The 60,948-nt window shown below is 38.7% G+C and overlaps 1 protein-coding gene across 1 annotated transcript; it reads right to left on the bottom strand.

Moving 5' to 3' along the window:
• Positions 1-6,111: 6,111 nt before the first annotated feature.
• On the bottom strand, positions 6,112-43,325 carry LOC129406595 (complement factor H-like). Its single transcript, XM_055144855.1, has 7 exons — positions 43,191-43,325; positions 27,133-27,309; positions 26,198-26,380; positions 25,915-26,094; positions 15,660-15,842; positions 13,158-13,331; positions 6,112-6,593 (listed from the first exon to the last, which is right to left on the bottom strand). Exons 1-7 carry the CDS (start codon positions 43,246-43,248, stop codon positions 6,397-6,399), a joined length of 1,152 nt encoding a protein of 383 aa, XP_055000830.1. The 5' UTR covers positions 43,249-43,325; the 3' UTR covers positions 6,112-6,396.
• Between the last annotated feature and the right edge of the window lie 17,623 nt (positions 43,326-60,948).

Raw genomic sequence — 60,948 nt, 5'->3', positions numbered from 1 at the left:
CATCCAACCAGATCTTACTTTATGTTCCCTTCTCTATCTGATCTGCCTTTTCCCCCAGCATATGAGGCCAGATTACAAGCCATGGAGCCAACCTCCTGGTACTTATTTCTACTATTCTTGGGTATTAGTCTCCTACTCTGTTATATTATATTTCACAGATGAGGACAATATTTCTATGTCTGTCTCTCTCTTTCTGACTCATTCTGCTTAGTATGATACTTTCCATGTTGATCCAAAATATGCAAAATTCATTACTTCATCTTTTCTAACAGCTGCATAGTTTTCCATTGTGTAGATGTACCAAAGTTTCTTTAACCAGTCACCTGTTCTCGGTCACTCGGGTTTTTTCCAGGTTCTGGCTATTGTAAACAGTGCTGCAATGAACATATAAGTGCAGATGTCATCTGGAAAACAATGTGGACGCTGCTCAAAATATTACAAATTGAGCTCCCATTCTACCCAGCAATACCACTTCTGGGAATATATCCCGGAGAAGAAAAAAAGTATTGTCATGTTTGCATTATACTTACATCCCTCCAACAGTGCCCTTCTCCTCCACCAATGTTCCAGTTTCCCTCCCACCACCCCCACTCCACCCCCAACATGTATAATTTTAATGTAAAATTTTGCATTTTAAATTATAGAATCTATCTGTCATATTAAAAAGTTCTACAAAATTTAAACTGCATAGAAACAGAAAATTATGTTTGTTAAAAATAATTGTAAAACTTGAAGGCAAAAGACTTTTCAATGTACTCTAGTTGCGAAATAGAATCATTATTTAAAGAAATTAAATTTTAATCATATATTAAAATGCAAAATGACATAAGCATTGTGTTCAGGGCTAATGTCAGGGTGTAGATAGGGTTTCCTAGAAATATACATAATATACCATTGTGTTCTTCTTCTCTTGTTTAGTTTTTTGTTCATATTTCCGGGGGGCGGAGGAGGGAAGTGTTCTCCCAATTGGCCTTCAGAATAAATAGACGTATCTGCTATTTTCTGTCCACCAGAGGTTGACTGAGCAGTAGGGCTCAAAGACCTGATGCTGCTCTGGCTCTCCTTTCCAACATCTCCAGGTCATTGTCGGGAAAACACGGCCTCAGTAACAAAGAGCTTTAACAGAGGGTTCAGAGAAGTAGTACAGAAGGTAAGGTTCTTGCTTTAATGTTTCTGACTCAGGTTCAGTTCTAAGGGCATCTGGTTCCCTGAGTTCTCCAGGAGTGATCCCTGAATGCTTCATAGCTAGGAGTAAGCCATGAGCACAGCCAGCCAGCTGTGGCCCACACAACAAAATCCATGAGCCAATGGGAGAAGGGGGGGTGTGGAAGAGACAAAGAGACAGATAAAGAAAAACTGAGAAAGCCTCATTGTGGCTATTCATAAAATATGAATTTACCTCTAATGTTCCCTGTTATTATTGTTTAAAAAACCCTCAGCACTTATTCAGACTATAATTTAGCTGTTTCTGATACAATTCTTACCATAATATGTCTAGCTTCATTCTAAATTCAGAGTCTGGCTTTACGATGCTTAATTTTTTGTCTTGTTTTATTTTGCTTTGGAAGAAGGAAGGAAGGAAGGAAGGAAGGAAGGAAGGAAGGAAGGAAGGAAGGAAGGAAGGAAGGAAGGAAGGAAGGAAGGAAGGAAGGAAGGAAGGAAAGAAGGAAGGAAGGAAGGAAAGATGAAGAAATAAGTGTAGAAAAGAAACAAATAGAGAGAAGGAAGAAAGAATGGAAGAATAGAAGGATGAAGTGATGGAAAAAACAGAGAGAAGGTTGAAAAAAGAAAAAAAAGGAAGTGAAAGAAGAAAAAAGAGATAAAATGGAAATAAGAATAGAAGGAAAGAAGAAGAAAGAACTTAAAGGACTGTGTTTGACATTTTTATGACTGAAACCTAATTAATCACAACTTTTTGAAATTGTATATTTCATGATAATTAAGGAAAAATAAATTTTTTTCAAAAAAGAAAGAAGTCAAAGGAAGAAACAAAGAGAGAAAGAAGGAATGAAGGAAGAAAGGAAGGAACCAAGGAAAGAAGGGTGGAAAGATAGAAAGAAAGAAGTTAGTAATCAAAGAAAGTAAAGGACAGAAGAAAGTTTTGTAAGAAATAAACAAAAGAAGAGAATGAAGGTGGGAAAGAAGGAAGGAAGGAAAGAAGGAAGGAAGGAAGGAAGGAAGGAAGGAAGGAAGGAAGGAAGGAAGGAAGGAAGGAAGGAAGGAAGAAGGAAGGAAGGAAGAACATAATGTGTGACTCGAGCTTTGCTTCTGTTATCATAGTGTTTGTGTTGCTTTATTGTTTTATTATTGTTATGGCTGAAGTACTATGCAACAGGACAGTGATGTTGAACTTTGCACTCTTTGGGACCAGGAGTCACAACCCAGGCAGTGCTTACAAGCAAGACTCCCTGCCACCACCGAATTCCATCCCAAGTCTCTCAGGTTTTGGAGATCTACACTGTTTATGTAATCAATACTTCATTTATTTTCATGTACAAATAATTTAAAAGTCAATGAATTTTCTTGCTCACCCATATACTTATTGCTAATCCACTCCTATGTTAGAAAATGAAGGTTTTTGCAATTCTTGATCATCATCAACAACAGTGTAATGAGTATTTGTGTTCAAATTTTTCAGGACATCACTTTAAATTAAGTTTTTGTTGACCACTTTCTAATGTTTTTCTTTTGAGAAGTGTCCATTGAAACAGATTGTTAACATTCTCAATCCACTTGTCTCTAGTTTACAGAGTTGTGAGATATATTTGCATATATTCTGAATCCTGGTTATTTTGATGTATGAGTAGAAAATATTTTCTTCCATTCTGTAGATTGCCTATCATCATATTCATATATTTTACTAATTTAATTATTTCTTTGGCTTGGGGGTCACATCCTTTAGTGTTCCAGGATTACTCTTGCCTTGTGCTCAGTGATCATACCTGTTGTGATCTCGGGGGACCATATGTGGTGCTGGGATCAAAGTCCAGTTGTCCACATGCAAGGCAATTACTCTACCAGCTGTGCTATCGCTCTGGCACCTATAATGTCTTTTCTTGTACAAAGTTGTTGCTTTTTGACTCACATATTCTATGTTTTCCTTTTTTGCTGCAACTATATTGTAATACCTAGAAGGCTATGGCAGAATCTAAGGTCATTAGGACTCATTCCTTTGTCTTTTTGATGTAAGTAGTGTGTATTTTCACATCTCACATCTAGAACCATGATGCATTCTGAAATAATTTTTATTATGTGAGAAATGGGTCAGATTCATTTCCTAGCAGGTAAAATTCAGTTGGCCCAGAATCCTTTCATAATGAAACTGTCTACTCAGTGAAAGATTTTGAGTTATATCAATGACTCTTCATTTCAGAGACATGAACTCATTTTTATTTTGTATTGTTGATACTCCTAGTTTATTTGTCTTTTCCTATGCTATGTTTCAAAATGCTGGGCAGGAGAGAATACAACAGGTAGAGTGCTTGACTTACATGCAAGCGATCTAAATCCAATCCCTGAATTGCCATATGATCTGGCACCAACAGGAATAATACCTGAGTGCAGAGCTAAGAAGAAGAAGTCCTGATCACTGTTGGTAGGGCAAAAAAATCTAAAGAAATAATGAATTAATAATTTCAAATAAAATAAATACAATAAAAACAATTCTTAAAAACCCTTAAAACTGATGAATGCACAAAATGGATGTTTTCAGAAAATTCTTTAAATTTATATTTTAACTGTGGCTGGAGAGAGAGTACAAACCACATGGTGTTTGCCTTGTATGGCTCTGAGCTGGATTCGATCCCAACCACCCCAAGTGGTCCTCCAAGCCTGGTTCATAATGACCAATGATCATATAGCCAAAAATAAGCCCACAACACCACCAGGTGTGACCCCAAATCTCCCCCAAAGTTTGCTGACAGCTAGAGAGATACTTCAGAGGCTCCTGTGCTTGCCTTTCATGCAGCTGACTCAGGTTCAGTTCCCAACAGAGCATATGCTCCCTGGGTGCCACCACGATGATCTCTGAGTATGGAGCCTGGAGTAAGCTCCTGTAAGTAAGAACAGTACATGGACATACCATGCTTAAAAGCAAGCTCCCAGAAGAGAGCAATGCAAAGGGTCTCATACCTGCACACTTGGCTGTCTTAACCGGCCCCCTCAGAGAGAATGGGCTCCATGTGCCCTCCCCGCCCCTACCAGAGCTTCCGGAGGCCGAAGACCACCAGAACCTAGCCACCAGCCATGCTCGAGGCACCAATCCACACGTTTAGATGAGCCACATGCATGAAGATACCAGCAAAGGAACCCAGGTGTGTGTAATTCCATCAACGGCCAACATCCAGAGACTTAAAAGCAAGCTCCCAGAAGAGCATGGCCACAAAGTGGCCCTGTGATATCTTAAAACCTACTTCTCCCTTTGGGAGAAACTAGCAAGCTACTGAGAGTTTCCTGCCCACATGGGACAACCTCACAAGCTTCTCATGGTGTATTCCTATGCTAAAGCCAGTAACAAGCAGGATCTCTTTCCTCTGACCCTGAAAGAGCCTCCAGTGTGGCATCCTTGGGAGGACCCAGTGGAGAGAGACTTCTAAAATCTCAGGGATAGGACAAATGGAGAGGTTTCTGAGCCCACTCGAGAAATCAACAATCAACAGGATTCCTTGATTCATTGATTCGTGAAGTAAGAACAGTCACATGGACATAACATGCACCCCTCCCCAAACACACACCCTGGGTTCCCAATTCTTCACAAATGGAAGTAGCACTGCATAAACTTTGTGTAAGTTTCAGGTGTGTCATTATAACTCAATACAGAAGTTCACCATGGAGTGCATTTCTAGCCTTTTAGAAATAACTAACAGATTTTGCACAGTGTAACCTCCTCCTTTGCCTTCCACTTTCCTTGGGGGCAGACATAGTGGTGCTACCAAATATTGCTCAGAGTCTCCAAAGCCACTTCTGTACTTACTCTGCCAACCTTGCTAACAGTTCACTTGAGGCCATGCATTGCTGGAAATCACCTGAGCTACCCTGCCAGTGCTCCTTGGCTCAGAGTCACATTCTGCTAAGTAATCCAGTTCTCTGGGCCCACATCTAACAGTGCTCAGGAGTCACAAGCTGATGAAGATTCGACCAGATCAGGCAATGTCTTGAAACTCCTGAAATATCCCAACTGTTCCTTTCCCATTCTTCCAAACATAAATGCTAGAAGATTTTATAGTTTCTAAGTTGTTTTTGTTAATAGTTTGCAAATAGTCTACAAGCTTATAGTTTATAAATCCTTTTGTACATAATTTAATCCATTTCATTTATGAACCACATATGAATGAAATCATGAATTACTTATCTTTCTCCATTGGATTAGTTTTAATAAATCACAGTCATTCATGTGCTCAAAAGTGGCAATATCTCATTATGTTGAAATAACTGTCAGTATTTCATTGAGAATAGAAGCAGTATGTTCCCTATCCAATCGCACGTCAATGGGAACTTCTGTTTTCCCCAGTCCACTCTTGTACATAATAATGCTTTGAACATGGCTATGTTTATTTTCTTCGAATTAGTGTTTAGTCCCCTTTTAGTAAGTACCCAAGTGAGAATACTAGATGAGACTTTTCATTTTCATGAATTATGACTTTTCATAATGACTGCACCAATCCGCTTCTATAAAAGTTCAAGTATTATATATGATACCTAACTCTTGTATCACAGGCTCTTTCCCACTCTTCTAATCATCAGCATTATTTTAAAATTTCAAATTAGTCATGTATCAACAAAAGTGTGAAGATTATTGCATGATTTTGGAATTGGAATCTAGTCACAAACGAATAAAAGTGAGCTAGTTCTATTTTGTTCTTCTCATAGACATTTAATTTAGCCTGAGTTTTAAGTGTTTGTAATTGGCATTATTTTGAAAGCATGATTATTTCTACAGTTTCTTTGAAATAGAGTCTCAGAAATCCCTGGGAGTTCTAGAAAGAGGTAGAACAATATTAGCAGAATGACAGGAAGAAGTAGGCAGAAAAGCTTCTACGTCAAATTTCAAAATAGAGACATTTTACAAATAGGATGCACACATTATTTTTTACAAACTTTTAATGTGTTACCTTTAAAATGTAATTCACGGATCTCTCAGATTAAAACTGCATCATACACATAATGTGTACCTAGCTTGCTAATGCCAAAAACAGTAACAATAAGTCTCTCAATGAGAGATGTAACTGGTGCCCGCTTGAACCAAACGATGATCAACGGGATGACAGTGACACTGACAGCTTGCTAACTATGAACAAAGTTTAAACATTAAGAATGAATTGAGAAGAATGGATTATAAATGAATATTCAAAACAAATGTATATATTTTAAGTTTCCGATTGCACTAGAAATATTAATTTACCCACAAGTGGGATATGCTATTTTTCCATCTCGACAGGTTGTTCGAAATGATTCAGGTGGTGACAATCTACGATATCCCCATTTACAATAAAATTCAACCTTGTCCCCTGACTCAAGATAAAGTTTCTTTTTATCCACCCATCGGAACGCTATATTATGTTTATTCAAGATGTCTTCTGATATTACACAGGGATCTGAAAAGGAAAAATTATAAACTTTAAATGTATACAAATACTACTCACAAATGTCAGACTTTCAAGCAGAGTTTCCTACACTCATCCAAGAATTTGATACCAATTTTTTGACAAATCAAAATATTGAAAACTCATCATGTGAATTTAAAATGTTTAAAGTGTGAAAATTAAGAGTTATAGTGAAAGCTTTCTAATGTCATTTATCATATTAAGAGCCTATGTTAAAGGAAGTTTCATTGTTGTGCTTCAAACAAGGAGTATTCAAATTTTATTTCCTATTATATTTATGTTTTGTAGTCATTTAGTAAGTAAGATTTGTGAATCCGTGAACTTTTTTTAAAATAAATAAAATAAATTTATTTGTATATTTTAATGAGTTAAGAGGTCTGAGCTTGGAATTAAAAATGCAAAATGATTAGATACTACTAAGAATTAATTCAGGAGTTTAGAAATATCATTTCACCAGATACCAAATCACCTAATACTTAAAACATGATGTGTTTTTATTTTATTTTTTTTTATCTGGACTTTTTTGATCTAATAAAATTACATAAAGAATTGAAATGAATTATACATTATTGTGCTCATGTTTCCCCCATACAAAGTTCGAGAACCCATCCCTTCACCAGTGCCCATTCTCTACCACCAGTAGACCCAGCATCTCTCCCACCCTCCCCAGTCCCGTCTCCCCCCACACCCCACACTGCCACTATGGCAGGGAATTCCCTTTTGTTCTCTCTCTCTGATTAGGTGTTGTGGTTTGCAATAAAGGTGTGAGTGGCCATTGTGTTCAGTCTCTAGTCTACATTCCGCACACATCACCCTTCCCCCGCATGAACTCCGACCACATTTTACTTGGTGTTCCCTTCTCTGAGTTGCCCAGAGTGAGAGACCAGCCTCCAAGCAATGGAGTCAACCTCCTGGTACTTATTTCTACTATTCTTGGGTATTAGTCTCCTAGTCTATTATTCTATATTCCACAGATGAGTGCAATCTTTCTATGTCTGACTCTCTCTTTCTGACTCATTTCACTTAGCATGATACTTTCCATGCTGATCCACTTATATGCAAACTTCATGACCTCATTTTTTCTAACAGCTGCATAGTATTCCATTGTATAGATGTACCAAAGTTTCTTCAACCAGTCATCTGTTCTAGGGCACTCAGGTTTTTTCCAGATTCTGGCTATTGTAAACAGTGCTGCGATGAACATATAAGTGCAGACGTCATTTCGACTATACTTTTTTGCTCCTCTGGGATATATTCCCAGCAGTGGTATTGCTGGGTCAAATGGGAGCTTAACCTCTAGTTTTTTGAGAATCGTCCATATTGTTTTCCAAAAGGGCTGAACTAGCCGGCATTCCCACCAGCAGTGTAGAAGGGTCCCTTTCTCCCCACATCCTCTCCAACAGCGGTTGCTTTTGTTCTTTTGGATGTGTGCTAGCCTCTGTGGTGTGAGGTGGTATCTCATGTTTTTTTTGATCTGCAACTCTCTGATGATTAGTGATGTAGAGCACTTTTTCATGTGCTTTTGGCCATTCGTATCTCTTCCTTGGGGAAGTTTCTGTTCATTTCTTCGCCCCATTTTTTGATGGGGTTGGATGATTTCTTCTTGTAGAGTTCAACCAGTGCTTTATATACCATTGATATCAACCCCTTATCTGGTGGGTATTGTGTAAATATTCTTTCCCATTCTGTGGATAGTCTTTGGATTCTGGTCACTGTATCTTTTGCGGTGCAGAAGCTTTTAGCTTAATATAGTCCCATTTGTTGATCTCTGTTTTTGCTAGATTGCTTAGTTCCGTGTCATCTTTGAAGATAACTTTATCTTCAATATCGTGGAGGGTTTTGCCGACCTTGTCTTCAATGTAACTTATGGTTTGTGGTCTAATGTTGAGGTCTTTAATCCATTTTGATCTGACTTTTTTGCATGGTGTCAAGTCGAGGTCTAAGCCCATTCTTTTGCATGTGGTTGTCCAGTTGTGCCAGCACCATTTGTTAAAGAGGCTTTCTTTCCTCCACTTCACATCTCTCGCTCCCTTATCAAATATTAGATGATCATACACTTGAGGTTGTGTGTAGGGATATTCCACCCTGTTCCATTGGTCTTCGACTCTGCCTTTGTTCCAATACCATGCTGTTTAAATTGTTACCGCTTTGTAGTAGAGTTTAAGGTTGGGGAGGGTGATGCCTCCCATCATTTTTTTACCAAGAATTGTTTTAACTATCCGTGGGCATTTATTGCTCCATATAAATTTCCGGATTGCTTGATACGTTTCTTTGAAGAATGACATGGGTATCCTTATAGGGATCGCGTTAAATCTGTATAATGCTTTGGGGAGTATTTGACAATGTTTATTCTCCCTATCCATGAGCAGGGGATATGATTCCATTTCCTCATGTCCTCTTTTATTTCATGGAGTAGAGTTTTATAGTTTTCTTTGTAGAGGTCCTTTACTTCTTTAGCTTAGCTGATTCCAAGGTATTTGATTTTCTGGGGCACGATTGTGAATGGGATTGCTTTTTTCATGTCTCTTTCTTCTGTCTCATTGTTTGCATATAGGAAGGCCATGGATTTTTGGGTATTGATTTTATAGCCTGCGACTTTACTGTACAGGCCAATTATTTCTAAGAGTTTCTTACTAGAGCTTTTAGGCTTCTCTAGGTATAGTATCATATCCTGTGCGAATAGCGAGAACTTGATTTCTTCCTTTCCGATCTGAATCCCCTTAATATCTTTTTATTGCCTGATGGCTATTGCTAATACTTCCAGAACTATATTAAAGAGAAGTGGTGAGAGTGGACATCCTTGTCTTGTCCCGTATCTTAGAGGAAAAGCCCTTAGTTTTTCTCCATTGATGATAATGCTTGCCATAGGTTCGTGGTAGATGGCTTTGACTATCTTGAGGAAAGTTCCTCCAAAATCGATTTTGGTGAGAGTTTTTATCATGAATGGGTGTTGGATCTTGTCAAATGCTTTCTCTGCATCTATTGATATGATCATATGGTTTTTATCTTTACTTTTGTTGATATGATGGATTATGTTGATTGATTTCCGAATGTTAAACCATCCTTGCATCCCTGGGATGAATCCCACTTGGTCGTGGTGTATGATCCTTTTGATGAGTTGTTGGATTGTATTTGCTAGTATTTTGTTGAGGATCTTCGCATCGGTGTTCATCAAGGATATTGGTCTATAGTTTTCTTTGTTAGTGGTGTCTTTGTTTGCTTTTGGTATTAGGGAGATGTGCCTCATAGAAACTGTTCGGAAGGGTTCCTGTCTTTTCGATTTCCTGGAAAAGCTTGAGGAGAACTGGCAACAAGTCTTCTTTAAATGTTTGGAAGAATTCGCCAGTGAATCCATCTGGACCTGGGCTTTTGTTATTGGGGAGACTTTTGATTAGTTTCAATTTCCTTGATATTTATGGGCCTATTCAGGTATTTCAAGTCTTCTTGGTTCAGTCTTGGGAGATTGTAGGAATCAAGGAATTTTTCCATTTCTTTTAGGTTCTCTTGTTTAGTGGCATATAGACTTTCAAAGTAGTCTCTGATGATCTTTTGAATCTCCTTGGTTTCTGTTGTGATGTCCCGCTTTTCATTTCTGATTCGGTTTATTAGGGTTTTCTCTTTCTTTCTTTGTGAGGCTTGCTAGTGGTTTATCAATCTTATTTATTTTCTCGAAGAACCAGCTCTTTGTTTCATTGATCTTTCGGATTGTTTTTCGGTTTCCATATCGTTAATTTTGCTCTAAGTTTTATTATTTCTTTCCTTCGATCTGGTTTGGGTTCCTTTTGCTGGTCCTTTTTTAAGATCTTGAGCTGCAAAGTCAAGCTATCTATATAGGCCCTTTATTCCTTTCTGAGGAAAGCTTGCAGAGCTATAAAATTTCCCCTTAATACAGCTTTAGCTGCGTCCCATAGGTTCTGGTAGCTTGTGTCTTCATTCTCATTTGTTTCAAGGTATTTTTTTGATTTCTTCCTTGATTTCCTTCGTGACCCACTCATTGTTCAATAGTGAGTTGTTTAATTTCCAAGTGTTTGATTTGGTTCTCCGCATCTGTGCATGATTAATTTCCATCTTCAGTGCATCATGGTCTGAGAAGATAGTTGATACAATTTTTATCTTCCGGATTCTATTAAGGTATAATTTGTGACACAGAACGTGGTCTATTTTGGAAAGTGATCCATGTGCTCTGGAAAAGAATGTGTATTCTTTCTTTTTGGGGTATATAGCCCTGTATAGGTCTATTAGCTCTGTCTCCTCCATTTCTTCCTTCAGGGCCATTGTTTCCTTGCTGAGTGTTGTTCTTGTCAATCTATCCAGAGGTGATAAGGCAGTGTTGAAGTCTCCTACTACTATCGTGTTGCTAGTTATGTCCTCCTTAAATTCTGTTAGGAGTTCTTTTAAGTATTTAGCTGGTCATTCATTAGGTGCATATATGTTTAATAGTGTGATTTCTTTCTGTTGTACATATCCTTTGATGAATAGGAAATGACCTTCGCTGTCCCTTCTAATCTTTTGCAGCCTGAAATCTATGTTGTCAGATACTAGTATGGCCACCCCCGCTTTTTTGAGGGAACTGTTTGCTTGCAGGATTGTTTTCCACCCTTTGATTTTGAGTCTGTGTTTGTTCTGACATTCAGATGTGTTTCTTGTAGGCAGCAGAAAGTTGGGTTTAGTTTCTGAATCCGTTTTGCCACTCTGTGCCTCTTGATTGGTGCATTTAGACCTTTAACATGAAGAGAAATTATTGTCATGGGATTTTGTGCCATTTTTCTGTAGGGTTTGTTGTTCTTTTAGGTCTTTTTCCTTGTCTTATAGTAGCCCTTTCAGTCCTTCTTTTAAATTTGGTCTTGCGTCTATGAAGTTCCTGAGCTGTTATTTCTCCCTGAAATAGTGTCTAGTTCCTTCAAGTTCAATTTAGAGTTTAGCCGGGTAAAGTATTCTTGGTGAGGCATTCATTTCATTGAGTTTTTTCACTATATCCCACCATTGTCTTCGGACTTGGAAGGTTTCTTCTGATAGGTCTGCTGTGAATCTAAGGGGTGATCCTTTGTATATGATCTCCTTCTTTGATCTTGCTGCTTGCAGTATTGTGTCTCTATCCATAGCATCTATCATTCTGAGTATGATATGCCTTGAGGATTTTTTATTTGTTTCCCTTTTAGCTGGTACCCTTCGGACTCCTTGGATCTGGATGTCCATATTTTCTAGCTCTGGGAATTTCTTAGCAATGATGTCTTTAATTGTGGTTTTTTTTTCATTAAGTTTGGTCCCCTGTGGTTCTGGTACTCCAATGATTCTTATGTTGTTTCTCTTGAGGTCATCCCCTAGGACTCTAATTCACTCTAGAGCCATTTTGAGGTCTTTTGCCATTATTTTTTTGCCTATATGCTTTCTGCAGCTCGTCTTCAAGATCACTGATTCTTTCCTCGGCAGCAGTCATGCTACTGTTAAGGGTTCCTACTGAGTTTTTTATTTCATCTACCGATTCCTTTAATTGTGTCACTTCTGTTCGTAGCTTCGAAATTTCTGCTCTCATTTCTGTTCATAGCTTTGAAATTTCTGCTCTTATTTCTTCCTGGATTATCTTGGTGGATCGTTCCAATGCTGCATCCATATCCTCCCTTAATTTATTGGAGGTTCAATCCATAGTTGCTTTGAGTTCTTCAACCATCTTCACGATTTCCTCTCTGAATTCTTTATCAGAGGAGACTGTATTTCTGGGGAGTCATTGCTGGGGTTGGAGAGATCCTCCCTTCCATCTCTGCTGGTGGTGGGGATTTTCCCTGTTTCTTCATGTTGATATGGGTTTTACTATTAGGCGCTCTCCTTAGCTTGAGAGGGGTCTCAAGAGAAAGCGTGGGGCTATGATCTTTTTAAAAAGGACTCTATGCGCGGCTCGATGAGTTCATTAACAGTTTTTGTGAAATGAGGATAGGCTAGGTCAGTTGACAATTAACATATAGTGACTAAGATGACCAGGGTATTCTTCAGAGGGATAGATTCTATCGATTATGGCCAGAGCACAATGCATTGAGTGGGAAATATATCTTTGGCCGCATAAGCAGCTGCCACTCCAGAAGGAGCCACGCCCCATTTGAGGCCACGCCCCTTACGTGTAGACACGCCCCTTACAACCTGGTAGAGATGGGAGGGGTCAGGCCCCCCGCACGGACACTGAGAGGCCCAAGACGGAGGGGTCTGGGGTCTCCGGGGCCCCAGACCGTCGCCTCGGGGGGATCCGAGCCAAATCCGTCAACTTTTTTCCCTAAACATCAAACTGTCATTTAGATCCTATCATTTTCCTTGACTCCTTCAGCATATTAATATAATTTTTAAAAAAATAAATAATTAAAATTAAATACTTTCTTTTTTCCTTTTTTTGGGTCACACCTAGCAATGCACAGGGGTTACTGCTGGCTTTGCACTCAGTAATTATTCCTAGAGGTGCTCCGGAGACCATGTGGGATGCTGGGAGTCTTACCCGAAATGGCTGCGTATAAGGCAAATGCCCTACCCGCTGTACTATCGCTCCAGACCCAGGCATATTAAAATACTTACCTATGCATTTGGGTGGTTCTGACCACTGCCCATTGCGGCATACTATAGTCCTGTTTCCTTCGAGTCTATAAAGGGATTGGCACTGGTACTCAACTCTTGATTCTGGAGCATATTCCTTATCTTGCTGTGAAATAGTATCTCCATTTGCTATACGTGGAGGGGGACCACACTTTCCTACAGCGTCAGAAAAAAATATTTGGTTCATTAAAACTTATTGATTTCATGGTAATATCCATTACATTTACTAGGAGAGAAAGAACAAATGTTTAGGATAAAAAATAAATGGGTCAAACTGTAACGTACACAATATAGTCATAATGTTACATGATGGAAAAGATTCAATGAAGAACTTTCAATTTATAAATTGTCATGCTTATAACCATTTCCTTTCAGCCTGCATAAAAGCAGATAGAGTATTAGCGAATATGTTTGCTTTAGGGACTCTACTATTGCAAGTATTTTTTCATGGGAGTGGAGTGTTTGTATAGAGAGTAGGATGTTTACTTTGCACACAGCTGACCCAGTTTCAATCCCCAGCATGATATATGGTAGCCCCAATCCGCAAGGTGTGGCCTAAAAGGCAGAAAAATATATATTTTTCATAAACCAATTGTGCAGAACAAAAGACATCTGTTACAGTGGAAGTGGAGGAAAGATGAAGGGCACCACATCATCTCGTGATTATGTGGTGAAATCATCTCCTTAAACTTTAATTGGTCTTTTAAATTTTACCAACTGAAGAGGTAGCCAGTGAAATAAAAAATAAAAGTGGTTGGGGGAGTGGAAAACAATGTGACATCAGAGGGTTTATGGCTGGTATCAGCCTCGCTGACCCCTCCTCTGTGCCTGGGTGGACGGCAGGAAAGTGGCACAGGGCCCAAGAAGAAAGCAAACTCATGGGTGAAAGAGCTGAGGAGATGCAAGACCCTAGTGAAAGGAGACGGAGCTGCTGTCACCAGCAAGGAGACACAGATGTCAGGCTCCAGTCACTGATCTCAAACCCAGAAGCTAGACTCTAGATCAAGTATAATGGGGGACAGGATCTGGTGTTTGGACACTGGGAGATGTGGGATAAACAGGTTGAGTCACGCCACAAGTAGGTAAAAGAATGAGACCAAGACGTGAGGGAAGGACCTAAACCATCCTACTTAAACTGTCAATGAATAGTGATCATCAATCTAAGCCTTTGAAGGTGAATATTTCATACACTACTCAAAGATTGGCAAATTTAAGAGATAATCCAATTTCACAGAATAAAATGAAGTATCTGGTTTCATAAAAAAATATATTACAATTTGCATGGGATCTCTAAGATTTTATTGCGATTGATTTATTCCAATTTATTTTTAATTGTACCTTCATGCTGAAAAGTAATCACTACATTCTAGCAAACACTGCATAGTTCCCTAAAGTACTTATATGTATTCAGAAGCACGGTATATGAAGTGGTAAACTTAACTTCACTCTACCCTGAGTTACAATACAAAAAATGCCAGAATTACAAGTGATATTTAAAATGAGCCTATATAATTGCTATAGTAGATTGATTTGATCATACCAAAATTGTTGCCAGAGTGCAGAAATCCTGTCCAACATGTCAAAGAATGTAAATTTATAAATTAGAATAGTTCTCCCATATTATTTTGATGGGAATTGATTCTTTTTACAAATTTTAGTGAAAATAATTAGTTGTTGCACTATGCTCATCTACACACCGAGGTGGAATACTCCAGTGTCCCATGGAGCACGTTATCTTGTTGTCTTTTTCAAATATCTTAAAGCCAGCTTGGGGCTGGAGCGATAGCCCAGCGGGTAGGGCTATCGCCTTGCATGCAGCCGACCCGGGTTCGATTCCCAGCATCCCATATGGTCCTCTGAGCACTGCCAGGGGTGATTCCTGAGTGCAGAGTCAGGAGTAACCCCTGAGCATCGCCAGGTGTGACCCAAAAAGCAAAAAAAAAAAAAGCCAGCTTGACAAGTGTAATTCAGCATGGTGCCATGTGGGTAAACTTCGGGCCCCAGTGAATACCTAGCGGATGTAGTGCTTCCATGTTCAATCTGAGGTGGCTGACAACATGGAAGTTTTTCTAGAGGAACAACAGAGATCCAAAAGAAAATGTTTTGTATAAATTTGGTATAACTTAAAATATGAAAATGAAAAAAAACAATCCAACACTGGCATTTTATCTGAGGGAAACGTGAACAAAAATAAATTACAAGGTCAAAAAACATAAAGCAAATCTCACATATATGTTCAACGTGCCCTAACCAACGTCCCCATTTTTTTTTGAGGAGTAAAAATAGTCATAAGTAAAACTTGTAGCTGTTTTACATAGCAACCTCCATTTTTCCCCATTTGTTTCTCAGGGAAAATAGAAAATGTTTAATTGATCTGTTTGCTTGTATTGGTAATTTGCTATTTTATGAGAAAATCAATGAACAAGTTTCACTACTTTTATTTAACAATTAAGGAATAATTGTTGCAAACTAGACAATACTGACCTACACAGCGTGGTATTGACTGCCAGGTTCCATTTTTGCACTCCATTTCTTCTGATTCCTGCATTACATAATTTTCTTGGCAGAGAATTGATATTCTTTCTCCATCCCGGTAATTGACTGTGGTCGTCATAATTTGACTATTGGGAATCTGAGGTGGAGGTGGGCAGACCTGTATTGTTTTACCTAAAATTATTAAAATTAAATTTCTTGCTAAAAATCAGGCTAAAAGATGACAAAAATAATTCAAGAAATGCAAAATTCAGAAATAAAGTATCATAATGACTATGTGATTATATGCTCTATGTATAATATGTCATGATTTTGGACATTTTCACTATTTGTTTTTAGCTTTTCTTGTCACACCCAGAGATGCACAGGCGTTATCCCTGGCTCTGCATTCAGGAATTACTCCTGGTGTGCTGGAGAACCATATGGGACACTGGGAATCAAACCCAGGTCAGCATCGTGCAAGGCAAACGCCCTACCCCCTGAGCTATCACTCCAGGCCCTGGAGGTTTGTACTTTTATACATTTGTAGGCAGATTTAATAATCTTCAATTTTTTAAAAATTTTATACCTATTACAGATTCTTTTATAGACAATAAATATTGATCTAGGGTATTAAACAAGTCTATATACATATATGACTACAACAATGCTTAAGGATTGGATTAAAACCATCTTGAAGGCGGGGGAAGGAATAAGTCAAAGGACTGGAGTTCACGCTGCTTCGGGAAGGCCAAGGTTCACTCCGTGGCACCACATGGTCCCCTTAGCACATTCAGGAGCAACTGTTAATACACAGGACCCGGGAATCGTCCCTGAGCACCTCTGGTGTGTGGGCCAAAAGCAACTTTTTTTTTTATTTTACTTTTGCTTTTTTTGGGGGGGTGGGTCACACCCAGCATTGCTCAGGGGTTACTCCTGGCTCTACTCAGTAATTACTCCTGGTGGTGTTCAGACACCATATGGGATGCTGGGAATCGAAACTGGGTCAGCCATGCGGGTTCAATTTGTACGCAAATGCCCTACAAACGCCCTACGGAGTGCTATCACTCCAGCCCTACCGAAAGTAACTTTTTAAAAGAACGAAAACTTTTCAATATAGTCTACCAAGGGATGCTGATTTATCAGAAAAAGAATCTATTTAGAAGATAATAAAACATGCAAACAAGTTTTTATGCCAAGATAAGAAGGAAATATGATCCCTAGTTATAAGATTAAAAATGTAAAACTTCCCTAGAGGCAAAATAACTGTTCTTTTGCACGGTCTAGAAAGAAACGTATAACTTGACAAAATGCACCTGGTTAACAGATCATCAGTCTGATGTTAGTTTGAAGAGCAGCAGAATTTAAAAGATTCCTCTATAATCATATAATCATGAGTTCCTGTAAAACATATCTCAGCTATAACTTAGGAGCACATATTCTGAAGACGTCTTCAAATGAGAAGGATCCTGGATGTTTGTACCTAGAAAATTTTTAATTCCACTATTGCTCGTTGAGTTTTGCTCTCTTCTCTCATAGTAAATCTTGATTTCATTCAAAGCTATATTGAAATACATAGAGTGAAAATTAAAAGACTTCTCAATTTTCCAAAATGGCATATTCAATTCAAAAAAAATAATTGACTGACTGAGTATAGTTTTTTCATAAATATTAACATCATCAGAGTTATAACTTTGAAGCTAACCAAAATATTTTTCCTGTGGCTGGGCAGAGCATAATAGACAAGCACTTGTCATTATGTGCTGACCCTGGTTCAATCCTCAGAGCCTCATATGGACCCCTGATCCTTCCAGGAATAAATCTCTGAGTGCAGAGGCAGGACTCTACCTGGCTGTGGCCCAACTCCCCCCAAAACTACTTTGTTATTTCTGATTTTAATATCTTGGTGGAGTTTTCTTTTCAAGGTGTTCACAAGGAACAACTTCTCATTCTGCACTGCGCCTTGGTAGTTATGCCATTTGTTGGACCAACCATCAAATATCTCATCATTTTATATATCACCTGTTTAATTGTTTTAAATATTTGTGTCAATTTATTTCTATTTAGCATTTGTGTCCTTTTGATTTTCTAGGCATTAGATTAGACCTCCGCCCACCACGGATACTTAAACCCACTTGCCCCACGTGTGCGTCCCTTTTGGCGCTGCTGCCGATAGAACAGGATGGAAGAGCCCAAAAGAGCGCCCTTGGACTCCAAGCAGCCCACTGAACTAATTACAGCATGGGAACGGAGACCCTACGCTGGGCTGCGACAGTGGAAGCCAGGCATTCCCCATTTTCTTAACCTCTCTCTCTCAACCCCTTCCTCCTGAGCACAGCACAGATTCCGGGGCTTTCTGAGTGCAAAATGGAGACGCCGAGCTAGCTCTCTCTAGGCTTCTCCATCTTATGAGCACCATAAAAGGGTAAAAGTTTGTAGTGATGTTATTTCTGCTTGTATTTTCCCTGGACTTTATACAGAAACCCAAAACCGCGTGGCCACGGCCGTGGCTGCGAGACCTAATGTCATCTAAGCATCAGCAATATGTAATGGTTCCTTTTTTAACGGGTCGGACTTTGGGGGGAGATCTTAACAAGAATAGTAAGTCTTTCACTGAAGTATTGAAGGCAATCAAAGTGGTAGCCATCTCTCTAGACTGAACTAAGCCATATCCCCACGCCGGCTGAGAAGAAATATCCTTCTTTCTCGGGAAGAAACACGGCGTGGCGTTAACCATAGTATGATGACCATTAAGCAAACACAGACCTGGTGGCGTGGGAATGGGATATAAAGGGAAAAATTATGTACATGGAACAGCGGGATGCTGGTGGAATCTCGAACCAGAGCGGATACCAGCGCACTACTTTTGGTTCCAGAAACTGCTTGCAGACATTCTACTAGACTATCAACTAAGCCAGAGCCCCACGCTGACTGATGACTGGAAATAACCATCTTTTTCGTTTTTTTTTTCCCTTTGCCAGGCAGTGTGCCGATTACTAAACAGGCGTGAACTCGGTGGTGCGGGGCAAGGGGGGAAAAAAAAGAAAAGTTATGTAACAAACAGCGGGACTTAATATCTCTACACTCTCAGCAATGGAGAACTATCAAATGCTTCCTTGGCAATAGGACTGTCTTTTCTTTTTGGGGGGAAACCCCAGCAACAATAGTGAGTTATGTGTTGAAACATGGAATGTAATCAAGATAAAGAGTAAACGAAGTGAAACATATCACTTACAAGGGCGGGGACTGGGGGGGTGGGAGGGGGCTGAAGGTATACTGGGGTGGTCGGTAATGGAATATGGGCACTGGTGAAGGAAAGGGTGTTTGAGTATTGTATAACTGACATAATCCTGAGAACTATGTAACCCTCCACATGGTGATTCAATAAAACTTAAAAAAAAAAAAACTACTAACTCTCATCAACATGTATGTGCCAAACAAAGGAACAGCAAATTTGGTCAAACTTCTCTTCACAGGCCTAAGGAACCACTCAGACAGAAACAAAACAGGAGTGGTAGATTTCAACACTCCATTTTGGCCATTAGACACATGAACTAGACAAAATGTTAGTAAAGATAGAAGACCCTTAAATGAGGAGTTGAAAGAATTTGAATTAATCGACACATATAGGGCCAACACCCTGAAAATGCTGAATTCACAGTTTTCATTAGCACACATGGAACTGGACATAGTAAATGTCTAACTCCAGGATATATCATGTAACATAACATACACTCATTTAGGAACATAAAACTCATAACAAGCACTCATTCCGGCTACAAGTCAAAGGTAGAAATTAATCGTATGAAGATAGTGATACCCTGGCATATTTCTAGTTAAAATGTAAATTGGTGCAATAATTTTGAAAACAGTATGAAGCATCCTCCAAATACCATGATAGAATTTCTAAATGATGAAACAGTCTCACGCCTTTCCAAAGAAGACAAAATTATTAACTCGAAGAGTCCTAAGGACTGAAATGTTTCACACACCATTATTTTTACATACGTAAACAAATTATTTCCAAACAAGAGTTATAACCCCCACCTGCAGAAAAATGGAAGATACTTAAAAGGATTTTTCCATCAAAAAAAGTCTAAAATATAAAGGAAAATATTATATGATTTTACATATATATGCAGTAATAAAGCCAGCATAAAAGGGAAACATTAAACAAAAATTAACACGTAGGCATATAATAGAATTAAAAGACATGGAAGGGTGAAAGGGTAGGACTGGAGCAAGATTCGAGGATGTCTAGTGAAAGGCTGTGTTTGTGTCATAAATAATACAATAGCAATAAAAAGAGAATAATTAATCTGCCTACATTTTATGCTTGTTATGAAGTTTACAACATTTATATATATAAAACATATGCATATAGGTATAACTATATAATTAAATTTATAAACTGTTTTGCTTAATTTTTAATTTATATTCCACTTGAAATTATCTTTAATAATTGGTAGCTATTTTTAGAAGAAACAAAATATTATTTTCATAATTTAGGAAAAAAGAATAAATATTTTTAAACTAAACAAGAAGAGCTCACATTTGCAGATTATTTCAGGATCCCAGTTTCCATTTATGCAGGTTGAGAATTTTATTTCTGATTTACTACTGCATGTGTAATTTACATTGTCATTGTGATTAAAGTTATTCTTAAAAGGATGAAATGAAATCAATTTTTCTTTTCTACATGTCTTAAGTTTATTTGTTGCTATAAAAAATATAATATTCAAAGACAAATGAGTACTAATGAAATGATTAAAATATTTAGAAGATGGTGTCAATAGTACAGTGAAATGATACCTTATGCCCATAAATCCCACCAATCAAATTACTCCTCATCCTACTGCTTGAGATGAGCTACTATATATGAACATATCTTGTCTCCAATCTCAGACATTTTAGAGTAAGAGCCATCCCAGATATACTTTGAACTTTGGGATTAGGAGAACAGAAGAGGCTTTGGGGAGGGTGTTCCTTATCATTAGCAGTCTAATACTCATCACATGACTTAATTTGCTACCATATCTAAAATCTGTGCAAATTTCATTCTTGATTTCAACAAAACCACATCATTTTAAATCCCTTTAAACATTTCATTGAAAACAATCATCCCTGGAAAACAATGAGCTCTGAAAGTAGGAAACGGGAAGTTTCCTTGCCAGAGTATTCATTTTTTTCCAACAAAACAGAAGAAATTTTAGGCTCAATATGTGAAGCACTTCTAGCCGAAATATTTATTTTTCAAGAACGGTAAAATGACACAAGAAGAAAAGTATATGCTAGAGGTAGTGTGTAGAATGTAAATATTTAAGGAGATCTTGTGTATGGTAGCAAAAATTCAAAGAAACATACCTGTATAGACTATAGACGGAACATGATGGCCACTCAATACCTCTATTGCAAACCACAACACCCAAAAGGAGAGAAGGAGCAAAAGGGAATGCCCTGCCACAGAGGTAGGTGAGTTGTAGGGGAGGGGGTAGGGGTGGCGGGAGGGATGCTGGGAACATGGTGGTGAAAAATGGGCACTGATGGAGGGATGGGTACTCAATCATTGCATGACTGAAACACAAGCACAAAAGTCTGTAAGCCTATAAATGTACCTCATGGTGATTCCCTTATTAAAAATAAATAAATAAATAAATAAATTTTGGGAAAAAATTAATAAAAGTGGAGGAGAGAGTTTAATGTCAAAACCTGCTTGACTTATATAGTTTATAGTCATTGAGAAGCTATTTTATAATCAAATAATTTCATTCTGTAATAATATCACAACATCATAATACATTTTTTCTAGGTTCAAGATGAGTTAAAAATGGGTCTTTTAGGATCTGGAGTGATAAAACAGCAGATAGGGCATTTGCCTTGCACTCTGCCAACCCGGGTTTGATTCCCTGCATCCTATATGGTCCTGTGAGCACGACCATTGGTAATTCCTGAGTGCAGAGCCAGGAGTGACCTCTGAGCATCGCTGGGTGTGACCCAAAAAGCAAAAAAAAAAAAAAAAAATGACTCTTTTAGGCAAAAGGTAGTCAGAATCTTCAAAGCTTTAATGCAAGTGAGAATTCTTTCTCAATGTGGTAAAACAGCAATACAGATCTTAGATATTTGCTTGACTGGTAATTAAAAAGGTTCAATGAAGATAAATGAAATGTTTGCAACAGATTACCAGTTGAAGAAAAATAATAATTTTGTATTTCAACATTGGAAATGAGACTAATTTGAACTACACAAGCAGTCTGAGAATACATTCCTATATTAAGGACTGATTTAGACTAATGATCCGCAGGTTATTTTTCAAGAATATTAACCAAAGGAATATAATTAAGTTAATGTTATATATGTAATATAATATATGGTTAATGTTGACTACATTTATTCAAAAGAAGTGGTGGTGTTCCTATGTCTGGTGGTGTTTATTGTCTGAAAGGATTACGTTGTTTATTAAAAGAAAGCAGACATAGTGAGAGGAGTAAATAACTGGACTAGAGTGCATAATGAAAGAAATCCTGCGATCAAAACATGAAAGTAGGCTTCGCGGCCCTGAGCACCCCGCGCTTCCCTCCCCTGCAGACTGCCAGCCCCAAGCGCCGCTGCCATTCTGTCTTCCAGCAAAGGTCTGTGATGCTCCCTCGACCCGCCCTTCCGGACCCAGCCTGCTCCGTGGCCCTGAGCACCCCGCGCTTCCCTCCCCTGTGGACTGCCAGTCGAGTGGCCTGCAGGCCAACCCCAGCCCGTTGACCGCTGTCGGGTTGTGGGAAAGGGGCGTGGCCTAATCGTCAGGGGGCGTGGCCTAAGAAAAGTGGGAGTGGCCTCATTACTGGTGGCCAAAGCTCACGCAGCAGCAGATAGTTCCCTCAACGTCCTATCCAAGACTAACATCCTAGCTATTCGCAAGCAGTAGGACAATAAAACACAAGACTTCACATAAGAATTGAAGGAAACATCTCAGTAGGAGACCAGGTTCTACAAACGGCAAGTAAAAAGCCAACCACTATTAACTGAGCCTATCCACAATCATTTTTCACAACAAAAGGAAACAGTGACACTCATCTTCAAGGGCCCACTTTCATACCACAACAACAACATGAAGAAACAGCGAAAAACACCACTGCAAGCAGAGGACGATCAAAGGAGTCCAGAAACCTCAAGGGGCGTTTCCTACAAACTTGACCTCTCTGAGAAAGAATTCAGAGTTGAAATCCTCAACATGTTCAATGAACTCAATGCAAAGATAGACAACTTTAAGGAAGACCTGGCAGAAACAATACAACAGACAGCCGACAAAATACGGGAAGAAATGAGAGCAGAAATAAAAAAACCTTCAAAAAGAAATGAAGGATTCGGTACATGAAATCAAAAACTCTCTGGCTGCCCTCAAAAATAGGATGACTGCAGCCGAAGACAGAATCAGTATGCTTGAAGATGAGCTGCAAGAGGCCTACAGGCAACAACAAACCATGGCAAGAGACCTCAAAATAGCTCTAGCCAGAATCAGAGTCCTAGGAGATGATTTCAAGAGGAACAACATTAGAATCACTGGACTACAAGAAGGACAGGGAAGCAACCCCAACAAAAAACCACAATCAAACAAATCATTGCGGAAAACTTCCCACAGCTGGACAATGCGGGCATCCAGATTCAAGGTGCCCGAAGAGTGCCAGCTAAAAGAGATCCTAACAGAAAAACCCAAAGACATATCATAGTTACAATGATGGACATCCTTCAGAGAGACACAATACTGCAAGCAGCAAGGTCCAAGAAGGAAATTGCATACAAAGGAGCACCCCTTAGACTCACAGCAGATCTATCAGAGGAAACCCTCCAAGCTCGAAGGCAATGGTGGGATATAGTGAAAAAATTCAATGAAATCAACACTTCACCAAGAATACTTTATCCGGCTAAACTCTCATTCAAACTAGAAGGAATCATACACTACTTTGAGGATAAACAACAGCTCAGGAACTTCATAGACTCAAAACCAAACCTAAAAGAAGCACTAAAGGGGCTATTGTAAGACAAGAACAACCCCTACAAGCACAACAAACCCTTGCACAAAGATGGCACAAAATCCCATAACAATAATCTCACTTAATGTCAATGGTCTGAATTCACTAATTAAGAGACACAGACTGGCAAAATGGATTCAGAGACTGAACCCAACATTCTGCTGCCTGCAAGAAACACATCTGAATAGCCAGAACAAACACAGATCAAAGTCAAAGGATGGAAAACAATCCTGCAAGCAAACAACTCCCTCAAGAAAGCTGGGGTGGCGTTACTAGTATCGGACAACATAGACTTCAGGTTGAAAAATATTAGAAGGGATAGTGAAGGCCACTTTTTATTAATCACGAGATGTGTACATCAGGAAGAAATCACAGTCCTAAACGTCTACGCACCCAGTGAGGGACCAGCTAAATACTTACAACAGCTGCTAAAAGATCTTAAGAAGAACATCTCGAGCAACACAATAGTAGTTGGAGACTTCAACACTGCACTGTCTCCTCTGGACAGATCTAGAAGATTAAAACTCACCAATGAAATACTGGCTTTGAAGGAAGAAATAGAAGAGAGAGGGCTAGTAGATCTATACAGGGCTTTATATCCCCCAAAAAAGGAATACACATTCTTTTCCAGTGCACATGGAACATTTTCCAGAATAGATCATGCGCTAGGCCACAAAGTTATACACATTTCTTGGAATAATTAATGGAATGGAAAACTGGCAAGTAAACAAGATTGGAGATCCAAGTCTTTCTGTAAATAGAGGACACTTAAAGTCTTGGGGACAAGGTACTTAAGGGAAGTGAAAGAGGTACTCAAGCTTCTAGTTGATCACCCAAGATTGGGACATCCAAAAACCAGATTCACTTACAGAGCAGAAGGCATAACCAGATTGGTTTTCTGGCACAACTGGCCTGTATCCTATGACTAAGTTATAGCAGTAGCTGAGAAGGTCTTCTACCCACACACCCTCCTGAATATTAACTTCTGTTGTGTTGTATCTGAAAGAAAATTGCTCACTATTATTTTGAGAGGGGCAAGACTCCTAGGAGGAGTAGTAGAAGTAAATGTTTTCTCAGTTCAGGAGCCAAAAGAAAAGATACCATGTAAGAAGCCATCATATTCTCCTTTTTATTAGAACTTGTAGTTTAATTCATGTGTAAGACATAGCTCAACACTTGTAAATAATTTTATATCAGGGATAGAGAGATTCATGAGATAGAATCCTCGATTTCTATTTTTCCTCTATTGAAAGATTTTGTGCAATTACTGTTGTAATTGGGCTGGAGCAATTGCATAGAGGGTAGGGCACTTGCCTTGTATGCAGCCAACCCGGGTTCTATTCCTCCACCCCTCTCGGAGAGCCCGGCAAGGTACCGAGAGTATCTAGCCCGCATGGCAGAGCCTGGCAAGCAATCTGTGGTGTATTTGATATACCAAAACCAGTAACAACATGTTTAACAATGGAGAGGTTACTGGTTCCGCTTGAGCAAATCAATGAGCAACAGGATGACAGTGACAGTAACAGTGTGACTGTTGTAATTTAAGATTGTACGTTGCTGTCACTGTATCACTGTCATCCCTTTGCTCATTGATTTGCTAGAGTGGGCACCAGTAGTGTATCTATTGTGAGATTTGTTGTTACTCTTTTGGGCCGTGTGGGCCAGATACCCTGGATAGTTTGCTGGGCTCTCTGAAAGGGGAAGAAGAATCAAAAAGAGGTCGGCTTCGTGCAAGGCAAACGCCCTACCGACTGTGCTATTGCTCCAGCCTTAGAAAAAAATTTTAAAATGACCATGCCTACTTCCTGACAAAACTTCAAGCTTTATGCTTGTAAAATCGGTCATGTTTGTATTTCCTTTCTGTTCTTATAAAGAGGATTTGGAGGATTATCTTATTGAGCCATTTTTCTAACTTTGAAATACATAGATAAATCTAAAATAAGCAGCATATCAGAAGAAGGAGGATGGTCTTAATTCCAAAAAGTAATGACAAGTCACTGACATAAGCCTGGACTGATTAAATATGAACTTCGGAAAAATCTCTGAGTTGCACATATTGAAAAATTGTAATATAGAACAAAACAAGTGAACTCCCAGAATTCCCTGGTGAAAGCCAGGCAAGCACTCTACCCCAAAATACAAACAAAACTATCCACATATTCAAGAATAAATATTTAAATTGAAAAATGGGTTTTCATATGAAAATGATACATTTTAGTAATGAAATTTGAGAGAAATGCTCATACCGATGCACTTAGGAAGTTGGGTCCATCTTCCACGGAAACATGTAACTGATTTCTCTCCAATCATTGTGAATCCATCTGTGCATTTGAACTCGATTGACTCTCCATGATAATATAGAGGAGCAGAGGAAACAGCAAAGCCATTCTCAAGTTCAGGCTTATCTCGGCATGTACTCTGCTCCGCTGCAAAAATTGTTGTAATATTATTATTTCTCCTTAGGATGCAAGTTATATTTTTACTTATAAAAACACAAAAGTCTTCATTTCATCAGTGCTTAGACAGTACCAATGCATATAGGCAGAGGTGTCCAATTTCCATCAACACACTGAATCTTCCTAGAACCTTTCATCAGAAACCGAGAATCACAAACATATTCCACCACGGCACTGTGTTCATAGGCTCTTCTCTTCCCTTCTGTCAATCTTCCATTCAAAAGTGCAGGCGGGGAACCACAACGTTTAACATGATCTGTAGCAGAAACGTGTGACAAATGATTTATTTATATAATTTCCAACACCGATATGGAGTTCATGGTAATTTTTCCTTGATATATTTATTAATAATTTATTGTAGCATTCTTAAGCTGTGCCAAAAATATATCATTAGACAAGATTAATGTTTCTCAGATCTCTTATGCTGGACTTAAATATTAGAACTATGTTTAAGTCCAGAAAAAGCATTCATGAATCTAAATATTATAAACTTGATTTAAATTCCACTAATATATATTTCAAAATAAATTATAAAATCCAATGCTCATATTCAATAAAAACATTAAAACATTTAAAATGCCTTAACTGACGCCTCCATTTTATTACTCTATTTGTATATTGTTTAAGCCATACTTTTGAATGAATCGAATAGGACCTTCTAGAATATTATTTAGAAATTCTCAAGTGCGCAATGAAATTTGAAATGAAACCAATGATGTGAATTAGATTCAATGTTGTTGGTGCAATGTTGGCAAGAGCAAAATATTGGCAATCACATAGTGTCTAACTATACTCACACTACATATTTCATGAAACAACGATAAATTACTTTCTTTAGTAAAGAAATATGAGATATTTGCTACCAAATATATATCCTTGACGGAAATGAATCTGTCTAATTGTGTTACATCACAGCAAAAATAGAAGCTAGCATATAACTGAGAAGAAATCATGCTGATACAATAAAATCTGAATTCTTCATTCAGCAATTGTAAGATAAATATTTACCTCTACATGTTGGAGGATTAGGAGACCATCCAAAGTGATAGCACTGAATTGAATCTGGTCCAACTCTCTCAAATTTATTTCTACAAGAGAATTTCAACACATCTCCAATTCTATATTTTTCTTTTGAGGGAGTAGCCAATATGTTTTCGTCTAAATTCGGGAAAGTGCATTCATTTTCTATACAACGATAAAACAGCAGAATGAAAATATGAACCCTATCATTGGCAAAGTAAACTTCATAAGTCACGTTTATATGAGGTCTACAATGTCAAATAAGTCCTCTTCCTGGAAATAATAAATAATCATTATTTTAAGTATCCTGTAGTTTCATTTTGGCATCTGAGCGATGGTAATTTACTGAGCAGCATTAGACCCCGTCAATATTTGGGAAATCAACTTGCTTGACTGAATATAAATTTATCAACATATATATTAATGTATACACTTGTATTATTAAACCATAAAAGTAACCTGTCATATTAAAAAAAATCTATAATCTTTAAACTGCAAAGAAACAAGTACACTATGCCTATTTAAAATAATTGTAAAACTTGAAGGCATAAAGGCGTTTCAATGTACTCTAGATGACAAATAAAATCATTAGTAAAGGAGAAATTAAACTTAAAAACCGTCTCATTTAAACATGAAAAGCATTGTGCTCAGAGCTGATGACGGTGTTGATTAGGGGTCCTGAATGTACACATAATATACTCTTTTTTTAAAATTTTTTTTGAATTTTATTGAATCACCATGTGGAGGGTTACATAGTTCTCAGGATTATGTCAATTATACAATACTCAAACACTGTTCCCTTCACAAGTGCCCCTATTCCTTCACCAACCACCCCAGTATACCTCCCGCCCCCTCCCGCCCCCCCCCGTACCCTCCCTTGTAATTGATAAGTTTCACTTCGTTTACGCTTTATCTTGGTTACATTCTATGTTTCAACACATAACTCGCTATTGTTGCTGGGGTTTCCCGCCTAAAGGAAAAAGACAGTCCTATTGTCAAGGAATCATTTGATAGTTCTCCATTGCTGAGAATGTAGAGATATTAAGTCCCGTTGTTTGTTACATAACTTTTCTATTTTCCCCCCCCTCGTTCCCGCGCCACCAAGTTCACGCATGTTTAGTATTCACCACGCTGACTGACAAAGGAAATAAAACTGGAAAAGATGGTTATTTCCCGTCGTCAGCCGGCGTGGGGCTCTGGCTTAGTTGATAGTCTGGTAGAAAGTCTGCAGTTTCTGGAACCAAAAGTAGTGTGCTGGTATCGGCCCCGACTCAAGATTCCACCAGCGTCCCACTGTTCCATGTACATAATACTTTATTCCCTTGTATCCCATTCCCATGCCACCAGGTCTGTGTCAACTTAATGAACATCATATATGTTTAGCGCCACGCCGCGTTTCTTCCCGAGAAAGAAGGATATTTCTTCTCAGCTGGCGTGGGGATATGGCTTAGTTCAATCTAGAGAGATGGCTACCATTTTGGTTGCCTCAATATTTCAACAAAAAACTTACTATTCTTGTTAGGGTTTCCCACCAAAGTCCGACCCATTAAAAAGGAACCATTTCATATTGCTGATGACTAAATGACATTAGGTCGCTCAGCCACGGCAGCGGCCGCGCAGTTTTGGGTTTCTGTATAAAGTCCAGGGAAAATTCTGCCTGAAATTCTATCGCTACAATCTTTTACCCTTTTATGGTGCTCATAAGATGGGAAAACCTAGAGAAATACCGGGCCCCCGCAAGGGCGGCCTGGCGGAAACGCTCAATTCACATACTGCAGGTTGTTCAGTGGGCTGCTGGTGTCCAAAGCAGCTCCCTTGTCCTCCTCGGTCATGCTGGAGCGGCAGGCGCGGCGAAGTCTACATAATATACTCTTGTGTTCTTCCTCTCTTGTTTGTATTTTTGTTCACATTGGGAGGGGTGTTCTCTAAAGTGGGTCTCAAGAGTACAAAGATGCATCTGCTGTCCACCAGGGGTTGATTCAGTATAAGGAATCAAGGACTTGATGCTGCTCTGGCTTTCTTGTTTCAACATCTCTGGGTCATTGTAGGGAAAACATGGCCTCAACAGCAACCAAAAAAGCTTTATTAGAGGTGTCAGAGAGCTAGTACAGAAGGTAAAGCTCTCGCCTTAATGTGCCTGACTCAGGTGCAGTCCTCAGGGCATCTGGTTCCCGGAGCACCTGAAAAAGTGATCCCTGAATGCTGTAGAGCCAGGAGTAAGCCCTGAGCACAGCCAGCCAGGTGTGGCCCAAACATCCAAAGGCATGAGCCAAAAAAGTAAAGAGACCCTGGATATAGGCTACTCATAAGATATCAAATTGCCCCTAATTTCCCCTATCATAATTTCTTTTTAAAAGTACTCACCATTGAGTGAGCATATGATTTAGCTTCTTATGATACAATTCTTTCCCTATTGTCTGTAGCTTCAATGTGAATCCAGACTCAGGCTTTATAATGCTTGAGTTTTTTGTGTTTTTTTGTTCTTGTTGTTGTTTTCAGGTCACAATCAGAGAAGCACAGCACTTACTCCTAGCGCTGGGATCAGGGATCACTCCAGGAAGGGCTCAAGTAAACATAGGGGGTGGGGGGTGGGGGAGGCAGGGATGCAACCTAGGTAGACAGCTTGCAATGCAAATGCCCTACCTACTGCACTCTTGTTCCAGTCTAGATGCTTGGATATATTAAATCTAGGTCCACGTCTTTGCTCCTTCACCTGGTGTACATAACTCTCTACCCAGAAAACTTTTATTTAGGAATGCTTCTTTGCAAAGCTTCATTACTAAATGGAGTTAAAATACTCACATCTCTATTTTCTAAATCCTTGAATTCTTTTGCTTCTTAGAATAAAAGGTGGTTGAATCTGATCACTCTGGATAAGCACTGTGTGCTGAAAATATGTAAAGGAAGAAAAATGATGACCATCAGCCTCTGTATTAAAACCATAATGCCCAAAAGGAGAGGTCTATCACAAGATTCTAATGCATATGACAATTAGATATTTCTATTATTACATTAGGAAGTAATCTAATTGTGGAACTCCCATCTTAAAGGGGCTAAAGTTGTATTCTTTAGTTATGCTTTCAAAGGTATCAAAAAATTATCCAGAAACATCAATGACAGACCACTGATTATATTACTCAAGAGGAAACAAAAGTTTCTATATTTGCCTTCTTAAAAAATTAAACCACATTATTTTCATTGAGGCTTATATATTTATAGCATACTGATAATAAATTGTGTCATAACAGATTTGTGCATTTGAAATTGCATTTGTTTGTTGTGGTTTTGCCCACAGCCAGTGAAGGTCAGGGATCACACTGAGCTTAGGAATCACTCCTGGTGGTATTAAGGGGACCATATTCCGATGCTGGAGATTGAACCCAGGTTGCCCAATTGTAAGAAAAGCACACTACACATTGCACTATCTCTCTAGATAAGGTTTGTGCATTTATTCACTAACTAAAATTCATTTTGTGTAGTACTATACCAACAATATTAGAAGCTCTAATATATATAACAGTGAAAAATTATTTATTAAATAAAAGGATTAATTTTAATGAGGAAATTAAATTTTAAAATATTCCATAAATCTCTTTTTTTAATATATTCAATTTTAAAATGCACATACAATTTTGTTTTCTTAAATATTTTACTTGTGGTTTTTATGCCTATTAATTTGAATGAATACATAGTTCTATTGTTTAGAATAAGTGTGAAAAAAGTAAAATGACAAGAAAATTCCATTTTCAAGAAAGTTATACTACAGTGATGCTGATAAGGCTTATAAAGATTTACTAATTAATATCAAATATAAAAATTTGTTAATACCCAGGTGGGTTAAAATTTACAACAGTAGGGTCAGGACTAATAAAATTAATATTAGAGATATTTGTCTCCCATAATGAGTGTGTTACAATATTGAATCAAATATCACTTAGTGTAAAATGACCTTGACTTGAGAGCAATATTTTCTTTTCTTTTTTTCTTTGGTTCATGTACATAGAATTAAAATAAAAAATAAGAAACAAATCATCCAGGCTAAATGACTGAAAAATTTAGGGATATTGAGTAGTAGCTTCAGATAAAAGACCATTCTGAATTTCTATGTCAGTATGTGAACATGTTTCTAAAAAGGAGAAAGCATGAAGAAAAGACAAGTATTCATTCAATAATCATTTTCATAACAAGTCATATAGTACATAGTCATATAAAACAAAATTATTAAGAAAAGATTTTAATATGCCAGTTCTTGTGTCAGAGAAAATAGATTGAGTTTCTCAAGAGATTTTATCAGCATATATTATGAAAAGTTTATTGAGGCCTGGAGGAACAGTACCGGTGCTAAGGTACATGTTTTATCTATGGCTGGTCCCAGCTCCATGCGACGTGGTACTCAGAGCATCCTGTGTGCAGAGCTGAAGGGCTCTGAACCCTGTTGAGGTGGGCAGGTATCCAATGCACTGCAGGGCCAGAGAACCAGTGAACACTCTAGTCTTTGCATTGAACTGCTGCTGGTTGGGGGCCCCTGGTTGGGAAACTTAAACAAACAACGTTGAAGCAAAGCAATATAAAAACACTCCATTTTCTTCTCTGGAATCATGAGAGATTTGCCTGTCTAAGAAGCATGAAATCCTTCTGTTATATGGATCCTACTGTATCCCAGAGCTCTTCATGTATTGAGTTTTGTACGAAGTCTTTTTTTAAATACTGCCTAGCTTGACTGTCTCTATCTTTCTCTCTCTCTCTAATTAATGTAGGAGTATTGCGATTGAGTACAATTATTGATTCAGCTGATTGAATTGGACATGAACTCTACATTTTTTAAAAAAAAATATTGGATATCTGAGATAGACCATAAAAAATCTGTTCATCATTGGTTTTTTTAGTCATCCAAAGATCTAGCACCCATCCCTCCACCAGTGTACCTTTCTCACACCAATGTCCTCCCTTTACCCACCACCATCTCCCAAGTCCCCACCCCATGCCCTCAACCTCCCTCTATGAGAGTCACTTTCCTTCTTCTTCTCTCTCTCCTTTTTGTTTTATTCATTATAGTTTTCAGGACAGGTGCGAAGACATCATGATGTTTGTTGAAGGCATTTGGTATTTTAATCAGGATGGTAAGGCTGGAGTAGCTTTTCAATCGGGTGGAAGCTTGGAGTGTGGATTTGATAGCTGAGGCTTCTGGAAGTACAGAGGGGGGTGGTGGGGGTAGCCCATCTCAACACTAAGAAAGCCTGGAGATTTTAGTCACAAAACTCGCATACCAAAGTTTTCAGCAGATTTTGTCTTGGTGAGATCTGTTCTGAGGTGGTGGATTCAGGCTTGGGGTATGGAGGCGATTTTGGGTTGTAAAAACAAGTGGCTGCACGGGACTCTATTTGGGTGGTCACAGGGGAACCCACACTCCCTCCAATTTACCCTGGTCTCTTCAAACATTTGTGAGTCCGAGCTTCACTGCTGCCTTTGATCTCTTTTGAAATTTATTTATGAGTCCCTGAGGCAAGGTCAGTGGTAGAGCTTATGTGGCGATGCTGGAGTTGGTTTGTGGTGGTGACTGCCAGTGCTTCCATGAGTATTAGAAAGTGGGGGGAGATAGACCATCCCAACTTTGAGGTAGACTGGAGATTTCAGTCACAAAATCTGTATACCAGTATTTTCAACAGATTATATCTTGGTGAGGTCTGTCCTGAGACAGTGGAATCAGGCCAGGAGTATGTCGATGATTTGGGATTATATAAGCAAGCGGTTGCTGGGGGCTCTACTTGGGCAAGCCACCAAGCCAATCTGCCCCCCTATGATTTACCCCACTCTGTTCAGCCATACGCGGGTCCGAGATGAACTGTGGCTTTTGATCTCTTTCGAGATTTCTATGGGTCTCTGAAATAAGGCCAATAAATTAGCTGTCACAACTGAGTTGGAGATGGTTTGTGAATGTGACTCCCACATACCTAACTTTTGGCCCTTTATTTTCTCAGTAAACTGTTTCCAAGTGGCTGGGGTCTAGCCAAAGGAAGAGAAATAATGTTGGATTATTAGGAAGCCCAAAGACACCATCAGGCAGCTCTTCCACTTGCCCCAGAGTTATAGGTTGACCTGTTCTTGGCATCATATTCCCCAATTCTGATTCTCTTCAGAAACCCAATCGCCACAGCTCAGTTTAAACCCCGATCATCTCAGCTTAGGCCCTTCCTCAACAGCTATAACAGCTTTTGACACTGAGAGTGCAAAATATTTGTCTTGGAAATTCTTTTTTTATTATTTTTTATTTTTAAATGGCTTAAAATCTTGCTTAATGCCATATGAATTTATGATTTTCAATCAATTTGATGAATATCAGAAAATTCATTCAACTATCTTCTAAAGCCAAACTTGCAGAATGCCATTTTACTTCGGAGCACATTCTTCTCAGTTACTACTTCTCTTTTTAGTACACAACATTTATTCAATAATATATAGATCAAAATATTTTGAAATCATTAAAGAAAAACATCATAAATAAAATTCATAAGATTAGAAAAAGTAGTTATGACAGAGAAATTTGACCATTATATTTATATAAATGAATAAAACTATTACTACTGATTATCCAAATTCACTGCAAGAAAGTAAAATAAGAAAGTTGGAAAGAATCCCGTTACAAAGCCAGTTACTGAAAGCTTTCTAAATCAATATATAGTTGACAATATAACTTGTTCATAAAAATCAAGCATCCATCAAGAAATAGCCCAGGGGCTGGAGAGATAGCACAGCGGGTAGGGCGTTTGCCTTGCACGCGGCCGACCCGGGTTCAAATCCCAGCATCCCATATGGTCCCCTGAGCATGGCCAGGGGTAATTCCTGAGTGCGGAGCCAGGAGTAACCCCTGTGCATCGCCAGGTGTGACCCAAAAAGCAAAAAAAAAAGAAAAGAAAAAGAAATAGCCCAAATTATAACCTCAGGGCACCTCTGAAATTACTAGAAAAAGACCAACAAAGGAAACCCAACAAAGCAGAAGGGGAAATATATCAAAACTTAGGAAAATTCAATGAAATAGAAACAATTCTATAGAATAACAACAAAACCAGCATTGACTTTTAAGCAGAATAAACAAGATTGTGAAACTCATCATTCTAATTCAATTTAGAGAGAAACAAAAGATAGACAATTCAAAAAGGCCATATCTGAAATAAAGGAAGTTCTAAAAAATAACACAAAAAATTTCACAGTATCATCCAAGATTCTATAAAAAAGATTTTCCATGAAATTGGAAAACCTAAAAGATAAAAATATTTTTTCTTGGAATTCTTTAATCTCTCAAGGCTAAGTCAGGAGGAATCAGCATAGATCATTAGTTATTAATAAGGAAATGAAAATAATAATTGAAAGTCTCCCTCAAGTGTTTGGGAAATAATACAGTGATTAGGACACATAATTAGCTTGGTCCAGCTGCAAGTTCAACAACCAGCACTGAACGATCTCCCTTAAGAGCTTTCCCCACATTCCTCTGGAGTGTCCCAGGTATCTCTAGACTCACAGGATCTGGGCGACATCAGATCTTCAGAATTTTACAGTAAACTGCCACCATAGCTGACGATGAATTGCCTGTGAGACCCCTGAGTCCCTGAGTGTCACTATTTTCTTTTTTAGCTTTTTGGGTCACACCTGGCGATGCACAGGGGTTACTCCTGGCTCTGCACTCAGGAATTAGCCCTGGTGGTGCTCAGGGCACCATATAGGATGCTGGGAATCGAACCCGGGTCTGCCGCGGTGCAATCTCTCCAGCCCCCTGAGCTTCACTTCTTATGCCCAGTTTCCACCCAACAAAAAAAATAAGCAAATCAAAACAACCAACAAAAAAAGTCATACTAAAAATTAAAGGCCCATTCAAAAGGTTTTACTAGACAATTTTTCCAAACTATTAAAGAACTTTTTTTTATTCTTAAATGTCTTTCAGAAGGTTAATGAAACTGGAATTATCTGGGCACTTTTTGTTTTGTTTTGTGTCTGGATCCCACACCCCTACATGCTCAGAAATTACTCCTGGATTTTCCCTCAGGAATTACTCCTGGCATTAGTCAGGGAACCATATGGATTCCTGAGATTGAACCTGGTTTGGCAACATGCGGAATGCCTTACCTTCTGTACTGTCTTTCCAGCTCAGCCTCTGAGGCCACTGTTATCCTGATGTCAAAAACAGACAGAAGCAGTATATAAAAGAAACTTAAAGAACAACATCCATGACGAACATAGGTGGGAAGATCCTCAACAAAATCAAGATGAACAAAACCCCACCCCACAAAGCATTAAAGGAATAATAAACCATGGTCAAGTCAGACTGACATCAGGGATACAGGTTTGGTTAAGTACTTGCAAATCAATACAGTATATCACACCAATACCAGCAAGGAATCGTGGATTTTATCCAATGTTTCTCTGCATCTATGACTTTAATCGTTCCTTCCTTTTAGAGTAAAATACCCATTTATGAGAAAAACCCAGAACAAAATGGGGAGAAAAATTTTCTTCAATATACTCGAAGTCATTTATAAATTTAAGCTAACATAATACTCAATGGTATAAAACTGAAAGATTTTCTTCAAAGTTCAGGCACACGAAATGGATTTCCACTCTCACCACGATTCCACCTAGCCTCTGATTCTTCACAGCAACAGGACAAGAAATGATATTAAAGGGAATCCAAAGAGGAAAATGAATCACACTTTTTGTAGGTAACATAATATCATACTTATAAAAAACCCTAAAAACTATGAAAAACTCCTAGAAATAATATATCTATACAGGAAAGTGGCAGAAATCCATTGCATTTTATATGCTAACAGTGGAAAAGAGAAAAATAAAAATAAAGCAATGTCATTCACACTGTGCCCTAAAGAAACTAATACCTGGAAATAAACTAAACCAAAGAGATGGAAAACATTAAAAAAAAAGGATCAATCATTGAAATAGAAGGAAATGCAAAGTATTTGAAACACATTCACTGTTAATAGATTGAAGGGTTATTATAGTTAAAATGGTGATATTACATATTCAGTGCTATACCTATCAATATTCATGTGACTTTTTATAATTATTTCAATTGATTGATTGTCACACCAAGCAATGCTCAGAGGACACTCCCCGGCTCTGCATTCAGGTATAAACTCCAGGCAGTGTTCAAAAGACCCTATGGGAAGTCAGTTGTTGAACCCAGGGCAACTATAAGTAAGATAAGCATCTTACTCATTGTAGTATCTCTCTGGCCCATTGTAGGGCATATTTAAAAAATTTTATTGAATCATCGTGAGATAGTTACAAACTTTCATGTAACTATCAAAATACCAAACTCATATGTGAGCTATGAAGTAACCTATTAGTGAACTATCCAATGGCCAAACTATCAATGATCAATGATCAAACACCCATCCCTCAACCAGTGCATATCCCCCACCACCAATATCTCCAGTATATCACCTTTTTCCCACCTCCGTGATAGACAATATTCCCCATACTCTCTATTTTTGGGCATTATGGCTTGCAACACAGACACTGAGAGGTCATCAGGTTTGCTTCATTATCTACTTTCGGCACTCATCTCCCATCCTGACTGATCCCTCCAGCCATCATTATCTTAGTGATCCCTTCTCTATTCCATCTGTCTTCTCCTCACTGATCTTGAAGCAGTCTTTCAGATATGGGGCAATCCTCCTGGCCCTTGTTTTTATCTATTTATTTAATTATTTATTTATTTATCTATATATTTATTTTTCTTGAATCTCCATGTGAAAAGTTACAAAGCTTTCAGGCTTAAGTCTCGGTTACACAATGCTCAAACATCCATGCGTTCACCAGTGCACATATTCCAACAACAAGAATCACAGTAAACCTCAACCCCTCCCTCCGCAGCCCCCTACCCCACCTGTGTAGCTGACAAATTTCACTTAACTTTCTCTTTACTTTGATTACATTCAATATTTCAACAAAAACCTCACTATTATTGTTTGGAGTTTCTGCCACCCCCAAAGTCAGACCTGCTGGAAAGGAAGCATTTGATAAGTTGTTTTCCATTGCTGCAAATGAACATGACCTCATATACTCCTGGCCCTTGTATCTACTGTCCTTAAATGTCAGTCCCATGTAATTGTTATTCTATACTTCAAAAACTAGAAATTGAACTTCCATGTGACCCCACAATACCACTTCTGGGAATATATCCTGAGAATGCAAAAAAATACAGTAGAAATGACATCTATACCTAAATTTTCATTGCAGCACTGTTCACAATAGCTAAAATCTGGAAGCAACCCAAGTATCCTAGAACATATGACTGGTTAAAGAAACATTGGTACATCTACACAATGGAATACTACGCAGCTGTCATGAAATTTGCTTATAAATGGATAGACATGGAGAGTATCATGCTAAGTGAAATGAGCTTTCATGAAGTAGAGGGACAGACATAAAAGGACTGCACTCATTTGTAAGGTATTTTTAATTATATAGAAGTTATAAGTTAAATGTAGCAATAAATTTCCAGAATAGCCAAAGCAGTTTCTGGAAAAAGAAGATGAGAAACTTTTCTTTACCCAAATTATCTTTATAATGGAAATGCAAGTCAAGATAAGACTTCCCACCAGTAAGACTAGAGTGTGTCAAAAAGATGGGAATAAACCAGTGCTGACAAGAATGTATAGGAAAGGAACCCTCATCCACTGCTCATGAGAATGATCCTTGGTTCAGCCTCTATGGAAAATAGTCACAACCGGCAATTCCACTTCTTGCATGTATCTGAAGGTTTCAAAAACACTATTGCGAGAAAAAACATTTACACTTTTGTATTTAATATACGGTGATCCAGAATAGCCAAGTTCCAGGAACAGCCCCATACCTAAGAACAGAGGAGTGGATAAAGAAACGAAAGTCCATATGCACAACAGCAGGATGCTCATAGACTGCTCAGCTATATGAACTGGTGACATCCTGCAGTTTGCTGCAATGAGGATGGAGGTACATGATACTATGGTCTCATTCTATTAATTAAACCATTTTATTTTGGTTTAAAATTGCTAAGTTTTATTGATAATATTCAATTTAAAAATTGCTGTATTCCATTTTTGTTTCAAACATATGAAGTTTTACCGCTTTTTCAATGCACTATCCTTCGGCAGCATCCCCAGTTTTCCATCCAACCCCAGCCTGCCTCTGAGGCTGGCACTTTCCTCCTATCTATTGTCCTAGTGCTCCCTTCTCTAGTTTATCCTACTCACCCCTCCTACACTGACAATCTTCCTACTGAAGACCACTTCTACCCCTTGTCTGTCTTGACTTTGGCCCTTTGATAGTTCCCTACGTGGTTTCCTCATAGCGCACAAATGAGAGAGAACATTCTAATTTTTTTTTCTTTTTGAGTCACACCCCAAAATACACAGGGGTTACTCCTGGCTCTGCACTCAGGAATTACCCTTGGCGGTGCTCAGGGGAACGTATGGGTGCTGGGAATTGAACCTGGGTGGGCCACGTGCAAGGCAAATGCCATACTCGCTGTGCTGTTGCTCCAGCCCTTAGATAGAGAATTCTGTGATGAAACTGTGTTGATTGAAATAAGTCAGCAGGAGGACTTACACAGTGGGAACTCTTTTATTTTAAACAAAGTATTAAGGCATGAGTTCAAAAAGTAATTCATGGCTGAATTTCATTTATATAGTGTTCAAGAATAAATTCTTTCATATGCGGAATATTTTTTTAAAAAGCTTAGAAGAATGCATGTGTTACTTCCCTACCATATTTGTTCATGTCCTGCAGATGAGACAGATCATTCTCTCTTCCCTTCTCCCCTGACTAAGTTCAATGAGCACAATACTCAAGATCTATCAACATAAAAACAAACTGTATGATTCCATGAGGTTCTTTTTTAATTTTTTTTATTGAATCACTGTGAGATATGATTCCAAAGCTTTCATGTTTGAGTTTCAGTCATGCAATGATCAAACACCCATCCTTCAAACAGTGCACATTCTTCACCATAAATATCCACTGTATACCCTTCCCGATTTTTCCAAAATCTCCCTGCCTCTGTGACTGACAATTTCCCCCATACTCTCTCTCTAATTTGGGGCTTTATGATATACAATGTAGATACTGAGAGGCTATCACCTTTTGGCCTTTATCTACTTTCAGCACATATCTCCCATCCTGAATGATCCCTTCAACTCTCACTGACTTAGTGATTTCTTCTCTATTCCAGCTTGCCTTCTCCTCCAGTCTTCCTGGTCCTAGTGTGTACTGTCCTTGGATATCAGTCTCATGTTATGTTATTTTACATTCCATAAATATGTGCAATCATTCTCTATCTGTCCCTCTCTTGCTGACTCATTCTACTTAGCATGATATTATCCATGACCATCCACTTTAAAGCAAATTTCATGACTTCCTCTTTCCTAACAGGTGCATAATATACAAATTATGAAAGAGAAGAAAGACATATTAAAAGCAATCACTTTCATAATACTACCTATGAAAATCAAGTACCTCAAAATCAATTTCGTGTTTTCTTATACAGAGTTTACTCACGATCCTTGAGAGAGAGAAAAAAATTCTATAAGCCATACGAGGATTTCTACGACTTCCTATGAGCGTCCATTTATGAATCCTCCTACTCGACATGTCTTTTTCTCTGTTGGGAGAAGTTGCATGAAAGTAAGTCTTCCCTCACTCTTGCAGAACCAACCCAGCTATAGATGGCATTCTCTTTGCTTTCTGAAGTTCAATGCTGGATGCTGTCTTCTTCCTTTCCAGAAGATTGAGATTTGGCTCTTCAGGTGCAAATATTAGACATCTACAAATGCTTGGCTTTTACAGTGAAAAATGGGACAAATCTTGGCATGAGGATTGGGTGTGAGTCAGGTGTACAGGTAATTCGGTGGCTCCTTGAGTGAAAAGAATCAACAGGCAAGGGTTTCCATGAATCTTGGAAGAGGGGTTTCCAGAAGGTCAAAAACTGGTTAGTAGGATCCATTAATGGCTTTTGAGCCTCTTTTTGCAATGCCGGAATCAGTTTTCAGCAACTGTGTGAAAATATTTCTGCTAGAGTCTCTGAATCCCACAATGATAGTCATCAGGATGAATGTCAGCACTCGGGTCATTTGCATAAGTCACTCCTATCCTGCCATATTGTTTATCTAGTTAAACTTTTTTTTAGACTCCAAGAAAAAAATTGCTCACATATATTTAATGAATTCTCTTTAAGCCTAGTCCCATTCTGCTTGTGTGATAACAATATTGATTTTATCATTCACAATTTCCTTTTATGTTTTTTGTCATCATTATAAATCAGGTATGTCTTTTACTCTAATACAAAGCACCATAGACAGATTGCAGGGTTTATTTGCTGTAGAAACTAATATCTATTAGCTATTTCTTTTAATTTTCAGAAACAACATTAAATATAGAGAAACAGAATGTTTGGTTGAACATATTGCCCTGAGTAGTATTTCTCGGGCTGGAAGAGAATATATCACATTAGGTGCTTGCCTTGCATATGGCCAACCCGGGATTGATCTCAACATTCCATATGATTCCCACAATCCATCAGGATTGATTCTTGAGTTAGGAGTAACACTAGAGTATCACCAGGTATGGTTCGAAAGAGAAAAGAAAAGAAAGGAAAGGAAAGGAGAGAAAGGATAGAAAATGAAAAAAGATTTCTATCCATAATTCCAATCAATGAATGAAACCATTAATTTATTTCTTTTTAGAAACATCATACTTGCTTTGTTCATTGGGGGATCTTTTTTGAGAGGGTGAAGCAGAGAAAATTATAGGTCACACCTATCAATCTCAGGACTTATTCCTGGCTCTGAGTTCAGAGAACATCCCTGGTAGTGTCCTGGGAACCATATTTAGTGCTGGGAATTAGGCAAAGTTGGCAGCATGCATGCAACTCCTGTACCTTCACTGGCCCCACATAATAATTTTTAGTTTTTAGGTATCTAAGATAATGAGAAATATTTTTTAATATTCAGTTGGAAAACAGGGAGTTTTTAATTTCTTATTTTCAAAATCGGTATATTGTTATATTTATTGAGTTATTCTTATACACTGAACTGTGAATTTTTATTTTATTTTAATTCCTCCATTCCATTAAATTACGGGAGAAAATAAATAATAGAGTAGGCCTGAGAACTTATCAAAAAACAACTTACGAAAATATCTCTTAAGTATCTGACATATGTATGTAATGAGTTGGGAACTTTCTAATAAACTACTGACCTGGCAGTCTCCCTATGCTGTCCACAAGAATTTCACAACTCTCTTGTGAAGAAATCCTGTTGATATTTAGATACACTGTGGTTCTGTACCATTTCATAAACCAATCATAAGAAATTAAATAACTCCCTGATAATTGTTACACACATTAGCTCATACTGATAATATTTTCTTCAAATTCATCCTTTGTAAACTTATCTGGAACTTATGCTGAGTTAGTTAACATTTTGTCTTTTACTTAATAACTTCATTACTACATTTTCTTCCTGGGAGATCCAAATAAATTATGGTACCACTTCTCAATAAGCTGTGAAATATTAAGAAAAAGAATATAATTGCACATGTAGAAATAAATTCCTATCACCTGAAATGAAATATTGAATGCAATATATCAATGATAGTTTTAGGATTATCACTAGGCATGATTTTAGGGAATTCTCCATCTTCCACTCTCATCCCTTGACAAAGTGAAGAATAACTGCACTTCTCTGTATTGGTGGTGGTCTGAGTGACTCACTTATTAAAAATTTATATGACTCGGGGCCCAAGGGACAGTTCAAGAAACTGGAACAAAGACTCTGCATGCTGGCGGCCTAGGTTCATTCTCTGGTACTTCATGGTAACCCTGATCATCAGGGGCATCGAACCACATGAGGGCAAGTGATACAGGTGATTTCTGTGGGCTGTCCTTGTTTTCTCATCATGCTTTTCTTTGAGTACAAAAGACTACTTTGGATGATAAATATGTCCTTTTGTAGATTAACTGGTTTGATCATCTGTTTCATATTGGCAAATGCATATTGAATTTTCTTTATACATTGGGGTAAGTATGCAGGCATTCAGTGAAGCACCCAGCCCAGACCTCCACATCCTCCCAACCCTATGAAATAAATTACAAGAAAGTAAAAAACCAAGAATCTAGACTACAAAAATCTCACCTTGTGGACACAGAAATTCAAGACAATCAGACCTACCCCTGGCAACATTGCAGACCCCAAAGAGGCTTGATCCTTTACAGAGAGGAAAAACTGCAGCAGGGGAAAAACACCGCTATATGGACACAAATGAAAAACACCAAAATCTTCAAAGCTCTTCCTCTTTACCAATAGCTGTTTGGCTCTCATACCCATAGAAAACTCCAGGCCATGGCAAGCTGAAATATCTCTCTGTTGGCTACAATTTAATAAATATGATTTATTCTAACTTCAAGTAAAATTCATATTTTTGGGTGTCTACCAAGAGGATTTCAGAAAGTTGTCACACTTCAGCCAACAATTCTTGAAGAAATGTTCTGAGGAATATTGATAAAAAAGCAAGTTGTCTTTGGAGAAGCCCAACATTTTTTGCCTGAGTGAACTACTCTGTTTTTCTCCTTCCCTCCCCTTTCTCAATGCATCTAAATGAAACCTGCTTTTACTTAGTTGCTCCTCTCTTCCTGAGATTCTTTTCTGAGGTAAAAGGAAGGACCCAAAAGGTCTAGGGCTTGCCTTGAAGTTAGATTTGCTGTAGCCTGAGAGCTGATTGGCTCTCGCACACAGGAACCTGTGCCCCAGTCCTTTGAGTTTCCTTCCCCGCCTGACCATCTGCTGCTGCAGTCTCACTCCCCATCCAAGTTTTCTGTCCAAAACTTGGCCATCGTTTATGACACCATCACTTTCTAACACTTGTCTGGTATGAGAGCAATGATAATCTCAAAGAAGAGATATTCCTCTCTGCTTGCATCTTTAAAAATATAGACATGAAATTAGATAAGAAACAAGGTTACAGTGAAGCTAAGTGTCCAGATATACGGTTGAACTGACCTTGCCCGTGAGCACAGGATCCCCACCCGATGAGGAAGACACTGAGCAGAATCCACATTTCAGCTGTTCCCAAGAGCCGAATAGTCTGAGCAGATAAGTTGTGCTCCTTGAGATTTGACTAGGTTTGAGGTCAGAGGTTTGTTGCTTCACTAGAGGCAAGAGCAAGCTTGACTCTGATTTTAAGTGCAGTTCCAGGAACCCAGAAAGCTCAGGCCACTTAGTAAATATCAAAGTTCAAAGAACTTTGCACGAACTCTGCTCCTACGTACTTTCCCAATACTTCATGTTTTTATAACTTGATTAGAGAAAGAACTTGCTTCAGAGATTGATTTCAACAGGCATAGAAATTAATTTTTAAATCATACATTGCTTAAAATAGGTGAATTCTTTCTTCACCAAGCAAATTATATATGAAATATTTTGAGTTCATGGCAGTATATTTTCTCTTATATATTATTTACCTTTACACATTTAGTTCCTTAGCCACCTATGAAAACCAACCATTTATTTAAACCCTACTTGAGCAGCATTATTGTAATAAATAAACATTATTTATTATATCTTGTGCTTTCATTTTTAATTAAAAATGTACTTTTCAAAAACTAAATGCCAGCACTTTCTGCATAGCTCTTCTCTTTTTCTGAACTTCGCCTATATTTCCTCACATAATGTAGCTCTGTTATCAATTTCCAATAGTTTATTGTTTGTTCAGCTGTTCACTAACTTATAGTCTTATATTGTATGCATCAGAGGGCAGTCATCTTGATCTTGTAGTTGGTGAGGACAGGCAGCATTGTGTATACTTTTCCTGGCTTCTGTCGCATCAGCCAACACTGCTGCTCTTGTCTCTTTGAGTTCTTCCTCTTCCTCGATGGCTTTTCTGCACAGGTTTGCGATCCCGGATGTTAGCTTGTGGTTGCCTGAGGTTTGTGCCAAACCACGTTGATGAATGTGCTCGAGAGTTTTCTACAACAGGCGTCTGTTGGTAGGTTTCTCGCCCTTGGCATTCTTTGAGCAGTCTTGGAGGTACTGAACCAGTCAATCGTAATCCTCCTTGATATTGTCAATGACAGCATCTTCCCACATTGCTGCAATAGTGCCAAAGAGCTCCCAGTTGGTGGTCATTCTGGGAGTTCTCTTTTTTAAACTTAAACTTTGTAGACCTTTCTCCCCGCTATGTGAAGTAGAATTATGCACGATGGAGACGGTGGTCCGCTCCCACTTGGAATTTTGGGACAATAGCAACATCGGTCAGGAAAAGCCTTCAATCAAATATGATGTGGTCAATTTCGTTGTGGAACTGTCCACCATGTCCAATGTTTTGATTTGGCCTTCGGGAACTGTGAATTACCATAGATGGTCTTGGTCTCCATGATGAACTCAGACAGTCTCTCACCCTGATCAGTCCATTCTAGGCCATGGGACCCAATGTGGAGTTTTTTGGGAGACATTCTCGGTTCTAACTTGGCAATAAAATCACCAACAAGGATCTTATAGAAGGTGTGGTCTTCTTTAAAACCTTATTCAGCTCCACGTAGAATTCTCAATTTCTTCTTTGTCGTAGTTGGATGTTGTTGTGTAGGCGACAAAGATAGAAACTCCCGGCAGTGAGCCACATCTATTCTAGTGTAATACTGAGGCTGAAATTTGATTGTGAGGATAACAAGTAGGTGAAGCCCATGCTGCCCAGTACTTTTGGAAGTTTCGGATCCACATGGGCATCTCCTGTGCTGAAATTGCTCACACAGTCTCCTCTAAGAATCCCGAAGAAATTGTGGAAAGAGCAATCCAGATGGCCATCAGAGTCATGGCTACCAATTCCAATTCACCACAGGGAAAAAAACCAATGATCTGACCCTAGACACCTGTACTAATAGAACTCATAAAACTGCAACAAACAAAAGCACATTATAAAATTAGGCTGCTTCAGAAAAAACAGAAATTAGAATATTTTCCAATCTTAGAGAGAATGACTCAAGCAGTCAAATCCACAGAATTAGTATATTGAAGTAAAAACACCCTGACATTCCATAATATAAAGATGACAGAGTTCAAACCAAAAGCATGTGTGTCACTTAAAAGATCTCAGTGGCTGATGGATCTACATCTGCCCTGAGAAAAGAAACCACTGGCATCCCAATGGGGAATCCCCATTCAACCTGTTGATTTCCCCTTCCATCTGCAAAGAGCACAGCATGGGGTTAAATTCCCTTATACACAGACTGAGCCTGCACCAGTCAAAATCCATTGAGCCCTGTTGAAAGCAACTGCTGCAAGAACAAAAACTCTGAAACATTCAGATAAAACTCTGTGGAGAGAGAAGTATAAAGGTCAAGGGCAGTATGATTAAATCATTCGATTAAACTTCATCGTGTTGATGAAGTTTCTTAAGCACTCTCGGTAACATCTCCATTCGTCAAATACCTGAGATTTTAGAAGTAGTTTGCCAGATTCTCCCATAGGCAGAAGTAAGCTATAAGATATTGCATGGCCACAAAGTGGCCAAGCGCTTCAGGGAGCTAGCTTTTAAGTCTCTGGATGCTGCCCCTTGACAAAGTTACACAGCGCCAGGGGCAGGCCCTGGGTGTGACCGCCTAGCTACTGAGGGATGGAAAATCTGGGCAAAGGAGGCCCAGTCCTGATCCGAGCAGCCTTGGAGGTCTCAGCCCCATGTCCCACACACCTGGGTTCCTCTGCCTTAGTGCGTGACGCTCCTGCTCCTCCGAATGCGTGGAAAGAGGCCTTGAGCATGGGTGTGGCTAGGCTCTGGAGGTCTTTGGCCGCTGGGAGTTCTGCCTGGGGTGGGGAGGGAAGCTGGAGCCCAACTCTCTGTGTCGCTCTCTTCTGAGAACTGACTTTTAAGTCTCTGGATGTTGGCCATTGACAGGATTACATGGCGCCCGATAAACTTCTTAAGAGGATGTATTTTAGGAGTTCTCTATCCAGTAGATGGCTAAGGGCTCTATATCTGTAATTGGGGTTCTATTGCTAACTACATCTAGAAAACAAAACAGTTGCAAAACTATTTTCAAGACTGCAATCTCCCCGAGCCAGCCCATAGGGCCCCAGAGCACTGCTGGGTGTGACCAAGTCTCCTCAAGAACTCACACTGGCTGATTGTCTCTTGATGTGGCCTCATGTTCCCAGAACACTGCTTGGCAGAACACGCTATAAAAGAAGAAAATGTAAGAACAATACCTAACCTGAAAATCTTAAGATTAGTAGTTGCGCACTTGGAACAATGTTCATATTGGTTTTTGAAAAGTTCTCCCAGGTACAATGATACATTCAAGACAAAATGCAAACTACCTCAGAATTCCTAGAGACAAAAGAAGAGTCTCTAGGAAGGAAGAAGAGAAAAGTTAAGATTTTGACCTTCATGAGTTTCATCTAGACAGACCTGGGTCTGGACAGAGTGAACTGCTTGCCATGGGCTAGTTTGAAGACTTTTGTCTGACTAAAGTTTTAGAGATACTCTTGAAATATTTGGCATCTTTCTGAAATGATATGGGAAAAGATTACTTCCTCCTTGGCCTAAAAGTTCCAATAGAGACAATGACTCCTGGTTGTTCACATAGCAAGGCATGCTCCTGCTTCATCATTTCCCATTTAGCAAGGTTCTATAAAATGCCAAGCCACTGTAGTATACAGGAAACTTAAACTATTTAGAATATGATTTCCTACTACAGGAACAGTCTATCATTTGAAGCAATGTCAGAATTTAAAAAAATACAATTTCATTGTTAAATTAAAGAGCATTTATTTGCAGGGGTGGTAGAAAATATTTCCAGTATTCCACAGAAAATGGATATCTAAGCATATGGATGTAAAAGCAAAAAGTCTTCTAAACCAAGTAAGAAAATAGAAACACTCTCAAGTAGCTGTTAAAGCCATCATTATTATGCCTTCTGATGGAACATTGCTCCCTTTGGAATAAACAGCTTCAGTCCAGCAGAGGACAATGCGACAGAGGAAAGGAAAGATTTCAAGGTGGATTACTAGGGATAATATAATTAACATTACCAAAAAGTGAATTGTGGCCACACAGTATACATTGAATGCTGATTTAAGACATCCAGATTTCTAAGATAAATCAAGTGAATGCAAGTTAATGCCTGCTGATCTGTCCTTATTTGTAAAATAGTTTAAATTTATTAATGATTTTAAACTTTGAAAGTCTAAAATTTGTCTTGTTTAAGGCAAAATTATCCCTTTAACGTTCCAGACACAAAGCCAGATTACTCTAAAACCAAAAACAATTATAACATGATATTATTACGAGTGTTCCAGTGAGAACTGTTTTTTATTCTTTTGTACATTTAGAGTACTTCTAAAATTTGGTTTACTTGGTCAAACCGGAAACAGCTTGGTGGAGCAGAGGACCTAATATCCTAATATCCACTGAAGATGAGTTGCTGCTTTAAGATGCAAATTTAGGAATGGAATCAAATTTTGGATCTACCTAGCTGCACTCTGTAGGCTTCAACATTAAATAATCATATCTTCTTTAAGAATTTTCCTACAACATCCGTTATGCCTAGGGTTTCTTTTGTAATCTGATTTTGCAGGATCTTCATTATTATGTACACTAATATTCTTTTAGCTGTTCACGTTATTTATTTTTTGATATGTATCTCTGCTCAGAGCTAATTCTTGGCATTGCTCAGAGGACCATATGTGGTGCCAGGGATTGATCTCAGGTTGACAGCATGCAAGGCAAACTCCGTACCTGCTGAATGATCTCTCCAGCCCCTCTGCATATTGTTTTACACAGAGGCTAAACCACACAACACTCACACGAATTCGGGGTTCAGTTTCTTTTCTGGTCACACACCACCAGCACTGCTTTTCTCATAGTCTACCACCTCAGTATAAGCCATTCTCATCAATGTTACATATTTCATTGTTTTGGTTTGCATTTCCATGAAAACGAATGACAATATTATTTTTTGCTTTTTGGCTCACACCTGGCAATGCACAGGGGTCACTACTGGCTCTGCACTCAGAAATCATACCCGGCGGTGCTCAGGGGACCATAAGAGATTCTGGGAATTGAACCCGCGTCAGCCGCGAGCAAGGCAAATGCCCTACCCACTGTGCTTTCGCTCCAGCCCTGAAAATAATTTTTTAAACACCTACTTGTCCATGTTTGTGTATCACCTCTCCTCTTCCATTTTTATGTCATCCCCATCTTTAGTAGAGTCCATTAACCTTAATATTTCTTTATTACTGTTTCTTACACTAACTGTTTCCTTGACTTGAATTACTCTTTCTATGTGATTTCCCCTACAGAAATAGTAGTATTTATAATCCTAGAAAAATTGAATGAACCACAAACATTCAAGAGACTTATGAAAAATAGTCCACTAGATCTTTGTCATGGTGTTAAAGAAATAACTTGTTTCAAGACCTGCAGAACTTTGAACCGAGGTTGGAAGTATAAAGCCAAACTTTCTGGTGCAAAAGAGTTGAGCAAGTTCCAGAAATAAAAAAGTTAGTAAAGCTTTCTAGTGTTTCACAATGCAGAGTCTTAAAATGAGTATGAAAAAAGAAACGTCCTCTACTCAACAACGCCTAAGTATACGACGCATTTAAAATAATACTTTAGTGCATATTTTTGGAAGACACACTGCAGTTTTGTACCTTAACGGATCTTGAGATCTGGTCACCCAAATCTCACTTACCTGAGGTTAGAACAGTGTACTACTTGTTAAGAATCTTTTTATTAAAAGCAAACGCAGCTTTTATGATCAAAAATTTTTGTTCACCATTGTAAACTGTTTAGAATAAATTATAGTAAATTAGAAAATATAAAAATTCACTTAGGCAGTAGATAGCATGATCCAATTGGTTTCCATGCATAACTGGTCATTCTCCTATGAATAAGCTATAATACCAGCTTAGTAGGTCTTCTAGCCACCCATTTCATTTCTGTTCCATCTGCCAGAAAATGAATAGATCGCTCTCCTTGTAGAGAGAGGCAGGAATAATTAGGAGAGAAGAGCAAGTATTTTGTCCAATAGTTTTCCTTGTCTCTGGGCCTGAAAGGAAAGATACATTATAGAAACAAGCACAGTTACATTTTTCTGATTGATAGAATTTACATTTCCATCCTAGGAGTATCTGTAAGTCAAGTTTATCTTCGTATTTGGAGAAGACATTTGCATTTGGGAGAGAAATATTCATAACATTATATTGCTAACATATATTTTTCTCAGTAGGTATATATTAAAGTATGAACAATACACGTTGACCTCGGTGTAATTTAAGACCTTTCAGTTTCAAGAATATATCAAATTTTTAGATGATTTTCCAGTAAAAATGATAAATTTTGGTAGATGTAAATTTGAGAGATATACTCATACCAATGCACTTAGGAAGTTCAGTCCACATTCCAATGACACGTGTCCTTGATCTGGGTTGAATCATTGTAATTGATTCTCTGAAATTGAACCTGAGCGAATCTCCATGGTAAGAGTGAGGAACAGTAGGTTCTTAAAAGCCATTCTCAAGCTTAGGTATCGCCTGACATGTATGCTTCTCTTCTGTAAAAATGGATTCTCAAAATAATGTTCGCCTGAAAATGCATCATATTTATAAATATGAACAAAAAGTGTTAGTTTTACATTAGGTTTACATTTTTACTTTCCTGATGCCCATAGACAGAGCTCTCCATACTCCGTGAAGGCACTGAATCTTATGAGAACATGTCACCAGAAACCCAGGATCACAAACATTCCACTACAGCACTGTGTTCACAGACTTCTCTCTCCATTTCTGTTGAATTTCCATTGAAACATGGATGTCGTGACCACAATGCTTTACATGTTCTACAGTAGAAATGTATAATCAATGGATAATGTCTATATATTACCAAACAAAAATTCAGTACATGATATTTTTTCTTTAATATATTTATCAAATAATTAATTATATCATTCTTAAGCTATGCAAAATGTATGATGATATACAAAATTTATATCTTAGTTCTACTATATTGAATTCATTTTCTATAACTACATTTAAACACAGAAAATACATTCACAAATCTAAATATTATTATACCTTATTTATATTCCATTAACATATTTTGTCAAAAAATTAAAAATTCAATGCCCATATTCAATTAAAACATCGAAATATGTACAAATGCCATAGTTATGTTTCCATTTTATTACAATATTTGAAGATTATATCAGCCAAACATGTGAATTAATTCATCATGATTTTCTAAATATTATTTAGATATACTCAAATTCTCAGTCAAATTTGAGTTTACATTAAAGACATGAATTAGGTCCCATGTTGCTGGTGCAATTGTTGGCAAAAGAAAAGTATCAGCAGTCACATACTGTTTATACACAGGTATCGTGTTTACACAGTTATACTCACACTACATATTTTATCAAACAATTGTAAGTTGCATTCTTAAATAAGGAAATATCAGATATCTGAAATATACCAGAAATATATCCTTCACGGACAAACATCTGTCTTATTACATTAGATCACTGACACAGAAGAAACCAACATGCAAGTGAAAGGAAAAATGTTGATGCAAAAACTCTGAATTCTTCATTTAGCAATTGTAAGATAAACATTTACCGCTCCATGATGGATTATTTGGAGACCATCCAAAGGAGTATCACTGAATTGAATCTGGTCCAACTCTTACACCTTTATTTCTGCAGGAGAATCTCAACACCTCTCCACCTTTATATTTTAATTTTCTTGGAGTAGCAATTATGTATTTATCTAATTTCAAGAGAGGGCATTCTCTTTCTATTCAAAGGTAAAATAGTTGAATGAAAAGATGGAATCCAACATGGGCAAAGAAATTTCCTGTATCTTGTGAAAATGAGGTCACCAATGTCAAATAAGCCTTCTTCCTGGATATATTCATCATCCCGTCGAGCATCAAATTCCTTGAGCGGTCTCAGTAACATCTCCATTCGTCCTAGCCCTGAGAATTTAGAATCCTCTCTCCATTTGTTGCACCCAATGATGGTGTAGTGGAGGCTCTTTCAGGGTCAGGGGAATGAGACCCAGCTTGTTACAGGTTTTGGCATAGGAATACACCATGGGGAGCTTGTGAGGCTCTCCCATGTGGGCAGAAAACTCCTGGTAGCTTGCCAGTTTTTCCCAGAGGGAGAAGTAGGCTATAAGATATTGCATGGCACTTTGCAGCCTCGCGCATCCAGGAGCCTGCTTTTAAATCTCTGGATGTTGATGGGATTACACTAGGTTCCTATGTCAGTTCCTTCATGTGTGAATCTCTTGCCAGGTGTGCCTGGCTCTCTTCCCCGGGGCCCCTTTGAAGTGATGGGCTCCAGCTTTCCTCCCCGTCCCGAGTAGTGTGCCCAGCGGCCAATGATCTCTGGAACCTAGCCACAGCCATGCTCAAGGCCCCCCTGGTAATATTAAATAGTCATCATTTACATGTCCTGAAATTTCATGTTGGAGTCTGAACTATGTTAATTTACTGAGCATCAATACAAGCCTGACAATATTGGGAAATCAACTTGCTTGACTTAAAATTAATTTATAAATGACATGTATAATTGTTTCAAGTTTTATGGAATCACTGTGAGACAGTTACAAGCTTTCACGTTTGGGTTACAATCTCACAATGATCAAACACCTATCCCTCCACCAGTGCATATTACCCACCATCAATATCCCTGCTATATCCCCCCTTTCCCACCCTCCTTCTGTCTCCATGGCAGACAATATTCCTCATACTCTCTCTCTTCTTTTGGGCATTATAGCTTGCAACACAGACACTGAGAGGTCATCAGGTTTGGTCCATTATCTACTTTTGGCACGCATCTCCCATCCCCACTGATTTCTCCAGCCATCCTTTTCTTAGTGATCCCTTCTCTATTCCATCTGCCTTCTCCCCTCTGCTCATGAAGCAGTCTTCCAGCTATGGGGCAATCCTCCTCTCCTTTGAATCAACTATCCTTGGGTGTCAGTTTCATGTGATGTTATTCTATAATGCATAAATGTGTTCAGTCTTTGTCAGTCCGTCTCTTTCAACTCATTTCGCTTAGCATGATACTCTCCATATCTATCCATTTATAAGTAAATTTCATAGCTTCATCTCTCCTAGTAGCTGCATAGTATGCCATTGTGTGGATGTACCAAAGTTTCTTTTTTAAAATTTTTATTAGTGAATCACCGTGAGGTACAGTTACAAACTTATGAACTTTCATGTTTGCATTTCATTAATATCCCTCCACCAGTGCCCATTCTCCTCCACCAATGTTTCCAGTATTTCTCCCACCTCCCCCACCACACCCCAAAATGTATAATTTTAATGTAAAATTTTGCATTTTAAATTATAGAATCTATCTGTCATATTAAAAAATTCTACAAAATTTAGAATGCATAGGAAGAAAAAATTATGTTTGTTAAAAATAATTGCAAAACTTAAAGGCATAAGACTTTTCAATGTACTCTAGTTGCAAAATAGAATCATTATTAAAAGATTTCATAATGATAATTATTAAAAGATATGTTTAATAATATATTAAAATAGAAATAGGATCATTATTAAAAGATTTAACAATGATAATTATTAAAAGATATATTTAAATGCAAAATGACATAAGCATTGTTTTCAGGGCTAATGTCAGGGTGTAGATAAGTTGTCCTAGATATATACATAATAGTATACCATTGTGTTCTTCTTCTCTTGTTTAGTTTTTTGTTCATATTTCCAGGGGTGGGGGAGGGAAGTGTTCTCCCAATGGCCTTCAGAATAAATAGACGTATCTGCTATTTTCAGTCCACCAGAGGTTGATTCAGCAGTAGGGCTCAAGGAACTGATGCTGCTCTGGCTCTCCTTTCGAACATCTCCGGGTGATTGTCGGGAACACATTGCCTCAATAACAAAGAGCTTTATTAGAGGGGTCAGAGAACTAGTACAGAAGGTAAGGTTCTTGCTTTAATGTTTCTGACTGAGGTTCAGTCCTAAGGGCATCTGGTTCCCTGAGTTCTCCAGGAGTGATCCCTGAATGCTTCAGAGCCAGGAGTAAGCCATGAGCACAGCCACCCAGCTGTGGCCCACACAACAAAATCCATGATCCAATGGGAGAAGGGGGGGTGGGGAAGAGACAAAGAGATAGATAAAGAAAACCTGAGAAAGCCTCGTTGTGGCTATTCATAAAATATGAATTTACCTCTAATGTTCCCTGTTATGATTGTTTTAAAAACCTTCACCACTTATTCAGACTATAATTTAGCTGCTTCTGATACTATTCTTACCATATTATCTCTAGTTCATTCTAAATTCAGAGTCAGGCTTTACAATGCTTAATTTTTTGTGTTGTTTTATTTTGTTTTGGAAAAAGAAAAGAAGGAAGGAAAAAGGAAGGAAGGAAGGAAGGAAGGAAGGAAGGAAGGAAGGAAGGAAGGAAGGAAGGAAGGAAGGAAGGAAGGAAGGAAAAGGGAGAGAGAAGGAGGAAGGGAGAGAGGGAGCGAAGCAGAGAGGGATGGGAGAAAGGAACAAGGGAGGAAGGAATAAAAAAATGTAAAAGAATGAAACAAAGAGAGATAAATTAGGAAGACAGGAAGGGAGGAAAGAAGGGAGGAAGAAAGGAAGAGAGGAAGGAAGGAAGGAAGGAAGGAAGGAAGGAAGGAAGGAAGGAAGGAAGGAAGGAAGGAAGGAAGGAAATAAGGAAGGAAGGGAGGGAGGGAGGGAGGGAGGGAGGGAGGGAGGGAGGGAGGGAGGGAGGGAGGGAGAAAGGGATACAGGTATGTAGGGAGAGAGGAAAGGAGGGAGATAGGGAGGGAAGAAATAGAGAGAGTGAGGAAAGGAGAGAGAGAGCGAAGAAGGGAGTAAGGGAAAAGAGAGAAGGACGGAGGAAAGAAGAAAACAAGTGAAAGAAGGAAACCAAGAGAGAAAACAAAGGAAGGAAAGGAGGAGGAAGGAAGGAAGGAAGGAAGGAAGGAAGGAAGGAAGGAAGGAAGGAAGGAAGGAAGGAAGGAAGGAAGGAAGGAATAAGATATAAGTGAAAAGAGAACATGAAAAGAGAGAAGAAAGGAACAAGGAATGACATAAGGAAGGAAGGAAGGAAGGAAGGAAGGAAGGAAGGAAGGAAGGAAGGAAGGAAGGAAGGAAGGAAGGAAGGAAGGAAGGAAGGAAGGAAGGATGAAGATATATGTGTAGAAAATAAACAAATCGAGATAAGAAAGAAAGGAAGGAAGAACAGAAGGATGAACTGAAAGAAGGAAACAGAGAGAAGGATGGTAGGAAGGAAAAAGAAGGAAGTGAAATTAGATAAAAGAGATAAAAATAGAAGGAAGAAGAATAGAAGGAAATAAGAAGAAAGAAGTTAAAGGACATTGTTCGACATTTGTATGACTGACACCTAATTAAGGCCAACTTTCTGTAATTTTATATTTCATGATAATTCAATAACATAATTTCTTTTTCAAAAAAAAGCAAGAAGTGACAGGAGGAAACAAAAAGAGAAAGAAGGAATGAAGGAAGTAAGGAAGGAAATAAGGGTGGAAAGTTAGAAGGAAAGAAGTTAGTAACCAAAGAAAGAAAGAGAAAAGGAAAGAAGAAAGTATTGTAAGAAAGAAACAAAAAAGAGAATGAAGGAGGGAAGGAAAGATGGAAGGAAGAAAGGAGGGAAGGAGGGAAGGAAGGAAGGAAGGAAGGAAGGAAGGAAGGAAGGAAGGAAGGAAGGAAGGAAGGAAGGAAGGAAGGAAGGAAGGAAGGAGCGAAGGAAGGAAGGAGGGAGGGAGGGAGGGAGGAAGGAAGGGGAAGGAAGGAAGGAAGGAGGGAGGGAAGAAGGAAGGAGGAAGGAAGGAAGGAGGAAGGGAAGGAAGGAAGGAAGGAAGGAAGGAAGGAGGGAGGGAGGGAGCGAGGGAGGGAAGGAAGGAAGGAAGGAAGGAGGGAGGGAGGGAGCGAGGGAGGGAGGGAGGAAGGAAGGAAGGAAGGAAGGAGGAGGGAGGGAGGGAGGGAGGGAGGGAGGGAGGAAGGAGGAAGGGAGGAAGGAAGGAAGGAAGGAAGGAAGGAAGGAAGGAAGGAAGGAAGGAAGGAAGGAGGGAGGGAGGGAGGGAGGAAGGAAGGAAGGAAGGAAGGAAGGAAGGAAGGAGGGAGTGAGGGAGGGAGGGAGGGAGGGAGGGAGGAAGGAGGAAGGGAGGAAGGAAGGAAGGAAGGAAGTAGGGAAGGAGGGAGGCAGGGAGGGAGGGAGGGAGGGAGGGAGGGAGGGAGGGAGGGAGGGAGGACATAATGTGTGACTCTTGAGGCTTCCTTCTGTTATCATAGTGTTTGGGTTGCTTTATTGTTTTATTATTGTTATGGAAGGAAGAAAGGAGGGAAGGAAGGAGGAAGGAAGGGGGAAGGGAGGAAGGAAGGAGGGAAGGAAGGAAGGAAGGAAGGAAGGAAGGAAGGAAGGAAGGAAGGAAGGAAGGAAGGAAGGAAGGAAAAAGGGAGGAAGGGAGGGAGGGAGGAAGGAAGGAAGGAAGGAAGGAAGGGAGGGAGGAAGGGGGGAGGGAGGAAGGAAGGAAGGAAGGAAGGAAGGAAGGAAGGAAGGAAGGAAGGAAGGAAGGAAGGAAGGAAGGAAGGAAGGACATAATGTGTGACTCTTGAGGCTTCCTTCTGTTATCATAGTGTTTGGGTTGCTTTATTGTTTTATTATTGTTATGGCTGAAGTACTGTGCAATGGGACAGTGATGCTGAACTTTGCACCGTTTGGGAACAGGAGTCACAACCCAGGCCGGGCTTACAAGCAAGACTCCCTGCCACCACCGAATTCCATCCCAGGTCTCTCAGGTTTCGGAGATCTACACTATTTATGTAAACAATACTTCATTTTTTTCATGTACAAATAATTTAAAAGTCTATGAATTTTCTTGATTACCCATATACTTATTGCTAATCCACCGCTATGTTAGAAAGTGAAGGTTTTTGTAATTCTTGATAATCATCAACAGTGCAGTGAGTATTTGTCTTCAAATTTTTGAGGATATCATTTTAAATTAAGTTTTCGTTGACCATTTTCTAATGTTTTTCTTTTGAGTAGTGTCCTTTTAAACAGATTGTTAACTTTTTCAATCCATTTGTCTCTAGTTTACAGAATTGTGAGATATATGTGCATATATTCTAAATCCTGGTTATTTTGATGTATAAGTAGAAAATATTTTCTTCCATTCTGTAGATTGCCTTATCATCTTATTCATATCTTTTACTAATTTAATTATTTCCTTGGCTTGTGGTCACATCCTTTAGTGTTCCAGGCTTACTCTTGTCTTGTCCTCAGTGATCATACCTAATGGAAACTTGGGGGACCATATGTGGATCTGGGAATCAAAATCCAGTTGTCCACATGCAAGGCAAGTACTCTACCAGTTGTGCTATGGCTCTGGAAACTATAATGTCTTTTCTTGTACAAAGTTGTTGCTTTTTGACTCACATATTCTATCTTTTCCTTTTTTGGTGCAACTATATTGTAATACCTAGAAGCCTAAGGCAGAATCTAAGGTCATCAGGACTCATTCCTTTGTCGTTTTGTTGTAAGTACTGTGTATTTTCACATCTCACATCTAGGACCATGATTCATCCAAAAATAATTTTTATTACGTGAGGAATGGGTCACATTCATTTCCTGGCAGGTAAAATTCAGTTGGCCCAGAATCCTTTCATAATGAAACTGTCTACTCAGTGAAAGACTTTGAGTTATATCAATGACTCTTCATTTCAGAGACATGAACTCATTTTTATTTTGTATTGTGGATACTCCTAGTCTATTTGTCTTTTCCTATGCTATGTTTCAAAATGCTGGGCAGGAGAAAATACAAAAGGTAGAGTGCTTGACTTACATGCAAGCGATCTAAATCCAATCCCTGAATTGCCATATGATCTGGCACCAACAGGAATAATACCTGAGTGCAGAGCCAAGAAGAGTAAGTCCTAATCACTGTTGGTAGGGCAAAAAAATCTAAAGAAATAATGAATTAATAATTTCAAATAAAATAAATACAATAAAAACAATTCTTAAAAACCCTTAAAACTGATGAATGCACAAAATGGATGTTTTCAGAAAATTCTTTAAATGTATATTTTAACTGTGGCTGGAGAGAGAGTACAAACCACATGGTGTTTGTCTTACATGGCTCTGAGCTAGATCCGATCCCAACCACCCCAAGAGGTCTTCCAAGCGTGGTTAATAATGAACGATAATCATATAGCCAAAAATAAACCCACAACACCACCAGGTGTGACCCCAAATCTCCAGTGTTTGCTGAGAGCTAGAGAGATATTTCAGAGGCTCCTGTGCTTGTCTTTCATGCAGCTGACTCAGGTTCAGTTCCCAGCACAGCGCATGCTCCCTGGGTATCACCACGGTGATCCATGAGCATGGATCCAGGAGTAAGTTCCTGTAAATAAGAACAGTCACATGGACAAAACATGCTTAAAAGCAAGCTCCCAGAAGAGAACGATGCAGAGGGTCTATTGCCCGCATGACTGGCTGTCTTCCGTGGGGCCCCTCAGAGAGGATAGTCTCCAGGTTTCCTCCAGCCCTGAGCAGAGCTCCCGGTGGCTGAAGATCAACAGAACCTAGCCAATGCCATGCTCAAGGCACCACTCCACACATTTCGATGAGTCAAATGCATGAAGGTACCAGCAGAGTAACCCAGGTGTGTGTAAATCCATCAACAGCCAACATCTAGAGACTTAAAAGCAAGCTCCCAGAAGAGCGTGGCCACAAAGTGGCCCTGTGATATCTTAAAACCTACCTCTCCCTCTGGGAGAAACTAGCAAGCTACTGAGAGTTTCCTGCCCACATGATACACATGGGACAGCCTTGCAAGCTTCCCATGGTGTATTCATATGCTAATGCCAGTAACAAGCAGGATCTCATTCCTCTGACCCTGAAAGAGCCTCCAGTGTGGCATCGTTGGGAGGACCAGTGGAGAGATGCTTCTAAAATCTCAGGGATAGGATGAATGGAGAGGCTACTGAGCCCACTCAAGAAATCGACGATCAACAGGATTTTGTGATTCGTGATTCGTGAAGTAAGAACAGTCACATGGACAGAACATGCACCCCTCCCCAAACACATACCCTGGGGTCCCAATTCTTCACAAATGGAAGTAGCACTGCATAAACTTTGTATAAGTTTCAGGTGTGTCATTATAATTTAATACAGAAGTTCACCATGGAGTGCATTTCTAGCCTTTTTGAAATAATTGACATATTTTCTACAATGTAACCCCCTCCTTTGCCTTCCACTTTCCTTGCGGGACAGACATAGTGGTGCTACCAAATTTTGCTCAGTCTCCAAAGCGACTTCTGCACTTACTTTGCAACCTTGCTAGCAGTTCACTTGAGGTCATGCATTTCTGGAAATCACCTGGGCTACCCTGCCAGTACTCCTTGGCCCCAGAGTCACATTCTGCTAAGTAATCCAGCTCTCTGGGCCCACATCTAACAGTGCTCAGGATTCACAAGGTGATGAAGAGTCTAGCAGATCAGGCAATGTCTTGGAATTCCTGAAATATCTGGATCAGGCACTGGTTGAACTCTTCAAGAAGAAAACATCCAACCCCATCATAAAATTGGGCGAAGAATTGAACAGAAAGTTTCTCAAGGAAGAGATATGAATGGCCAAAAAGCACATGAATAAGTGTTCTACATCACTAATCATCAGGGAGATGCAGATCCAAACAACCATGAGATTCCACCTCACACCACAGAGACTGGCACACATCCAAAAGAACAAAAGCAACCACTGTTGGAGAGGATGTGGGGAGAAAGGGACCCTTGTACACTGCTGGTGGGAATGCCGACTGGTTCAGCCCTTTTGGAAGCAATATGTATGACTGTCAAAAAATTAGAAATTGAGTTCTCATTTGACCCAGCAATACCACTACTGGGAATATATCCCCGAGAAGCAAAAAAGTATAGTTGAAATGACATCTGCTTGTATATGTTCAACGCACTGTTTACAATAGCCAGAATCTGGAAAAAACCCGAGAGCCCTAGAACAGATGACTGGTTGAAGAAACTCTGGTACATCTATACAATGGAATACTATGCAGCTGTTAGAAAAAAGGAGGTCACGAATTTTGCATATAAGTGGATCAACATGGCAAGTATCATGCTAAGTGAAATGAGTCAGAAATAGAGAGACAGACATAGAAAGATTGCACTCATCTGTGGAATATAGAATAATAGACTAGGAGTCTAATACCCAAGAATAGTAGAAATAAGTACCAGGAGGTTGACTCCATGGCTTGGAGGCTGGCCTCATATTCTGGGGAGAGGGCAACTCAGAGAAGGGATCACAAAGTATAATATGGTCGGAGGCCACTCAACACCTTTATTGCAAACCACAACACCTAATTAGAGAGAGAGAACAAAAGGGAATACCCTGCCACAGTGGCAGGGTGGGGGGTGGGGTGCAGGGGGGGGAGATGGGATTGGGGAGAGTGGGAGGGATGCTGGGTTTACTGGTGGTGGAGAATGAGCACTGGTGAAGGGATGGGTTCTCGAACTTTGTATGAGGGAAACATGAGCACAAAAATGAGTAAATCTGTAACTGTACCCTCACGGTGATTCACTAATAAAAAATTTTAAAAAATGTAAAAAAAATATTTTAAATGTACTTAAAAAAATAGACTCTCAGAAATCCCTGGAAGTTCTAGAAAGAGGTGGTACAATATTAGAATGAAAGGAGGAAGTAGGCAGAAGAGTCTAAGTCAAATTTCAAAATATAGACATTTTACAAATAGGATACACAACATTATTTGTTAGAAACTTTTAATGTGTTACGTTTAAAATGTCATTCATGGGTCTCTTAGATTAAAACTGCATCAACCACATAATGTGTACCTAGCTTGCTAACTATGAATAAAGTTTAAACATTAAAAATGAGTTGAGAGTAATGGATTATCAATGAATATTCAAAACAAATGTATATATTTTAAGTTTCTGATTGCAATATAAATATTAATTTAAAATATTCCAATTTATATTTAAATTAATATTTCTTTAAATATTAATTTAAAGCACAAGTGGGAAATGCTAGTTTTACATCACTACAGGGTGTTCGAAATGATTCAGGTGGTGACACTCTATGATATCCCCGTTTACAATCAAATTCAACATAGTCCCCTGACTCAAGATAAAGTTTCTTTTTATCCACCCATCGGAACGCTATATTATGTTCAGTCAAGATGTCTTCTGATATTACACAGGGTTCTGTAAAGGAAAAATTATACACTTTAAATAGTATAAAAATACTACTCACAAATGTCAGACTTTCAAGCAGAGTTTCCTACACTCATCCAAAAATTTAATACCAAGCTTTTGACAAACCAAAATATTGACAACCCATCATGTGAATTTAAAATTTTTAAAGTGTGAAAATTAAGAGTTATAGTGAAAGATTCCTGATGTCATTTATCATATTAAGAGCCTATGTTAAAGAGAGTTTCACTGTTGTGCTTCAAACAAGGAGTATTCGAACTTTATTTCCTTTTATATTCATATTTTGTAGTCATGTATTCAGGAAGATTTGTTAATCTGTGAACTTTTTTTCTAAACATCAAACTGTCATTTAGATCCTATCATTTTCCTTGACTCCTTCGGCATATTAAAATAATTTTTAAAAAATAAATAATTAAAATATAATACTTTCTTTTTTCCTGTTTTGGGTCATACCTGGCAATACACAGGGGTTGCTACTGGCTTTGCACTCAGGAATTTCTCCTATCAGTTCTCAGGAGACCATACGGG

This window comes from Sorex araneus, chromosome 7, assembly GCF_027595985.1.
Source record: "Sorex araneus isolate mSorAra2 chromosome 7, mSorAra2.pri, whole genome shotgun sequence".
Classification (NCBI taxonomy): domain Eukaryota; kingdom Metazoa; phylum Chordata; class Mammalia; order Eulipotyphla; family Soricidae; genus Sorex; species Sorex araneus.
Note: the sequence above shows the minus strand (reverse complement) of the source record. Positions and strands in the feature narration are given on the sequence as shown.

Bases quoted from the DNA above. Each gene is read 5' to 3' on its own strand.
- LOC129406595 (XM_055144855.1), bottom strand. From the start codon at position 43,248: ATGTGGATTCTGCTCAGTGTCTTCCTCATCGGGTGGGGATCCTGTGCT. The intron at 27,310-43,190 runs GTCAGTTCAACC...ATCGTTGTATAG, and splicing joins ATCCTGTGCTCACGGGCAAG to AAAATGAATGCACTTTCCCG. The intron at 26,381-27,132 runs GTAAATATTTAT...TTTCTGCTACAG, and splicing joins TAATCCTCCAACATGTAGAG to ATCATGTTAAACGTTGTGGT.